The sequence below is a fragment of the Hydra vulgaris genome, chromosome 13 (assembly GCF_038396675.1).
Source record: "Hydra vulgaris chromosome 13, alternate assembly HydraT2T_AEP".
Lineage (NCBI taxonomy): Eukaryota > Metazoa > Cnidaria > Hydrozoa > Anthoathecata > Hydridae > Hydra > Hydra vulgaris.
The window spans coordinates 53,625,293-53,697,381 of NC_088932.1; the positions used below are offsets into that span (position 1 = coordinate 53,625,293).

Below are 72,089 nucleotides of genomic sequence, written 5' to 3' on the forward strand. Positions count from 1 at the left end.
TTTGAAACATTTTTGTAGTTTCTCGTCACTTTCTTGGCGCTGTTTTCTTTTCTTCTTAAATTCAGCACCAGATAACTTTTGGGTTCGACTCATAATAGAATTATAATGCTCAAAAGTTATCAAAGGTATATTAGTTTTATAGGGCGCTTTTTTATTCAGTATACGAGCTTTAATATTTAAGAGTTTGTGTCAAGAGGCGGAATTTTAATTAATTTTTTTATCAACAGCAGCGACGCCGTAAAAATTAGTTTCATAAACTGATTATTGTTTTTTTAATTTATTAAAGTTTGCGCCGTCCCAATTTTGGCGCCTCAGGCCGCGGCCCAGCCGGCCCCGCCCTTGGTACGGCTCTGCTTATAGTTTTACATTCTGAATGTATGAAGTATATTTTAATTTTGTAATAAATTTTATACTTTTATTACAGAATAATCAAAATTTACCATTTTTGTGTTTTTATTAAGATTGATCGACAAAAATTAAAAAGAACAAATATTGAACTAAAGACGGCTGAGCTTGTTCCAATCAATGATAGAAACACAGAAAGTGATATCAAACTGCAGAAAATGTGTTGTCAGTGTTTTTCAGTTATTGGTAAGTATATTTGTACATCAATAATTTAACTATATATATATATATATATATATATATATATATATATATATATATATATATATATATATATATATATATATATACGTGTTAGTATATATATATATATATATATATGTGTGTGTGCCTATATATGTATATATATATCTATATCTATATGTATGTATATATATATATATATATATATATATATATATAAAGATATATATATATATATATATATATATATATCTATCTATATATATATATATATATATATATATATATATATATATCTCTCTCTATATATATATATATATCTATATATATATATATATATATATATATGTATGTATATATATATATATATATATATATATATGTATATATATATATATATATAACATATATATCAGGGCTTGTGATGAAGCGAGCGCGATCGCGCTCCGCTCGTAAAATGCGCCCGTAATCGGTATTTTCAAACGTTCTAGGCGCAATAAACAACGCTCGTTCAGCTTATAACGAGCGTATAAAATAACGCTCGTCCAATAGTTCGGGATTACTTTTTTATTTTGATAAAATATTTAACAAAGATTTTTAATAAAGATGTTCTATTATCAAAGCACTGATATCTTAATATATGATGATGAAAAATTTGATCCAGATATTAATTATTTCAATGACATTATTACGGATTGTTCTTATTACTATCCTAACAAATTAGAAGAATTTTTTTATAATTATACAAAAAGCAATAAGTTTGATCAACTAAGAATTCTTCATATAAATATTAGAAGCCTAAACCGCAACTTTGAAAATCTTCTCAATTTGTTACAAGAAACCAACAATTTTTTTAATATTATTTGTTTAACCGAAAGCTGGATAACTGAAAAAGATTTAAAAACTACTTCAAATTTTAATCTTCCTTACTTTGATTTAATTTCTCAAGAGAGACTTATCAATAAACGCGGTGGAGGAGTTCTTATTTATGTAAAGAAAAATATTGCGCATTATATTAGGAATGATTTGAGTGTTTCTGACGGCGACAAAGAAATTTTAACTATTGAAATTCTAAACAATCAATCACAAAACATTTTACTGAGCTGTTGCTATAGGCCCCCAAATGGTGTGGCCGAGAACATGAGCATGTATTTTAAAGAAAACCTTTTCAAAATAGGCATTCTTGAAAAAAAAAAGAATTTTATTCTAGGGGATTTCAATATGAATTGCTTCCATTACTTTACGGACATTAAAGTTAAAAATTTTTATGATTCTATTTTTGAAATGGGAGCCATTCCTTTAATAAATCGCCCTACCAGAGTAACTCCTAAATCGGCTACTCTAATTGATAACATTCTAACAACTGATATTTTTAACAGTGACTTAAATAAAGGTATTTTAAAAACAGACATATCTGACCACTTCCCTATCTTTTTTATCATAAACAACTCTAAAATTATGACCAAAACTAACATAAAAGTTAAATTACGCAACTTTAACCAAAAAAATGTTGAGCAATTTAAAACACAATTATCATTACTTCATTGGAAGAACATCGACTTTAGTGATAACGCAAACAAAATTTACGATGATTTTTTTAATACATTTTACTCAGTTTATGATGCCAATTTTCCTTTACATGAAAAAACATTAAATCAAAAAAACATTAATTCTCCCTGGATTACCAAAGGTTTAATAAAATCATCAAAAGTTAAGCAGAAATTATACATAAAATATCTAAAAAACAAATCATTCGCCAATGAGAAAATATACAAAGACTACAAAAATCTTTTTGAAAAAGTTCGAAAAAACTTAAAAAAACATTACTATTCTAAAATTCTCAATAAAGCCAAAAATACTTGTAAACGCTCCTGGGAAATAATAAAAGAAATTATCGGTAAATCAAAACCGTGCTCAGGTTCCCTGCCACACATGATCAAAGTAGATAACAATAATATAATTAATTCTCAAACAATAGCTCACGAATTTAACAAATTCTTTGTTGAAATTGGCCCTAAATTATCTAAATTAATTCCTAACACTGAAACATCATTTAAAGATTTTCTAGTACCGATGGATAATTGCATTCACTCGGATGAGTTATCTAAAGAGTTACTATTTGATGAGTTCGAAAAAGCCTTCAAAACACTAAAAAAAAATAAAGCAGTTGGACCGGACGAAATCAATGGTAACATAATTATAGATTGCTATGAACAATTAAAATATATTCTTTTTAAAGTCTTTAAATCATCAATCGAACAAGGGGTCTTTCCTGATCAATTGAAAATTGCTAAAGTTATTCCACTATTTAAAGGTGGTGACAAATCTGACATTAGTAATTACCGGCCTATTTCTATCTTATCTATATTTTCAAAAATACTAGAAAGAATCATGTTCAATAGAGTATTTAATTATTTTAGTTTAAATAATTTATTATACAACAATCAGTTTGGCTTTAAGAAGAATAACTCAACCGAGCATGCAATTATTCAGTTGGTACGTGAGATTTCCAATTCTTTTGAAAAATCTCAATTTACATTAGGAATTTTTATCGATCTTTCAAAAGCATTTGATACTGTGGATCATGATATTTTACTTTATAAACTTAATTATTACGGAATAAATGAAAGAGTTAGTAAATGGTTTCAAAGTTATTTATCCAACAGAAAACAATTTGTTTCTTGTAATGATCTTAATCATACACAGTTTTTAAATGTTTCCTGTGGTGTTCCGCAAGGTTCCATCTTAGGCCCTCTTTTGTTCTTAATATATATCAACGACTTGCATAAAGCATCAAATCTTCTAAGTATTATGTTTGCTGATGACATAAACTTATTTCTATCTAACAGTGACATCTACCTACTATTCTCCGTTATGAACAAAGAACTTCAAAACATATCTAAATGGTTTAAAAGTAACAAATTAACATTAAATGTAAACAAAACAAAATGGATTTTTTTCCACCCGCTCTCCAAAAAACGTTCTCTACCCCAAAATTTACCAAAAATTTTTATTGACCATAATGAAATAAAAAGAGATTCTGTAACTAAATATCTGGGGGTTTTCATTGACGAGAACATCACATGGAAACATCATATTAACTATGTCTGCTCAAAAGTTTCAAAAAGTATTGGAATTCTATATAAGGCGCGTACTCATTTAGATAAAAATAATTTAACTAAACTTTATTATTCTTTTATTCATAGTTATATAAGTTATGGAATTATTGCCTGGGGTAGTACTGATCAAAGTAAGTTACGATGTCTCCATCGCCGTCAGAAACATGCGATCCGTGTAATTAATTTTGCGGATCGGTTCTCAAATTCCTCAATATTTTTCAATCAAATGAAAATCCTCAATGTTTATAAACTAAACGTATATAAAAATTTATCTTTTGTTTATATGTGGAAGTATGATTTATCTCCTTTAATTTTTAAAGACCTTTTTATTTTGAAACCTCTAAGCAAGTTTAACATGAGGAATAATAACTATTTAAATAAACCACTCTGTCGAACAAAGTTCAATCAATTCTGTATCACTTATCGTGCAGCTCATCTCTGGAACAAAATTATTTTGCCTAACTTCGGCTTACCCCTAACTTATTCTGTTTTTAAAATTAAATTAAAAGATCTCATTCTCTCTATTGAAAATATCTTAGAATATTTTTAATTTGTCTTATGATATATAATAATTTTGAAATGTATGTTCAATCTTTGTTTTATACATTTTATATATTTTGTTGCCAATTTTTTTCTATTTGTCTCAGTGCTATTTTAATATTTTTATGTTAATTTTTTACGTTCTCTTATTGTAAAAAGGCGTTTTTATAATACTTTACGTACTCTGTTCTGTAAAAGGCTTCTGACGATAAGATCATTTGATCTTCTTTTAGAAGCCTTGTTTGTATTTGCAAAAAAATATGTAATTTATATATATTACGTCAAATGTAAACAAAAATATTGTCAAAAAAATATATATAAAGGGCAATGTGTGTTTGTTTGTGTGTGTGTTTGTTTGTTTGTTCTCTATAGAAATCCAAACCGCCGGACCGATCTCGATGAAATTTGGCATGGGGGTAGTCCTCGAGGGGGAGAAGGTTCTTAGCTGGGTTTTGACCCCGTACCCCGACCCCCGGGGTCAAGGGGGCCCAAAAATGGGCAACCTGACCCCGGGGTCAGGGGGGACCATTTTTTGGGCCAATTTTTGTGTACAGATATCAGGTAAACCAGTTTAAATATTGGCCCGGGCAACGCCGGGTAACTCCAGCTATAGTTTATAAAATATTCTGTTTTTTATTTTATTTTTAAGTTTAAAAATTGGTGTTACTTAGCAGTGCGTAAAGCAAGATTGTTATCCTTGCCAGTCGAGAGATATTACTAAGTTGTGGTATTACTTGGCACTATATAGTGCTGGGTGGTCTTAATTTCTATTAACTATTTTTTACTTAAGACACTTTAGAACTAAGACTAAGTATAAATCTTACTATAATCAGAATCTAAATATAAATACTAGAATTTGTTAAGCTACATATCTTTTTCTTTTTTTTCTTTTTTCAAAGTTACCAATTATAATTTCTTAGACCCATCAGATAAGTGCTAATATTTATATTTTAATTAAAACCCGTATCACGGGTTGCTTACTGCTAGTATAATATAAAAAGCACTACGTCGTTCTCTTTTGCACTAACGTAACGAATGAGCAGTTTGAAGTTGTTAATAGTCACTAATTTCAATAATGGAATGTGCACGTGGAAACACAATGTGAATATAAAAATGCGCAAATAAGAATAGAAAATTAGAAAACCATTTTAGGAAAAATTGAAGTATTTTTAATCTTGTGAAAATATAAAGTAAGATTTATTTGATTTATTGTTTGTAATATTCCACACATCGTTTATAATAGAAATAAATATTAATAATCAAGTAATTTTTAAAACTAGTTTTTGTTCATAGGATAGGTTTTTTATTAACTATTATTTATTTTAACTCAAATTTAAAACGATTCTGTTGTTTAGAATGTTCGCAATCAAGGACATTCGAAAAGGAAACAAAGTAATAATGTCAATATTTATTAAATAGAAAGTAATTATTTTTATTTATTATTATTTCAAATTATTCTTGTGTTATTTTTTTAAGATAAAAAAACGTAATTTAAAAAAGAAATTTTAGAAAAAAATTAAATAATTAATTTGAATAAAAAATATCAAGAAATATAAAAACCATTAACCGTTAATTAAGTTTACAGCGTAACATTTTAAAATACATACATCAAAACAACGAAGCAAAGCGAAAGTCACTAAATTATACTTCAATACTAAATCAATAAGAAGTTGCGTTTTTGTTTGATTTTTTTTTTATGACATAAATATTTAAAAATAAAATCGCGACCTGACAATATACAAAAAGTTTGGAAGTATAAAAATCTACTTCGTTGAAGTAGTTTCATATATATATATATATATATATATATATATATATATATATATATATATATATATATATATATATATATATATATATATATATATATATATATATATATATATATATATATATATACATATATATATATATATATATATATATATATATATATATATATATATATATATATATATATATATATATATATATACATATATATATATTGTTTCCTCACAAAACAACCCTGATAAACAATATATTGGCTTAAATTTTTTATAATAATTTATAACTTCCTGTAAAATATTTTTTTCTATAAATTGAATTTTTTTTGAGATTTAGTAACTCTTCCTGATGATCCAGCAATGGTGAAACTTGAAGTCGAAGATAAAAGTTAGATAAGTGTTTTTTACTAATTTATTTATTATTGCTCTGTTCTTTAAGAACATTGAGCACTCTATTTGTAAAATACACTAACATAATTTACATATATATATATATATATATATATATATATATATATATATATATATATATATATATATATATATATATATATATATATATAAATTTGAACATAAACAATTTAGGCCAATAGGTTTATTTCTTGAATTACTGATAACTATTGAACTATTTATTAAAGATAAAAGAGTATAAAACTATTAAATACAACAAATATTAAAAGAGTTTTTACTATGAACTTTAACTGGCTAATAAATAATGGTACCTATTATGCATATTTTTTAATTTAAGGAAAGAGAATAACTCATTTAGAAGCACTTGGACATGTATGTAGTGAACAAATAGCTTCAGGTGCTTAAATTTATCCTTTAAATTTGAAGTTCTTTAAAACTTAATGTCAAACTTTCTAAAAACAAATATTTTTCTAGAAAACAATTTAATGATTTTTTTACTTTTTCAGACCTCCTCGAAAATAAAATAAAGAGAGAAAACATTAAACGTGGTGAAAATTTTCCACTTAAGACCTTTGGAAATACATTAAATGTTGTTGTTGGAAGACCAGATACAAAATCTAAAAGAATATCGCTTAAAAAGTTATCCTTTGATGTTATAATGGAACTCTCAAACTCCTTAAACTTATCCAAAAGAAAAACAAAGATTCTTTGCAGTAACTTGCGTGAAAACCTTGGTAAAAATATGGTTGATACTAATATAACGCTTCAAATGAAAAGGCTTCACGATTCTTTGTCGGAAGTCTAAACTGAAACGTTTATGTCAGGAGATGTAAAGTTAATTCGTAGTCTAGTGTTTGTTACGAATACATCAGATCTTATTCTTCATATGATAAATAAGAGAGGTTTAGATCCTTACTCCAGTATAGCTAGAATTTCAGTAGATTCAGGACAGGAATTTTCAAAATGTATTTTAAATGTTTTTGATCCTTTGGACAAATATTCAAGCTCAACAAAGCTTGATTATGCTGGTGTAAAAAGATCTATAATTTTGTCTTTGGTGGAAGATGTTTCTGAACACAATGGAAACCTTAACATACTTCTAGCTCCACTGAGGTTAGAGGATGTAAATACTCAGTGGCATTTGATCTTAAATGCGGGAATTCTTTATTTGGTCTTAGTAGCCACAGTGGTAAGTTTGCATATCTTTGGTGTGAGGATGAATGTTTATTTGAAAGTGGTGAAAAAAGAATGTTTGAATTTCAGCTGCCCAATCTCTAATAACTCAAATTATTTTAGCAGTTCTTTAAAAATGCTTACTCTTTAGGTCAATTATGCAGCGCAACAATCTTTCTTTGTACTCTGAATGATTATTGTTTCGCTATATAAAGAATATCTACAAAATCTTTCATTACTGTTATAATATATAAGTTCTGTAAATATAAATATAAAAAAGTTATTTTATGACAAATACATGCATTGAAAAGTAATATTTTTAATGTTTACACTGATAAAAGTTGTCTTGAAATCCATTTAAAATATTTCGTATTTTTCGCCAAAATTTAATTTTTGTTTGATATTTTTTTTGATATTATATAATTACATGTTTATTACTTTATTTATGCATTTTATATATAAATATAGCTATTCTAATAAATAAAACTACGAAAATAATTTTGGTACAAAAAACTCGATTTTGTCCCATTGTGCATCGATGAAATTGCATATCCTTTTATGAGTTGTCAACCATCTTTTCAAGATCCTTAAAATTGCTTGGATATAAGCTGTTAAGTGGCCAGCCGCCCTCCACATTTAACTGAGCCCATATCATGGGGGCCAGTTTGAGGGAAATGAATGCAGGAAACTTCTTAAAATGTGAAGGTGCTGCAGCAACTTTTTTTTTTGAACATGGTTCCCAACATTTTGTGCATAAATGAAGGATTCAAAAGCCTCAATTTAGTTGTGAAGGCTTGCTTTGGATACATCCTTCAGCCGGATTTTGCTGAAAAAATTGAAAATTTCAAAAAGTGTTACTTAATGATAACTGGTAGAAGTGTAACACCTAAAACTTGTTTCTCCGCGCAGCGGCCTTGTTCGTCAAGGTTCGTGTTTCGGAGTTAAAGGGTTGAGAGAGGGTTAAAACCACAAGTAGCCTCTTCATCTGTAGTGGCCTTCTCGGCCTTGGGAGGTGAACTATAAAAAAAAAAAAAAAAAAAAAAAAAGTTCACGCTGTCTTCTACCACATCCAGGGTTTTATCAGTCACAAAGGGTCCCCCTTGGGACCCTATAGTGAACAAACTGTCGAAACTTCTCATCAAGATTTTTATCAACATTGGTCGAGGTATAAGCGAAACAATAATCATCCAGAGTACAAAGAAAGATTGTTGCGCTGCATATTTGACCTAAAGACCTAAAGAGTCTTTAAAGCATCTTTAAAGAACTCCTAAAATAATTTGAGTTATTAGAGATTGGGCAGCTGAAATTCATAGCATACGGCTTATAATGAACATTTTCACCATCTTTAAAAAATAGTATTTTAGAGTATTTGTATAAAAAGAGTACATTGAGCTATTTGTTAATAAATATTTTGTGGAGAAAATCAAAAAAACAAGTAAAATTTTATCAAATACTATTTTATGGTAATACAATATAAAAAAATAGGGTTTAAATAGTTATTTTTCACTTAATTTCGATAGTAAATGTATTTAAGATGGTTTTAAGAGTCAATACAAAAAATTTGAGAGATCTGCTTTTTTGTTTGTTTTACCAACTGGTAGTCATTTGACCAGGTTTTGCACTTTTTTTAGCATTTGTGATGTAGTTATACCTTAGGAAATATTGATATGTTCACGCTATGCATTCATGGCCAGGGGACCATGGTCTAACGACTTTTTTTATTTGAGGACCTTTTGTTTGAAAAATGTAAGCTTTTTTTTCAGAAATGTTGTTTTTTATTTAGAAATAGAGGAATTGCCCCCTCTCTCCACCACCTTCTTCCTCCCACACACACACACACACACACACACACACACACACACACACACACACACACACACACACACACACACACACACTTTGAAAGCCGTGTCGACAGATTGAAACCACGCTTTAAGTAGCAAATCAACATTTTGGTCTATTAAATGAAAAGGGTACATGTACCAATAAAATATTTATAAGAAAAATTGTTGGTATTACATAGTAGAACACTCATGTAACCATTATTTTAAAAATAGTGACCGAATATCAAAGTAATCGGTAACGCTTTGAGGTGTAAGTAGCAAAAAACTGACAAAATTTAAACTAAAACTGCCATAAATCCCAAACTAGTCAACTAATTAGACTGAAATTTTGTCAAGAGTTTAGTGTGGCTATAGGCTACATTTGCATTAATTTTTATCCAATTATATAGAGCGGTTCATATTCTACAAATGTTTTTATTGGCGCACTATGAAGTCAAAATTTTACTCAATTTGAACATTCAAATTAAATTTTTTTTCCGCGGACAAAATTAGAAGATTTCAAAATTTGCTTCACAGGGTACCTTGATGTGTACGCTATCTTTCCGTATAAGTGGCGTTCTTGGGTCAACTAGGTAGGCCGGTTATCAGGATCCGTGCTGACCGTATTTGAAAAGGCGTTCACTTCATACTCGGAAAGGTCGTGGTCCGAATCTCCATTTGGAAAAGTTTACTTCTTTTTCTTTAATATCTCTCGTATATTAGCTGTGAGAACATTCCCCTATTCTTTTTTTTATAGAATACACAAAAGTATTCTATAAAAAAACTAAGTAAGGCGTACACACATACTGGGTTTTGCATCCATTTAAAACAAATATGACATCAATTTAAAATTAAAATATGTTCCATTAAATCAAAATAAATTAAAATAACATTAATAAAAATAAGTTTATATAATATTAAATAAATATATAAATAAAACCTTTTTTCTTGAATAATATAGAACGTCGAGACTGCGCATGCGTTAAATGTTTTAATTGAAAATCAAGATTGTATGAATTGATTGTCACGATAATTTAAATGAATGTCATGATTGTTTTAAAGGAATGTCATGATTGTTTTAAATGGATGTCATGTTTGTTTTAAATGGGTGCAAAACCCGGTATCCAGAGCGATAAAGTTGCCTTATAAATGCCATACATAAATTATGCTTTACATAATGATAAGTTGCCAGACATTTTTTTTTTGAAATTGCAGTTGCAACCTAAGTTGCTCGTCAGAGTAACTTCTTGTATTTTGTTTGAAATTGGGAGTACCTTTTTTCATTGACTTAAACTTAAAAACAACAGCAAATAATCACTTTATCATTGAGATAAAGTGATTATTTGTTGTTGTTTTTAAGTTATTATTCAAACTAAATTTTAAGTTTAGCGCTGAAAATTTTTATTTCTATTTTTATTTCCATTTTTATTTTACTAGGAAAACAAATAGTTAATAAAATATAAAATAATTCGCAATTTTAACTTATGTTTAAACTTTTGATTAAAAATCTATTAGTTTTATAATACTGTAATTTTAATTACAGTATTATAATAGTATATATAGTATTATAATAATATTATAGTTATATTATATGTTATTATTATTACTATTATTGTTATTATTATTATTATATATTATATATATTGCAGTATTATAATAGTATATACAGTATTATTATAATATTATAGTTTTATAATACTGTAATTTTAATAACAGTTTTGTAAAAAAAAAATTTTTAACAATATTGTAAAAAAAAAATTTAAAAGATAATTCATAAAAAAAATTATAACTTTCTCTTTAAAATATAATTCATAAAAACTAAAAATACAAATGTTGTTATATTTTAAACGTCGCTCCATTATTACCGCTTTTGAATTTTAAACGTCGCTCCATTATAACCGCTTTTGAATTTTAAACGTCGCTCCATTATAACCGCTTTTGAACTCTACAAATGAAACAGAAATAATTTCTGCATGGATGATTTATTCAGAAAACATTTTACACCGAATAAGATTAAAAAAGAACATGCTGTGTGAGCATTAAATATTTCCTAGTATCTTTTTTTTTCTAATTTTATTGATCAAGAAAAATGTTACAGTAAACAAATATATGCAAGAATGAAAAAAATAACATGCTTATGTTTGTTGTCCTTGATTTCTCAAGTCATTAATTATCGCTTGAACATTACTCAACTTATCGACGAAATATCGCCAAGCGCATTAAGTGTTTTTGAAAGCGATGATGTAGCGACTTTTCTTGAATTAGAAAGCTCTGGTAGTGATTTGAAGCCAACAGCAAACTTTATATATTGCGGAACGTTGTCCGTTATTACACTTTGCTTTATTTTATTTGTTTGAGATTGGTTATTCGTATAATTTAGAAAATTGCTTTAAACTATGAAGGCTAAAAAAAGAGGGAAAAATGTATAAAAAAAATGGATTTATAGCATAGTACAGTTGTTTTTATTTTGTCAACATTGTTTTAAAATATTGATTTTTAAAAAAAATTACGTCGCATTACAATGTTTTTTTTTCATGAAACAAATCAAAACATATTTGTTCAATGTCAGGTATTTATATTAATAAACTGAAATTGAATATCGTCATTTAAATAATTTACATTAAGTATCAATTATTATAACATAGTAAAACTTTACTATTTTCAAAACTACATATAAAAAAAGTATTTGTCCTGATAAAAGTTATTCAACTGAGACTTTGCATTCTTTTAGAGTTTTAAATTTTCCAGTCTTGTCACCAACACTTTTCTTTAGTTCGCTGATCGCTGGATCCAATGAGCAGAGGTCAATTAATCTATGTTTGTGGTTTATTTTAAAATCTTCCTTATGAAAAGCTCCCAAGAAACCTTCTTTCTGGATTCCTGTACTTTCTTTGAAAACATCCTAAACATTAAATATGAGCTCTTATTACTTGATGGTCATTGACCAGTAGTTTGTGCACGGATAGGAGTATTTAATAACAGCTGTAATGTTCGATAAATACCTGGGCAGTGTTTCAGCCATAAAGTTGACATAGATTAAGATTGAGCTCTTTCTACGAGCCCAGTGTCTTAGTAACGTTTGCATGGTCTGCAATAAAAAAATCTATAGCTAAGCTAATGTTAAATTTTAAAAATATTAAATTCTTGCATTAATTAAAAAATATTATATATAGTTTTATATTACATGCGAACCTTCTGGCTGTACTTCCATTATTTAATGTATTTAAGTCTTTGGACTTGGGAATATTTAAACTTGTCACTAAAGACATTTGGAGCTTCTTCATTTATTGTGCTATATTCCATCTGGCCAGCCAGGTCTCAGTATTCTTCTTTTATCTGGTTTGTAAAAAACATTCCATAAACCCGAAACGATCAATCTATCATTCATGCACCTCTCTATTCTTCTACATACCTATTTTCCAGCCCCTCGATATTGGGACAGTGGTTTACAACTTACTCTATCTCTCAATCGAAATCGAGCTGGAAACCCATGGACCGGATCAAAACCAGAACTAATGTTTTATCAACTGTTGCGATTCTCAAGGAGGAGCCTGGAGATGAAAATGGAGCTCAGAAGATTATCAAAAGAATACAAAATGGATTATTTCAGTAAACAACTTTATTACTATTGAAAGTTAAGTTGGTTTTTTTAGTTTTACAGGCTTAAAAATGTATCCTAAAATGAAAAATTTTCCCCCCCTTAAAATCACTACTAAATAAAGCAAATTTAATAATGCTTTTTTTAATAATTAATGTTTTTTTGAATTTTTTTCATAATTTTTTAATACAAGAGTTTATCTAAAAATGGCGATGTCGATAACACAAATGTCATTTTTAGAGCTATTTTTAAATGCAATTTTTCAGTACTGAAAAATTGCATTTAAATTTTTAATACTGAAAAATTACATTTAAAAATAGTAAAACGGTGTCAAATCGTTGCAGGGGATTTCAAGAATCCCCTGCAACGATTTGACACCATTGACAAAAGTATTTTTTTAATTCTTTAAAATGTTAAAAAGTTGCAGAATTAAAAATACAAATATTGCTTGATTTAAAAGCTGTCTACTGATAGAAAGTAGGTTTTTTCATTATCTAATGATAATGGAAAAACTGACAATAAGATAACCAAGTTTGGGGTTCCTCAGGGATCTGTTTTTGATATTTAATCTCCCTTAAAGGTATAAACAAAGTTTCTAATATTTTAAACAAGATTTTTTTTTTCAGATTACACAACTATTTTTAAATGAACAAAAATGATTGTAAGTTGTTTTGTTACATTTCTTCGAAATTATAGGCGTTCTTTTTGTATCCATAAATTTTATATTTAAATATTAAAAGTTCCCATATTAGTACCAGGTGCCTATAAGTTCCGGAAATATTAGAGAGCAAAGAATTATATTCAAAAGTTTGATGAAAAAAAGTATTCCAATAAAAATCTAAATTAGTCCTTAGACTAATAGTATTATCTCTTAGTTTTTATACACTTTATCTTTTACTAGTAATTTTTAAATAAAAAGAAAAGTTTATTATATTTAAAGCTTCAAAACTTTCTTATACCTTGAAATTTTATCTTATGTTATATTGTAATCTTACGTTATATTGTATCTATTTTAGAATTAAAGAATGTAAAAATAAATTAACAAAATTTTTAACTTTAAAACTTTTTTTATAGGATAGGGTTGGGTAATCTGAGGCTATAATTACCTTATATTTTATTTTACCTTTTTATTTTGTCTTATAATCATGATTAGGCATCATTTTTAGTAAACTACAACAAAAAAAGTTTATACACACTTTTTAAAGATGTCTAAGGAGCACTAACTTGAATTGTACTCTATAGACCCACATTACCCCGTTTAGTAGGGTAATGTGGGTCTGTAGAATACTACTCAAATTAGTGATGTAACATCTAAGTTATATTTTTATCTTTTTTCAATAAAATATACCAACTTATAATTATATTTAAACTATTTGATTAAAAGTTTAAGCATAATAGTACTTTAATAGGTGTTTTAAACGCAAAAAAAGTTTACCCGATTCGCAGCGCTAAATTAGAAACGTTGAATGTTTTTTTCTATCTCTGTTTGTTAGTTTCCAAAGAATGCAAAGCATTCTTGTGGTTCAATTTTCATAGTTTTTTTTTTTACGAATTTTCTTAATGTATAGAATAAATCATAATATAATTCTCTAAATTGAATATATGATATTCCAGTTTAAAAGTCAAAACATTATGAAATTATGTTTAAGGAAGAATTTAAAGCGAAAGCTTAATTAAAGATTATCCAAAATTTTTTGTGTTATATATAAGAGATTCATTATTCTACAAAAACGACATGTTTGTAGAATAAAAATTCAATGTGCAATCCTATAAAACTGCAACGCTGCGTTATCTACTAGTTTTAATTGAAAAATAATATCATTACATCTTTAATGATCATCTAAAGGATTCCATAGCAATATGACTCCCAAAAACGAATCCAGAAACATAGTCAGACTTCTAATTTATACTAATTTTCATTTTAAAATTATTTTTTAGTGTATAAGCATTAGATTCTCAACGGCACAAAACACATTGACATATAGACCCACATTACTCCACCCAAAAATGTTGCTTATTTCAAAAAAACTATGCATTTTTCTGTCTTAAAACTAATTGAACCTAGTTATCGGGTAATGCTACTTTCAGATAAAGCTTTTTCTATGCGTTAGACCCCGAGACCCCGTTTTTAATACCCTTTTTCTAAAGTTTAAGGTTTTCAATAAAAAAAACTCTCTTTAAATGTATAAGCCATTTTGATTAAAAAATATACTTAAGAGTTTGGCTTGTAAGCTGATTATTAAAATTTTGAGAGCTGTTTTAACCACCTATAACATACAGAAAAAAAACTTTTGCCAAAAATCTTTCTTCTGAAAAACTTATAAATGTAGATGAGACCCAGATTATCCATTTAGTCCCACATTACCCCACCCTATAAATGTGAAGAAAGTATGCAATGCTGCAAAATCTACAAACATTTTTTGAATAGCAAAAGTTTATCCTATGCATGTGGTATAAAGATCTTTTAAAAAGATGTTGTTATCAAAAGACTTCGGCCAATCGTTGTTTTTTAGTGAATTAATTGAAGACCATAACTAATAAAAAATGTAATGAACCTTCAAATAAAATAGTTTGTTAGGTTTGCAAATCCAAAGTTGCATAGCGTAATAACCAATGGTTAAATCAAAACAAACATTAATTTAAACACTTACATGCAATGCAAATTTGTACGTTCAATCTATAATTCATTTTAAAACCTATTGTGTTTATAATTACGCAAAGTTTGTACAAGGGTGTATTTATTCAAAACACTTCGTATATATAAAAAACAGATTCAAAAATGTGCATTTGAAACTATTGTTTAATTAAGTAAACAATAAGCAATAATCAATCAATCAAATTTATTGACAGGCTCAAGGCCCAATATAATAAATATACAATGGGTAAAATAAAGTGGATTAGAATAAAACATAGACTAACGCATTTGAATATAAACAAGACCCAAGGAAAAAAATAAAGATAAGAATTTAAAGTGGTATAAATATAACTCAGCTCTCCATTTAAACATCAGTGGAGACTGCAAGAACCTGTCTGAGTTAACAAAAACTTTTATGATGAGTCTCTCACTATTCTGCAGCAGTAACAGTGAGGAGTATTACTGCTTGCAAATAACAGTATTAAGTGAATGGGCACCATGTTTCACAAATAATTCACTAGTACTGTTCCATGGTGACTTGTTTAATATCAAGCAAAGTGCATTATTATAAGCAACCCATAGATGATGGAATGATTCTTTTCTCCAAAGATACCACAACTGACATCCATATATTAGGCTGCAAAAGGCATTAAATAACATAATTATTATTTGTATTTGTGTAGAGCTGAACTTTCTACGGATGATGTTAGCTTTAGCATACATAGAGTGCACGTGTTTTAAAGTATCTTTGTCATCCTGCATATCGTTTGAGATTAAATAACTTAGGTATTTATATTGACTAGTATATGTGAGAACCATGCCAGATAATGTGAAACGAGGGCTATTTATAAGGGGTTTATAAATTTTAAAAAACATTATTTGAGACTTAATATTGTTATAAACTATGATATAGTTTCACAGCATAACTGGAGCATAAGTCAAGTAAGATCTGGAGACCTTTGACTGAGGGTGCACACAGGACAATACCATCAGCATAAAGAAGATGGTTAACATGAGAAGAACCCAAGCAACAGCCTACGGTAGTCTTATTGAGTAAAACACTAAAATCGTTAGTATATATAATTAATAATAAAAGAAAAAATTCTGATATTTTATTTAATTTTAGTTTAATTTTAATTTTAGATCAATAAAGACTATATACATTTGTTGCTTTAGTTTCCTTAAATACTAAAAAAAAAATCTTGTCCTGCTTACCATACCAGATTGCTATCTCTAGGCTTTATAATTTAGTTTTTACATAAGAGAAGAATCCTACTCACGGAAAACATATTTTTCAGATTTGTTGTTTCATATGGTTTCATCAATACAAACTAATCTCATCTTTATAAAGATACTCTAAGACATCTTCAGAAAACAAGTTTAAATCAGACGCAATATACAAAAAAATGTTTTTCAAAATCTACAAAAAAAGTTCCTACTGATGTTTTCAAGAAAATAAATATAAAAACACCTACTAATTAAAACACCTAATTTAATACTTATTTAACCAAGATTAAATTATAGCTTCCTTTATTTCACTTATTATCGATATTAATTTGTTCATTGTTTGAAATAGAATAAGAATAAAAAGAGATGAAATAGAAAATATTTTGAATACGTCCCAAGTTCTTGTGTTTGCTACTTTACCTAAAAAATCACAATCACTGAAATGTTCGGTTTGTAAGCTTTCATTTTGTATCAAATCCTTGAACGATATTAAATAAAAAAGATTTAACGTCAAAAAAAAAATCAGCTTTAGGTTAGGTTTACTGTATTTAATAAACATCAACGATTTGTCTCACTCTATAAATAATTTGATTGCTCATTATTTTACTGACAATGCTAATTTTCTATGCATTAATAAACTACTTGCACAGCTTTGTCAAAAAGTTAACTCAGATTTTCATTATTTGTGTCATTGGTTAAATAGTAATCAATTTCTCTAAATATTTACAAAACTAATTTTTTCATCTTTCGTTGTTCAAAATAAAGATTGAAAATGTTAAAATTAGAATTAACGGTAAAAGACTTTTCCCAACATAATAAATATATATAATATAATAATATAAATATATAAAATATCTCAGAATCTCTCAGGTTTATCTTGATGAAATCTGTCATGATAAAATCAACTAATTTAATCAAATAAAGAAGTTTTTACGAGCGAATAGTATGTTGTTTTTAATATAATTGTTCCCTAGCAAACTTTGAAATCAGTTAACTATTCCTCGTTCTCCTTCCCTTTAAACTATTATGGCATTATTTGGAGTCAAATAGGAAGTTTTCTATAAAATCGTATAAGCAGTTTACTTTGCACATCCATAAGAATTATGGCATTTTCTTCTTTACAATCTAATATCCAAAATTGATCTTCTGAATTGAAGTCTTTATTTCAACGTCTTTTAAAGGTTTATAACTGTGTTTTTGTCTTTGATTTTACCCAAAATAATCAACCAAATTCATTTAATAATTTATTTTTTAAAACGAGCGATACATAAAAATTGCACTTGAAATAATGAAAATGGTAATTTCTACCTTTCCTTTTTCGACACTCTAAAATATTGTAATAAAAACAAAATTAAGAAAATTTTTATTTGAGTTATTTACATATCTAGACAAATATTAGTTATATCTTTTATTACTATTGCCTTAAAATATTACTTATATAATTTTTTATTTTTTTATTATTATTATTTATGTTCTTATGTTAGTTTCTTTCTTTTTTTTTTTTTTAATTTCTCTCTATGTTTTATTTAGATTTTTTTTTTTTTTTAGACTTCACTCCATTGACTAGTTTTAAACTATACGAGTGACACCTTACTTTATTTATTTAAGTTTATAATTTATTATTGTAAATTTTCGAACTTCAACAGACAAAAAAAACCACATTCGCTGTCTCGGCTACCGTCTACACTTGTATTACTCCAATAGCGCCGGTACCGCAATATAAGAACATAAAGTTATAAGAAATAATAAACAAATAATAAAAATGTCAATGAAAATATTAGTTAGCAGATATGTTGCTTTATCGAACAGTAAGTTTCAACACCTTATATCCTAGTTATATAATTGTTTTCTTTAACTCAGTTTTCATCTAAATTTCAAAAAATTAGTTGAAAAAAAATCTCACAGGATATATATATATATATATATATATATATATATATATATATATATATATATATATATATATATATATATATATATATATATATATATATATATATATATATATATATATATATATAAACTAAAAGTTTATAATACAAGTACGGTATTAATAAATTGCATTCTTTCTCTAAAATAGGAAACAGTAGTTAAGTGTGACACTGTCTCTAATTGGGTTGGTGTTTTTAGTGGTGTGCCTCAGGGTTCAAATCATTTTATTTTTGTCTACATTAATGAATTTCCAGATACAATTTAAAACGATTCAAAATTATTGGCTGATGATACCAAAATTTTATTGATATTTAGTTCAGATTTGTGTGTCAAAGAAATCTAGGTTGATTTGAAGCATTTGAATGGATTCAAAACTTGGGTAAAGCAAGTAAAGTAATGGGGAGAATAAAGAATTTGTTTGCAAGATTTAACTGTCAACCTTATAAATAAATGTTATAAAAATAAAATTTCTATAACATTTATTTGCCCACTTCTTGAATTTGCAGTTCTGGTTTGGTCTCCTTGTATAAAAGGAGACTATATTGCAATTTAAAATAAGTCTCAAATATGAAGGTTGACTAATGTCTAGACAATATTCTTTTTTTTAGTTATTTTATCTAGAATTTGAATAAAACCATTGCTTTGTTTACCTGGTTTGGCCATACTAGTATTGCTAAAGCAACCCTGTTACGACCAATTGAGCTATGTAGACGATAGTCTATAAAGGAGCCCATCCTTGTTGTTTGTAACTTATTAAGTTTTAATTTAAAACAATTTAGGAAAGTGACTGTTACAGTGTAACAGTCACATTCCTAAATTGTGACTGAAAATCACTTCTATTAAATCTAATCTGTTCCTTTGTTTCTCAAGTGTCCCTAGACCTAGTTTAAGTGTTCTGTCTACATATGATAGATGTTCCACTTTTATTATCATTTTACTAAAACGATTTTGTATTCAATTAGTATTCGATTTTTTTATTCAATTAGTTCTTTATCTTTGACATAAAAAGGTGACCAAACAGATGTACAATATTCTATGTGTAGACGGACTAACAATTTATATAGTTTCATCATAATATCAGATTGTTTATAGGCAATTGTGCGATTTATCATTCCCAGAGTTTTGTTTGCATTGCTATAAGTCTTCAAACACTGGTTAGATGTTTTCTAATCACAACCCCAAGGTCTTTTTCAGTCTTGATTTCTTCTAAAATAACCCTGTTTAAACTGTATTCATAACCAATGTTCTTTTTTCTGATGAGCATAATTTTGCATTTTAAATTGCATTTGTCATTCAGACCACTTAACAAGCATCTCGTATTAGTGGTTCAAATAGCTTACAAATTTAACTGGTAAGACTAATAGGTCTGTAATTTTCTACGTTTGATCTACTATCACTTTTAAATAGTGGAATAACATGAGCACTTTTCTAATCATCTGGCACCATCCAATCATAAGTGATCTACAAAACAGCAAATAAAGTGGAACACAAATTTCATTTTGAATATTGTAAAGTAGCCTTGGCCCTATATCGTCAGCTCCAGTTGATTTATCTATTATAAGTTTAGACAATTTTGTCCTCACATCATTCTTGGTAAAGATGCAGTCATTCATCCTACCAATATTAGGCCTATTAAGGATACTTTCAGATTCTGGTGTTATGTCAATAATCTTATAAGTGAAAACAGATGTAAAATACTTATTAAATTCTTCAGTTATTCCAGTAACTAAATCAATTTTAACACTCTCCAGCTTTAACTTTTGACTTTGTTTTGCTTCTAAGCAAAGAATGACTTAGAATCATGTTTGATATTTCACGCCAGCAGTTTTGCCTGGTTTTTTTAAATTATTTCATCTAGTATTTATTTAAAGCATTCTTGTCTCTGTTTTTATTTTAATTTAAATAGGAAAATATATGAATTTTTTAAATTGCACTCGCCAACCTTAAAATGACCATCCAGCAAGCGCTTTTTTGTGCACTGAAAAACATGAAGATGGAAGAGAGTTCCAAAGGGTTAAAGTGCAAGGGAAAAAAACTAGACAAATAAAAGTTTTTAAAGCATGTAAGGACAGATACAGTAAAAGAATGAAACTTTGCTGAATGACAAGCGAGAATGAGTTTTAGTTGATAGAACTAAAGATGTTATCTCCTTTAAGCAGCAACTATGATAGTATTTGAAGGAAAAAAAATGAGATGCAATTTTACAACACTAGGAAAGAGGCTCAAGCTTAGCAAATAGAATGACTTTTTTTACAATGTGTTTTTAGACCTTGTCTAGAAGAGAAAGCATCATTAGAAGAACCAGCCCAAATATGACAACAGTATTCCATACAGGGACAAATAAGAGATTTGTAGAGGTAGAGAATGGAATCAAGAGTAAGAAAATAGCAAGCACTATAAAAAGAGGCAACCTTAGCAGATGCAATCCGCTAAGGTTGTCTCAAAAAATGCAAATTTAGCAATCAATTGTATATATGATAATCCAATACTCAGTTAAAAGACTCAGTTAAAGGGTTGCCATTCTTTAATATAGGAATATATATATAATATATAGGAATATATATATAATAAATAATATAGGTATATATATGATATCCAATACTCAGTTAGAAGACTCAGTTAAAGGGTTGCCATTCTTTAATATAGGAATGTCAATAGCAATCTGATAGTTGTTTGCAGTAAATAACTGAGTTCTGTCAGAGTTAAAATTTACAAGCCATTGCAAGCCCCAATCTGTTGCTGAAGTAAGATCAGGTTCAAGGTCAGCTGCCTGTTCTATGCAATCAAAAAGAGAAAACTTTTTATTAAGACAAGAGTATAAAGTTAAGTCATCAGCAAAAAGAGCTACTTTAGACGTAAGGTTGTCTGGGAGATCATTAATGTAGATAAGAAACAAAACAGGACCAAGGATAGAACCTTGAGGTATCCCAGAAGTTACTGGAAATGAAGAGGAGTGTTGGCCTTTGAGGATGGGTTTAATAAAGTGGATAAAAAGAAATGATTTGATAATCTCAAAATCTTTCTCAGATACACCACCATGCCAAACTTTGTCAACCATTTCAGATATGTCAAGGGCAATACCCCTAGCTTCACCGCCTCATTCTAATGCACAATAAAGTCTTTCAGTCACAGCAGTTAGCAAGTCAGTCATAGAGCAAGAGGATTGAAAATCATATTGATTTCTGACAGTAAGTTATTTGACTCAATCAACCATGTGAGAAATTTGCTGATTGAAGACTCAAAGACCTTGCTAATATCAGAAAGAAGACTAATTGGATTATTGGAGAAGTCATAATGCTATCTGGAGTTTTTTTAAATTGGAACAACGGATGCCATTTTCCAGCAAGCAGGAAAACAAAACTCAGTCAAGCACTTATTAAGTAGATTAGAAAAAATTGAAGAGAGTTCTGGAGAACAATTTTGTAAGCCATGACAAGAATGTTGTCTGGACTACAAGCCATAGAAGAGTTTAGTTGAGGTATGACTAGCAACGGAAGCTGGAGTGATTTTGATGTCTAACAATGGGTTAATCTGTTTAAATAGAACGGAAAGAAGAAAATGGCTATAAAGTTGAAGAGTCAAGTTAGTAGAAAAGTTCTTTGCAAATAGTTCTGCTTTATCCTTCGGAAGATATTAAGTTCAGTCCTATGAATTTGGGATGGAATGTTAGACCTACCCTTGTTAATGACGCTGTTAAATATTTTTCAAAAGTCTCTAAAGCCTAACTTCTGAGATAAGGTATGTTTTAGTGAACTGAGAATAATGGAGCTTAGCATCAGACAGCACCTTTCTACATCGATTTCTAGCAATATTAAATAGCTGTTTTTTCTTGAGAGAGTTTTTATTTTGAAAAAGATGAAAAAAATGATTACAATTAGCTATAGCAGCTGCACAAGAAGGTGAAATCCAAGCGTTAGAATGAGGATTGATTTGGACTAGTAGAAATTAAAGCTTCTATTCCTGTCTGAATCCAGGAGGTTACATAGGAGGCGCATTTATTAGATGAGAGAGAAAAGGCACTAGCCCAAGAATTGTCACCAAAAAAATGACAAAAGGAATCCCAGTCAGCTTTATGGTAGTAATAAGTAGTACAATGATAGGGTCCAAAGAAGAAGTACGAGATGAAAGATTATAGATTTATAGTTAGGGTCAGAGCCAAAACATAAATCAAAGAGTGAAGGTAAATGATTAGGGTTGTCAGAAAAACGAGTCACAAAGTTAACTCTCTGAGTAAGAGATTGAGAAATGCAGAAGTTATAACCTTTAGTGCCAGCAGGGTCAGTGGCGTTTGAGCCAAGCCATTCAGTGTGATTAACATTAAATTAGCCAATAACAACAATATTGACAAAGGGGTAAAATGAAAGGGCATGGTCAATTTGATCAGAAATTATATCTGAGAGAATGCAATCTTGGGAAGTAGGTGTGATGGAAGGTTTCTTTGCAGACCACAAATATTTGTATAAGGTATATTAAAGCAGTTAGGTGGTGGGAAAGGTTTTTTATGTGTAATATTTTGGTTTACTTTTAGCATGATTTAAGTTTAAAGAGAACTTGGGTCATTCATAGATATAGTGCGGCCTCCTAAGCAATGAGTTATGCAGTTTTCTTAGTCCCATTAATATCTCCAAAGTTTTAACTTAAGAGTCCTTATTTGGCCTTGATAATGTGCACCAAAATAATCAACAGGGACACCATCCATGTGCAACATGGCACTGTTAATACTCTGATATTTTGCAGCTGTTGATGGGATCAGCCTCTCAGAGAGCTACTACAGAATTCGAGAAACTTTACTACCAGCTGGCCTCAAAACCAATTAAGCGAGTTTTAGAACTGTACCCTCATTAGGAGATAACAGGAAGAGTTGTATAGCCACAATCAAGGAGCCTCAAGCAAAAATCTATGAGTAGTGTCAAGAAGATTTAGGATTTGTCATCCTATGTAGGAAGCAATGTAACACAGGTTTACATCAATCCCAGCCTAATAGATAGAGAAGGGGTTCGAAGCTGGTTAGCAGAATTATTCTGCTTATCCCTTAAGTCCCAAGGCAGGGAATTTTGAAGATGGAGTTTGTTTCTCCTAGCCTTTTAACCCTAAAAAAGCACACCCTGCAAGTCAGAAGGGCATGGGGGAGGGTGTACTGGATTCAGCCCTTTAAATTAAGAAAATTGAGGTCGGCAATAGTTCGCCAAAATGCATCAGGTTGGCAAAAAAAAAATAGGTATAAAGGTTTTACCATAAAACATAGAAACATGGTTGGCAATTTTTTGCCAACCTCAAACACTTCTAGGTAGGCAGTTAGATCAGCATTGCCTAATGTTGATCCTAATTCTGAGGGCTTGATACCAGTTTCAGGGTGATCTTGATGATCCTGATCCTGACCTGGAGTAGCTAAAAGGAGTTATTTCCTGTAAACAGTACTTAAAAACATTAGGCATAATATTTTGGAAATGCATTAGGAAAAACATTACATCTAACAAAATACTAGAGATTAAGATAAACGTAGGTTTTATAGTTGGAGTAACTAGTTAATTACTGAGCTCGCACTGCATCAGAGACTTGAACAGAACACAGACATACATAATATAACTCCTAGGTGAGTAAACACCACACAAGAGGTTCAGACAGAATACAAACATGAACATATAAAGTAACTTACGGGTGAACCAACACTGCGCCAGAGGTTCAAATAGAACACAAACATACATATAGTAACTTACAGGTGAATGAAAACTGCATCAAAGGTTTAGACAGAGCACAAACATACAGATAGCAACTTATGCATAAGTCATTACCTCAGCAGAGGTTTAGGTAGAACACATACATACATATCAACTAAATTACAGGTGAGCTAACACAGTAACTAAGGCACCTCCAACCATATAAAAGGCACATACAAAAAATAGGTAAATAGAAAAATAAAAAAAATATATATATTACTATAGGCATGACCAATATTAAATAGTACTGATGACAGGAAGCACACTCCTTCCAGCTTTTGGTTAGAAAGCAAATCCCACAAAACAGCAGGACATGGAACAGGCTGCACTGGGTTACATGTTACCAGTAGCAGGGTCATCATGAAGACCCTATATCTGACCTGACAATATATACATACACACACACACACACACACACACACACACACACACATATATATATATATATATATATATATATATATATATATATATATATATATATATATATAAATATCTTTGTTGATGAAACACAGTGTCAAATGGAAAAATTTAGTTAAGTGATTTTCTACTAATATATAATTGCTCTGTTCTTTTAAGAACATTGAGCACTCTATTGTGTAGAATACTTTTTAAAGTTGTTTAAATATATATATATATATATATATATATATATATATATATATATATATATATATATATATATATATATATATATATATATATATATATATATATTAGTAGAAAATCACTTAACAAAAATTTTTTTCATTTTACACTGTGTTTCATCAACAAAGATTCATCAGAAATGAATGATCAAAATAATAAAACTTCAATTTATACAAAAATTAAATTACAGAAAGTCGCAAATGTCTTAACTACTTTAATTCCGATTTTTTGTTTAATGACCGGAATTAATTTCTAAATGTAGGCACGAAAATAAATTTCTCCTAAAAAACTATAAAAATAAATGAGTTTTACATTAAATACCTTTTTAAAATAAACATTTAAAAAAAAGCTTAAGTAATCATTTCTAAAGAATTCTTTTTATAATAGTATCAGCGAATTCCACAAATGTGTGAAAATTTACAGTAGTTAAGACATTTGCGACTTCCTGTAATTAAATTTTTGTATAAATTGAAGTTTTATTATTTTGATCATTCATTTCTGATGAATCTTTGTTGATGAAACACAGTGTAAAATGAAAAAAAAATTTAAGTGATTTTCTTCTAATAATAATTGCTCTGTTCTTTTAAGAACATTGAGCACTCTATTGTGTAGAATACATTTTAAAGTTGTTTATATATATATATATATATATATATATATATATATATATATATATATATATATATATATATATATATATATATATATATATATATATATAGAGAGAGAGAGAGAGAGAGAGAGAGAGAGAGAGAGAGAGAGAGAGAGAGAGAGAGAGAGAGAGAGAGAGAGAGAGAGAGAGAGAGAGAGAGAGAGAGAGTTATGATAATGCTCTTATGTATAAGTACAGCATGAGATAATTATTTATAAGAGTAGATGGATAATAATGTATTTCAAAATGTAGATTTTCGATTGTTTTCTGTAAAAATGTGTAAAAAGATGGTCATTTGAAAATATGGATCACTGGTTTCACTAATTTTAGAATCGCTCATTTCAGTTACTGTCATCCAGGGCTACTTGAGCTACCCAGGGTTACTTGAACTCAAAAAAATAAAATGTTTTTTATTTGTTTATTTTTTATAGAATTATTTGGTGAGAAAGTAAATAAGTTAATTATGCTATGTTTGAAGTGCAAAATTGGGACTACTTGAACCCTAATGTCATTGTAGCAGCTTTTGTTTGAAAATGATTAAATTTACTCTCCCTTTAGAGTTGATATATCTGTTGTATTAACCATGTTTTTAATATCTAGTAGGTTATAAAATATATATCTAAATAATGTTGATGATTGGTTAAAGCTGTTGTTATAATTTAGAATTAGCCAGTCCAGCATTAGGAGATCACTTCAAAGGCAACATCTTACTATCACAAAGAAACCTGCAGGGTATCCAGTTGTCTTCATGTCTGAAGAAGAGCAGTCATTCTGTGATCATTTGAATAAGGTTTCTTCTTTTGTCTACCCACTGACCTCATTTGATCTTTGAACTATTGTGAAATCTTATCTAGATTGATGGGGGGGGGGAGGAATGATATTCGATGTTACAATGAAAATATCCCATGTGTCGAATGGGTAAAAGAATATAAGCACATTTTTGATTGTATGACAAGAAAAGTGTTTAAAATTTGGTTCCATATGTCATCTTGTTTGATTATAAATTTCATTGTATAATTTTGGTAAAAAGTTGTCATAAACAATAATCTCAGTAGTCACATTAATGTCAATATTTTAAAACTTTCTGAAGGCAATTATGTTCACTTTATCGGGTTACCCAACCACTGGATGTGGTATTCTTCAACCCAATATATATGTTGTGGAGAAAAATATTATCAGAATGGAAAGTGGGTCTTTGAAAATGTTCAACTATGCTTAACAAAGACACTTTCTCTACTTTGTTAAGTCATCTTATAAATCAGTTATAAGTTCAAACAAATTGTGCAGAGAATATGTCTGGTTTAATAAAGACATGGATATATACAGGCAATCAACAAGAAGTGTTGAAAAACTTTCCGTAAATGATTGTTTCATTAAGAAGATCAAATGAGAATGTCAATCAATCATTTCTTGACTTTTTGACAAGATCAAGAAGTACTGATATTCCAACTACGAAGCGTTTGAGAAGAAAATTAAATGTTCCGGAAGAAAAAAATGATAGGGTCAGAAGATGTCACATAAATAGAAATGCCAAAAATAACTACAACTACCAGTGCTATTGAAAGAGGAAGAAATGAAAATATTGCTGAAAATCTAATTACAGAACAAAAGATGAAAGTTCAAATAGGTCACAGACAATACTATTAAAAGTAGTATCAGCAATGAAAATGTATCTGCTAATGAAAACATAAGCGAAAGTTCAGATCTGGACAACGTGGAAAAGGTAAAACTCAATGTTGATGAATATGTGCTTGTAGAATATGATGAAAAGTTTTTTCCTTGTTGCTTTGTATGTATTAGTATGGAAGAACCTTTTGGTACCATAGTTTCTATGATGGAGCCAGCAAAAAATCACTGGAAATTTCAAGAAAAAACAGACATTCTTTTTTACAATATCGATGAAATAAAACAGAGTATCAATGTCCCGGTATCATTTTAATTTATAATTAAAGGTCTTTTTAAAATTGCAGAGCTGAACAATTGGTGTACTAGTACTCCTAGTATTGAGTATATTGCAACAACAGTATACCAGATTTTGTTATACTTTAAAAATTTTTGCAGTATTAATTCATTTAAACTGTTTTGTTAATAACAGAGGTCTTTTTGAAATTGCATTTAATTTGTTTTACTTTGCGTAGTGTTTTTGTGATATTCAATAAAAACTGCAGAAACACTTTTTATACTATGAGTTCATATGGGTTTAATGCGGTAGTAGTGTAGTGATAAAGCGCTTGTCTCATAAGCGAGAAATTTTGAGTTTGATCCCTACCACGTCCCTGGTAGTACCACTCTCAACTTCTTTCTCTGCGCAGCAGCCTTATTGTTCAAGGTTCATATTTCGGAATTAAAGAATTGAGAGAGGGTTATAACCACAGCTAAAGTAGTCTCCTCAACTGTAGTGGCCTTCATGGCATTGAGGAGGTGAATTGAAATAAAAATAGTAGCCCCACATCAGCGGATACTTGAACCCAACCTTAACCACCCAAAAAGAGAGGACTGAAGTCACCCTGAATATTTTTTTCTCTACAATCATCATTACTAACACCTAAGCCTATGAATTAGCATCAACTAGTTTTTTTACATTGCCATAGGAGAGAACCACAAACATCAAACATGTCTCAAATTCAAAGTCCAAGGATGATAGTATTTTTTTAAATCTCATTTTTCTGTTTTGCAATAAATATCTTGAACTGGTTCATTTTCAAAATAACTAAACTGTATAAAAAATTACTAGCATTATTATTTTTAAGTTGAAACTTGAAAAGAATAATACTAAAATACAACGTCTGTTTATGTTACTTATTCTATTTATAATCTTATGATAAATAACGAAGCATGTTAAAAAAAAAATTATTTTTGTTAATATTTTTCAATTTTTAGGATTATATGTTATGATTTATTTTTTAGGTGCAAAGATTTTGTGCAACTCTTCAACAGAATTGAAAATAAGGTGAAACATTAACTGTACCATTTAGTATGTGTATATATATATATATATATATATATATATATATATATATATATATATATATATATATATATATATATATATATATATATAGAACCCTTATATGTTGTCCGAAAGTTTTTTCCATATTTTGTTGACAAAAAGTAAAAATTAAAATGCAAGACCAGAATTTTTTTTTTTTATTAATGATAGACTGCCTGCCCCAACCAAACCCTCAGTCGATGTTGCAGCACTCCCTTGTGGGTCAGGCTATTTATCAGTCGATGTAGCAGCACTCCCTTGCGAGTCAGGCTATTTGTCAGTCGATGTAGCAGCACTCCCTTGCGAGTCAGGCTATAAGATAGTCAATGTAGCAACACTCCTCGAATGATTTACAGTAAAAAAAATAAAAATAAAAACATTTTATTAAAAAAAATAAAAATAAAAACATTTTATTAAAAAAGATAAAAATAAAAACATTGTTTATATTGTTAAAAACTTTCAGAATGTTTTAAAAACATTCAGAATGTTTTTAAAAACATTCTGGTCAATTAAATTTGCGTTTTTGTGGTTTTTTTATAAAACGATTAATTTGTAATTAAATTAATGGTTTTGACTTTCGTCCAACACGCAAATATTGGACGAAAGTCAAAAGTAATTAAAAGTGACGTATATGTTGGCATAAGAATCATTTTTTTCCTTCCGTGCTTCCCAAACGCAACAAACTATATATATATATATATATATATATATATATATATATATATATATATATATATATACATATATATATATATATATATATATATATATATATATATATATATATATATATATATATATATATATATATATATATATAGTCTTCGGAATTAGGGTTGTTATTTGGCAATAACTACCCTAACTGGCGTCCTGACGGTGTCTGAGAAAAAATTTGCCAACCTCAGAATTTCAAAACTTACATTTATTTGTTATTTCAAATAGATAAAATGGCAAAACAAACATTTTATTTAAATTCTTAGTAAAATAGTTAAAAAGAAAAAATCCGGCAAAACAAATGTTTTAAATTCTGAACAATTTAAGTTAAAAAAATAAAAATGTTTTATTTAAGCTATACAAAAAATAATTAAAAAAGAAACAAAAATTTTAATTAAATTCTAACTTTTAAAATTTTAGTTAATTTCTAATTTTAATTTTAAATAATTTAAAATTTTAATTAAATTCTAACTTAATTACTAAAGTAATTCAAAAAAAAAGTTTTTTTGATTTGGAAAAATGTATTATTATTTTTTATTAATACAAGTAAAAGTTTACCTTTTGCCGCTATGCCAGGGTTATGACTAAAATGTATATGGGGGTATGCTAAATCATACCCCCATATACATTTTAGTCATACCCCTAATATATATTTAGTGGTATGACTAGTAGTTAGTATTGTAATTCTAAAAAATACTTTTTTTGAAGATCTCTGCTTACACCCCCTATATAATAAAATATATGTTCTATATAATAAAATAATACTGGATTGAAAAATTTTTTAAATAAAAAATGTTTTTAGGGGTGTCACAAGTCTCTTAAACATTAAACAAGTCCCTAATATTATCAAAAAAAGGTTTTTCAATAGTATGTCATGTTGGATCTCAAATGAAGCAAAATTAAATAAAAATTTCAAAAAATATGAATCATAGATAAATTATTATTTTAGATTTTAGTAAATAAAAAATTACATTTTTTAATTTGAAACAAAAAAAGGAATTCAACAATATTTTTTTAAATATAATTTTTTCTCAATGTTTTTTCTAAAATAATGATTGTATTTGAAATTTTTTTTATAATTTCGCTTCATTTGAGATCCAACATGATATGCTTTTAAAAAACTTTTTTTTTTTTTCATAATATAGGGACTTAGAGATATTTAAAATATTTAATTTGATATTTAAGGGTCTTGTGGCACCCCTAAAAATATTATTAATTCAAAAAAATTTTAAACTCAGTATTATTTTATTATATAGAACACATTTAAAGGGTGTCAGCAGACATTTTTTTAAAAAAGTTGTTTTTAGCACCACCCTATTATATATAATAAGATGATGCTAAAAACAACTTTTTTTTAAAAATGTTTGTTTGTACTTTTGGTGTGCATTGTCAAGGCTGTGGCCTTTTGGAGCCACATTTGGAGCCCTTCGTTATGGCTTAGGGTTTATTAAAAGTAATGAGGCAATTGCTTGGGCTATTAAACAGTGTTCTGAGTACTATCTATGCTTTGAGTCAAGTTCTTTAACAAATTTAAAAATGAATAAAGTACCAAACTATAAAACACAAAAACCATCATCATCACCAAGTTCTCTAAACCTATCATTCACTAATATTCATGGTCTTCGAAGTAACTTTTCTTCTGTTGAGTCTTATCTCTTGCAAAGTTCACCAGACCTACTTGCTCTTTGTGAGACTACTTTGAGTTCAGCTGTCTCATTTTGTGATCTTAGCGTTAATGGTTATCTTCCTTTAATTCGTAAAAACTCCAATAGTCGCATGCTTGGCCTGGGCATTTACATTCATAAGAATCCACCCATTTGTCGTGAAACTAGGTTTGAATCCACAGACTATTCTTTTATGTGCTTTCGTTTAGCACCACTTCACTCTATCGCCTTTCTCTCTGTTCTATATTGCTCTCCTTCATCTCAAGACTGCATTTTTTTGATGTTATTTCTGGTCAAATTGACCAAGCCCTCTCTCTTTATCCATCAGGTAATATAGTTGTTGTCGGTGACATTAATGCTCACTACTCTGAATGGCTTGACTCTAGTGTCAGTGACTCTGCAGGCATTAAAGCCTACAACTTTTGTCTTTCTCAATCTCTAACTCAATTAGTCAACTTTCCAACTCGCTTACCAGACAACCCGAATCATTTACCTTCTCTTCTCGACTTATGTCTTGTTTCTGATCCTAGTCAGTGCTCAGTTTCTCCACATTCACCTTAAGGTGCTTCTGATTATGGTTTGACCTCTCTAAAACTATTATCTCATTCTCCATCATCATCAGAATCCCCCTATCATTGTATCTCTTACAACTACCTTAAAGCTGACTGGGACTATTTCTGTGATTTTCTTCATGATGGCCCTTGGGTCGAAATCTTCCGTCTTCCTGTTGAGAAATGTGCTTCTTACATAACTTCGTGGATTCAGGCTGGCATGGAATCTTTTGTTCCCTCTTGACAATTCCAGGTCAAGCCTTACTCTTCTCCATGGTTTTCCTCACATTGTGCTGCTGCGATTGCCAATCGAAACCGTTACTTCCATATCTATCAGCAAAACAATTCTCAAAAAAACAGACATCTGTTTATTACTGCTAGAAATCATTGTAAAAAGGTTTTGTCTAACACCAAAGCCCACTATTCTCAGGTCATGAAATCACTAATTTCATCACAAAAATTAGGCTCTAGTGACTTCTGGAGAATCTTTAATAGTATCAATAATAAAGGCAAATCTGTAATTGCACCTCTCTTGTATGGTTCAGACTTTGTCTTCTCACCTAAAAGCTTAATTGTTTGCTAAGAACTTTTTGTCAATGTCATCTCTTGATTCCACTAGTTGTGTTCTACCTAATATAGCTATCAAACGGGTTGATCCATTGCTTGACATTCGTATCATTCCAGCTTCTGTATCAAAAGTGATTTCCTGCTTAGACTCTTCTACAGCTTGTGGCCTGGACAACATACCTGTTATAGTCTTGCAGAAGTCTTCTCTGGAGTTGTCGTCTATACTTTCAAAACTATTCAATGAGTGCTTATCAGAGTCTTGTTTTCCAACCCGCTGGAAAGTGCATCTGTCATCCCTATTTTCGAAAATTCTGGAGAGCGATCTGACTCAACTAACTACCGTCCCATTAGTCTTCTTCCTATCATAAGCAAGGTTTTTGAATCTTTAATTAACAAACACTTAATTTCTCATCTTGAATCTAATAACTTACTTTCTGACCATCAATATGGATTTCGAGCTTCTCGTTCTACAACTGATTTGCTAACAGTAATAACTGATAGGTTTTATTGTGCATTAGATAAAGGTGGAGAGGTTAAGCCCATCACTTTTGACATTTCTAAAGCTTTTGATAAAGTTGGCATGCTGGTCTTCTCATAAGCTTTCTTCTTATGGTGTATCTGGTAACATCTTTAAGATTATTGAATCCTTCCTTTCCAATTGTGGTATAAAAATTGTCCTTGATGGACAGCACTCATTTTCTTATTCTGTAACTTTAGTGGTTCCTCAAGGTTTAGTCCTTGGCCCCATACTTTTTTTAATTTACATTAACGATCTTCCAGGTATTCTCACATCTAAGGTGGCATTGTTCGCTGATGATACTACCATTTATTCTTGTCATGATAAGAAGCCAACACTCCCTAATTGCTCGGAGGGGGCATTTGAGCTTGAAAAGGATCTCACTTCTGCTACAGCATGGGGCTCACAGTGGCTGGTGAACTTTAATTCAGATAAAACTCAATTTTTTTTAAGCCAATTGTTATCGCAACTTAGATTATCTTATATTTATGAACGGTAATGTACTCGATGAGTCATCTACCTTTGATCTCCTAGAATTAACTCTTACTTCTGATCTTTCTTGGAAACCATATATTAAATCAGTTGCAAAATTAACATCTGCTAAAGTTGCATATTTTTATCGAACTTGACACTTTCTTACTGCGGATTCTATTTTCTATCTCTATAAATCTCAAATTCGGCCTTGTATGGAATACTGTTGCCATATCTGGGGCGATCTACTAATGATTCCCTTTCTCTTTTAGACAAGGTGTAAAAACCCATTGTAAACATAGTTGTACCTGCTCTTGCAGCCAATCTCCAACCATTATCACATTGTCGTATTGTTGCTTCTCTTTCTCTTTTCTACAAATACTATAATGGGCACTGCTCTAAAGAGCTAGCGTCTCTTGTGCCATCTACTAAAATTCATTCTCGTGTTACTCGTCATTCAATTAAGTGTCATCCTTTTTCTGTGACTGTTCCTAAGTGCTCCAAAAACTCTTATTCGTCTAGTTTTTTTCCTCTAACATCAGTTCTTTGGAATTCGCTTCCTTCATCTTGCTTTCCTTATTCATATAATTTGCAATCCTTTAAGTTGTCTGTCAATCGTTATCTTGCTCTACAATCTTCATCTTTTTTCTTCCAGTAACTTCCAACTCTAATTAGTGGTTGCTTGCAGCCTTGTTGGAAGCGAAGATATTTAAAAAAAAAAATCTACTTTAATTGTCCAATATTTATTTCTTTAGATTTTGTATTTTTTTACTAATTTTTACATATATATTATTTATTTGTATATAAATTAGTAAAAACACTTATCTAACGTGAGCTTCTACTTCTTCTTATTTTTCCTTCAGCAGGAAGAAAGTCTAAATTTCAAATGAATTTATAAATTAATATAATATTCATTTTTTTTAATTCATATTTTTTTGTAAACAGGATGTTACGGTAACTACAGCATTTTTGTAAAAATTAATTGTGAAAAGAATTTTTTAGAAGATGGGTAGTTTTAATTTGGACAATTGTTTTTATAATTTTTTAAAAAGAAATTTAATGATTTTTGTTTTTAATTTTATGTTGCAGACTCTTGTCTGCAACATAAATATTTATAAATTAAATCTTTATTTGTCATAATTTCACCAACTTCATAAATATAAATGATAAACTTTAGTTTTACTTGTGTCACAAGTTTTATGCCTGCAATTACAAGTTAGTTCTATTTTTTTATTTAATATATTTTTTTCATCTAAAAGGGTGATTGTTTCAAAATTTTCTTTCAAACATAACATACATATTTTCTTTCAAACATACCATAGATATCTTCTTTCAAACATAACATGCATATTTTATTTTAAACATAGCGCACATATTTTCTTTTAAACACGACATACATTTTTGGAAACATTGTTGGCAGAGGTAGTTTATAGAAGAGAGTTTAATTTAAAGTTAATATTTTTTTCTTTTAGATATATAATAAATATAACATAAATTAGAAATAACATAAATTTTGACAGCATATTATCTTTAGAGTATTTTTTATTTTTAAAAGACTGTTAGTGGTTGGCGTAATGTTTTTTCCATTAACATTTCCATCCAACTGTTAATCTGGCTTATTTTGTAAGAACATAGCATTTTTTGATAAGCATTTCCCATTCATTTGGCAATCAGTTTTTATTTTGCAATTATAATTATTAGTATTTTTTTATCTTTTAGATTTTATTTTTTATTAATTAATGCAATATTGTGGCCTTTTAAAATTTTTTTTTATATTTTTTATACAGCTTTAACTTACTTCAGCAGTTTATTTGTTTTTATTATTAAAAATTTTGTGCAATTTATTAGAGATAAGGAAATTTCTGTCTTTTGAATTTAAAAAAGTTTTTTCTATATTTGTTATAACATTTTTGTCATACATGTTTTGAACCAAACAATGTTTCTATTTCTATTTCACTTTTTTTTCAGTTTTCTTTTCAAATTTTAGTTCAAAAATTTTGCAAATGACCCTTAAACAAAGTTTAAATGTTGGGTCTCCATTTAAGAGAAATTAAATAAAACTTTTAAATATATTATTCATTTTAATTATATAAAATTTAAAATAATTTCATCCTTTCATAAAAATGCATTACAGAAAAAAATTATAATCAAAAAGTTTTGTAAAAATGCATATTTTTCATTATTCTTTAAAAAAAAATGTCATTTTTTAGACAGTAAAATCTAAAATAGAAATGTTTTTATAAAATGATGATTTGTTTTGAGACTTTAATATTATTTCCCTTTTTTCAAGACTTAACATGATATACTTTTGAAAAACTCTTTTTTTCATAATATTAGGGACCCATCTGATGTTTAAGGATCCTGTACAACCCTTAAATATATATATATATATATATATATATATATATATATATATATATATATATATATATATATATATATATATATATATATATATATATATTGTAAAAAATTAAATAGTTCAAATAAATAATGATTATTTGATTGATTAATACTAGGATCCTTGTTAATTCTAAATTAAGTCTGCTTAAGTTGATCAAAAAACTCTTTTTTATATCATAAATGATGACAAATAATAGTTGATTTTAGGTTTTGCAAAAGGAATTTAATTTTTAACATTTTTTTACAATTTATTTTTCTTAGCATTTTTCCTCTTCTCCCAATACGAGCTTTGCATGCAGTTGCTAAAGAAGATCAAAAATGCACAGCAACAAGGTAAGTTATATAACATATAAAATGTTAATAAGATGCTACCAACATTTTATTTCTCCTCCTTGAGGAGTCCTTCTACTTCTTTTATACACGTTTTTACTTTTTATTAGATAAAAAAAAATTACCAAGAAGCAACAAGTTGATTGTTTACATTGTAAATAATACTTATTTAATTGTGTAATGAATTTTAAAGCACTTTGCATTGTGCCAAGTATGCAAATGTTATATTTATATGTATGTGTACATTATGATGGCCCTTTTTTTTTTTGAAATTTTGAAATTTATAAATGCCAACTTTTATATCTATTTCATACTATTTAAAAACAATTCCTTTAACCTTTAAAGTTGTAGTAAAATTAAACATTAGTTTAATTAAGAATTCAACAACTTAGTCTAAAATTAGACTAAGTTGTAAATATAGAGGTGTCTTACAAAGGTCAAAGATATACATATTTATACATATACAAGACATTTACCAGGCATTTCTAATTTCATCATCATTTCATCATTTCTAATTTCATCATCATTTCATCATAGTTTCATCATCATTTCATCATTTCTAATTTCAACATAATTATTTACAAGCTAATTACTTATTTACAGAATTTTTACAGAAAGTTAAAATGTTTATTATTTAACTTGGCAAATTTATTTTTAGAAAATGTTCAAATATAGCTTATTAAAATTCAAAATGGCCTAAATACAAAAAAAAATAAAAAACTTTAACTCAATAAATTGCTAAAATTTATTTTACCATCAGATAATTTGTTATTATTGATTGTACTTAACTTCAGTTATTTATTTCAAAACAGTAGATTTCTTCGAATCAAGGTTTGGTAGTTTTTTTAAATGTTGTAAAACAATTTTTTGTAAGTACTGCTTTTGTTCTGTCATAAATAATTAATTCATTGAGTTTTTGCATAAATGCAACAAAACATTCCGTTGTGTTATTAACTATTTTCAAGTTCTTTACTATTTTCCAAGCCCTCATAAAATCATTGTCCTCATGCCAGACCTCCAGATCTGTGAATTAAATTCTATCAATTCTTTGTTTCAATATCATACCTTTCAGTATCATTGATGTCCTAGGAGCTCTATCAGCAATTGATTATTGATTTTAAAAAAACTTTACAAAGTTTTCTCAGAAGTATTAGTAGTTATTAAAGTTCTTTATTCTATTTGGATGTTATTTGAAATGATTGAGCACCCTATATTTTATTTCCAGCCATAAATATTTTAAAACCATACAAACCCCCAAGCTCAAAATCAAATTTCTCCAGAAGACATGCCTCCTAGAAAAATGATGATGTAAGCAGTTCTCAATAGTCTTCCTGTGGTTCCTTCTAACAATATGCTTAAATGAGTATTAATAACAATAACAATTATATAGATAAATTATATAGCTGACAGTATGAAAAAAACAAATATACTGACAAAATTTTGATATAATATTTTGAAATAAAATTTTCGATGTAATAAGCAATATACTTAAATAAATATTAATAACAATAACATTTATTTAAAAACTTTGACATATAAATTCGCTGAATGGTCACACACAATCAGTAGTGTGACCATTCAGCGAATATACATCAGAATAAAGGAGAATAATTTTTCAAACAAAGCTTATTTTGACAGTTGTCAAGACAAAAATAAAGATTAATAGAGGAATATTTAAAAATAAATAAGTCAGAAAATGCACCTAAACAGTGCTTACAATAATAAAAAATAAATTATTTTATAAGCACTAATATGAACGAAGATACACAACAAATATATAACCAAGCAAAAATGTATAAAAAAAAAATTGATTACAAAATAAAAAGTATGCATACAACAATGTAAGGCCTCAGAATGGAAAAAAAAAACATAAATGCTGATGTGTAAACATAATTTGTGTAGTGATTAAGTAATAAACATCTCCTCAGAGTCGCATCTATTATTACTGGCGTTTCAATGAGGATTAGCACCAATAACTAGTTTACCCTGTCAGACAAATGTCATTGTCACTTATGCTTTATCCCATGACTTACGCCTATTCCATATTGCAGTAAAAAAGGACTCACTACAAATAGCCAAAACCTGACCATATCCAAATTTGTAAAGCACCGATACTTTTTTGATGATATAATATTAAAAGTGCAGATCTCCTATACAACATAAATAAAAATAACTAAATAAATCACTTACCATACCACCAAAAGAAAACATGAAAACACTACAAATTAAAATTTTAATATAAACACAAAAATATTAATAAATTTATTTTATTTATAAGAAATAAATCCAAATAAATCCAACTTTTATCATAAACAAACCCAAGACAATCAGAAACTACTATACCTTATTAAAACCTTATTAATTAAAGAAAAACTCTAAAAAATCAGTTAGGCACCTCTTAATTAGTTAGGCACCACAAGTACAGTCTGATTTTAACTAAACTTTGTATTTGATGTTTTTTTTTATCAAAGGAAATATAAAAAATGTTTGCAGGTTAAACATTTTGATGTTTGATTTTTACCATGTCTTTAAAGAACCATTTTATTAGCCGTAAAGTTTTCTCATAAAGTAAAAATGGAAGCATAGAAATGTGTGTATATAACATAAAAAGCACATTTAGACTAGCAATTTGATGTCTTACTGGTTTTAGAGCTGTATGGATTTCAGTACATGCATTGGCTGATTTAGGGAGAGCATGCAAAAGAGTTACTTCTACATTGACTATGGGTTTGGGTCGGAGCAGTTTTTTTAATCTTTTTTTTTTCTTTTTTTTTTTATGTAATAACCATATAGAAAAAAGTTAGCATTTTTTCACCGAAAATGTATATCTATATATGCCACTATTTATATATATATATATATATATATATATATATATATATATATATATATATATATATATATATATATATATATATATATAAAAATAGTGGCATATATATATATATAAATATATCTATATCACTATTTTTATTTATTTATATATATATATATATATGCCACTATTTATATATATATATATATATATATATATATATATATATATATATATATATATATATATATATGCCACTATTTTTATATATATATATATATATATATATATGCCACTATTTATATATATATATATGTATATATATGTATATATATATATATATATATATATATATATTAGGGGTGTTCAAAAAAATAAAATTTCAAAAACGCAAATACACAACAAGCTAAATTTGGGGCAAATATTAAAAAAATACGATTACAAAAAAAAAAATCAAAAATATTGAGATTTACCTTGTGCTCAAGCATCAAAACCCCCCTAAAAATGCCCCAAATAGTACCCTCGTAGCAAGGCTTTGAGCACAAGGTAAATCTTAATATTTTTAATTTTTTTTTTTTTCAATGTGCTCATTATAATCTATACTTTTTTTTTAATATATATTTTTTTAAATTGATGTGAATCCGTGATTTTTCTTAATAGTTCTTTAAATTGAAAATGGTTTTATGCAAAAAAACAAAAATATGCGCATTTAACAAAAGAATGCGCAATAATTCATAGTTATTTTATTTGTTTATATTCACATTGTTTGGTTTATTAATTATTAATGTTTCTTTTGTTATTTGATTTGTGTACTTTGTTTGCATTTTTCTTTTGTTCTCACTTAATAGACAATTTTATTACCTGTCTAAAAGTTGTAAAAAGAAAAAACTGACAATTGTAAATTAACATTAATGTATATTGCAAAATTCTGCAGTAAACATTTTAGTTTCATCTCATATTTTGAAATTAGTGAGTGTCATTTCTTTTAAAATAGTTTTAAAATTTATAATGGACAATTTAATAGAAAACAAAGGAGAGTCACAAAAAATGAAAGTTTCAAGTGCAAATAAAAGTAAGAAACTATTAAAAAGTGGCAATGAAAAGTGAAATATAAAAACGAAAAAAAAAAAACATTTTATTATTGAGAAAGTGAAACCAGCAATACCAAGTAACAAATTTGTTTTGAGCTTTTTTTAATTTTAAATATCTAGTTTAGGATATAAGATTATATCAGGCAACCAAAAAAGTTCTTGCGGATTATCCTCATTGCCTATTTCTAAGAAATGTATTAAGAAAACTGGTTGTGGTGGTGGGATGATTTTGCATATAAATTAAAGCTTGTTTTAAGGAGAATCAATCAGTGTGTTTCATAAGTTTTATTAGTGTGTTTTAAATTTAAAAGTCTTAAGTGGAATATGGCTGTGTCAGATGCGATAATTCGCGCCTGTTTACTTTATGTAAACTTGGAACCAAAGCTGCAGAAGCTTGTCGTAAGATATGCGCTACTTTTGGGGAAGGTACCATAGCAGAATGGACGGGTCAAAAGTGGTTTAAAAAATTTTCTTCTGGAAATGAAAACCTTGAAGATGAACCAAGATCTGGAAGACCATCTATCGTAAACAGCGAGGATATCAAGCTGGCAATCGAGCAGGACTCCAGTCAAACATGTCAGGACCTTGCCTTAAGATTTAATGTAAGTGATGAAATTTGTTTACATTTGCACCAACTTGGAAAACATTGGAAGTTGAGCAAATGGGTACCTTATGAGTTGAGTGAAACAAACAAGCTACAGCGCTAAACTATTTGTTCTTCATTGCTTTCCCGCCACAATTTAATGCCATTTTTTGACCGGATGTTGATGTGTGACGAAAAATGGATTATGTACTGCAACAAGAAACAAACATATCATTGGCTAGCCAGTAACAATCCATTACCGATGACTCCTAAACCAAGTATTCACCAACAAAAGGTTTTACTGTGTGTATGGTGGACTACAGCAGGTATCATTCACTATGAGTTGCTACCAAGTGGATAAACCATTACTGCTGAGATATACTCAGCCCAATTGGACAGAGTTTCGGTTGCTCACCAAAAGCAAGCAGCTTTGGCAAACAGAAAAGGTGTTGTATTCCACCAGGACAACGCCACACCACACACCGCAAAAATCACGCAGGAAACTTTAGCACGTTTACAATGGGAGATTCTACCTCACCCTCCGTATTCACCAGACCTTGCGCCAAGCGACTATCTCCTGTTTTTGGCCCTGGATAATCATATGAGGAATCGATAGTTTCGAAATAGAGAAGATCTCGAAAATGAGTTAATTCAATTTTTTAGCTACCAAACTCAAGACTTTTATGAAAATGGAATATACCAGCTTGTTTCACAATGGGAGAAAGTTATTCTTGCTGAAGGAGACTATTTTTCAGAAAAAACTTTATTAAAACTGTTTTTATGTGTATTTATTTATGGATCTGCAAAACCGCACAAACTTTTTTGGTTGCCTGATAGTTTATAATGTGAAATCTTATGACTATAAGATTTCACGTTGTACAAGAGCAAACTCAACCTGAATATTTTTGTTATTAACTTTAGTTAATCAACTGCCAACTGGATTAGATATTTTACAACACATAGCTTTTAATAAGTCGACGCTTTCTAAAACATCAAAAAAGTCAATGATAATTGCATGCTCGGTAAAAAAAGACAGAAAATACGAGAGATGTGTTGAACTGCATTGTAGGTGTATTCTAAGCAAAATCAAGGGTCCGTGGCTTAAAGCTGGATTTCCTCTTCAATCAGATAATAGCTTGATACAAAAGCTGAGTAAGTTGAACAAAAAGTATTTGAATTTGAAAAAAAACATGCACAGGAGGTCGTCTTTAGAATTAAAAAAGCAACAAGACTTTAGAAAGGAGCTGGGAAAAAATCTTTTGGGCAGGAATAGCTGACTTACAAAACTGGATAAAGAAGGACAAGAATAGATCAGACCTAGATTTTTTATACGATCAAGAATGCAACAGAAATTTATTTCTAGGGCCTGAAGACAAAAATATAGGGAGAAGGTATTATATATTATAATATAAATCCATATTATAAAACTTTTTTCTGAATTTAAAAACTCTCCTCTCATTGCTCACTCTTCTCCAATTTTTAATTGGTTTTTATTTTGCGTACATTAATTTTTATTTTATAATGTATGCTGTTTAGATTTCGGAGAATACATGAAAGAGAAATCCATCTATAAAAAATGCTGCTAAATCGGTAGAAATAAGTTCAGAGTTAGAATTTGGTACGGATACTAGCGAAGATTCATCCTTTGATTTCGATTTTGAACCAGGATATTGGCATTCTATAGAGTCAAGTAGTCTTATAAAAACTGAGATCCCAAAAGATATTATTTCTGGTAATTTTACTCTAATTGCCACAATTACCGATATTTCTCCAAACGTTTTGACAAAAGTTACTGCTGCAATCCATGATAGTTCTGGGGTTGATCTTACAAATGTAAATTGCAGTAGGTCAACAGCATCTAGAAAGATGAAACAAACAGCTCATGAAATGGCAGTTATTGCTAAAGAAGATGTCGAACTTAGCATCCGAGCTTCTCCCTACCCATGCATTGTACATTTTGACGGAAAGATACTTTTTGAAATTGAAAATGGAAAAAAATTAAAGCATGATAGACTTGCTGTTCTGGCAACTATTGATAATGAGTTCCATCTTCTCGGAGTTACGCCATTACCCTCTTCATCCGGAGAAGATCAGTACAATGGTGTAGTGGAAGTCCTAAAAGAGTACAATCTCGAATCAAAGATTGGATTACTTTGTTTTGATACCATATCAAGCAATACAGGAATACATAAAGGACCTTTAATAAGAATATCTACTGAGTTAAATAAATATAATTCTTTTAGCTTGCAGACATCATGTTTCTGAGTTGAGAATCACACACTTTTGTGAGGCTATAACAAATGAAAAAACTACGGCCCACGATAACCCTTTGTTTAAACATTTCAAAAACTTGTTTGAGCAGCCTAATTTTGAGTACAACCCATCTATGTTAGTAAAATTTGGTTGGGAAGAAATTAAAGGAACTGTTGTGGAAAAAACTGCTACAGAATCTCTTGAGTATTGTAGATCTTACTTATTGAGAAATAATATTGTAAGGGAAGATAGAAAAGAACTTGCAGAGCTAGTGGTCAGCTATCTTTCTCCTTCTATCATTAAAATTCGAAAAACTGGAGCGGTTCATCATGCAAGATTTCTTGGGGAATCTATATATCATTTAAAAATGCAAATTCCTTCAACTCAAATTGATTTTATTCAAAAAAATAGAGAACATATTAAGATAATAACTGAATTTATAGCTTGTTTTTATGCAAAGTGGTACCTGCAATCAAAGCTCCTTTTATGGATGTAAAGCAGTATGCGCAGAACCATTTGCTGTTGATGCTGTGTTGAATTCTTTATTTAAATATACATTGTATCTTTGACTCAACTCTGATTCCTTTAGCCTTGCTCAGTGATGGTGTTGCACTCGAAGAAAAGAAAAAAATTGCTGCTGCAATATTATCATTTCCAAAACCTAAGTCATGTTACTTTAAAACTGAAAATAAGCAAAAAAAAAGATACAGAAAAATTGTTGAAAATTGAACTTAACATTCATCAGCAAATTCCAAGCTTAGCTTCTTTGGTTGATGAGTTCTCCTGGTTAATGCTTGATATGATCGGAATAAAAGATCAACAAATTGATGATTGGCTGACCTTGCCACCTCAATATTGGCACACGCAATCAACATATAAATTATTTTTAAATTTTGCAAAAAGTATTGTTTGTGTAAGCGACTATGCTGAAAGGGCAATTGGAATGATGCAACAATTTGTTCACCGCTACAGAGACGAGGAATAAAAACAAAATAGGCTTATTGCTGTGGACAAAGTTCGCTTAATTTTTAAGGCATCAAGCAGTGAATCTTTATTAACCAAGAAACAAAATAATAAAGTTATAAGCAAGAAAAGAATCGCAAAGGGACTACTTAGCTTACGCTCCAAAGTTCAGAAGATAGCTTGAACTTTAGTATTTATACTAAAAAAAAAATTTTTTAATATAAATTTATTTTTTAAAGATACAAGTTTCACGTAATTTAAGTTTGTATCATTCAATCAACCTATAAAAAAATGTTTTTCTAAAAAGCTAAATACAAATAAAATGAAAACCAAACAATGTGAATATAAACAAATAAAATAACTACGAATTATTGCGCATTCTTTTGTTAAATGGGCATGTTTTCGTTTTTTTGCATAAAATCGTTTTCAATTTAAAGAACTATTAAGAAAAATCATGGATACACATCAATTTTTTTTGTAATCGTATTATTTTTATATTGGCCCCAAGTTTAGCTTGTTGTGTATTCGCATTTTCCAAATTTTATTTTTTCGAACACCCCTAATATATATATATATATATATGTATATATGTATATATATATATATATATATATATATATATATATATATATATATATATATATATATATAAATATATATATATATATATATATATATATATATATATATATATATATATATATATATATATATATATATATATATATATATATAAGGCCGGTTTGATGGGGTGTGTATATCATAACCTTATCTGTAAGCTTTGAAAACACTTTTCAAAGTTTGTTGATCAAATTCTATTTGTAGATTTTTTTTTTTTTTTTTTTGAAATAAAAAAAATCTATTTGATTCATTAAAATTATAAACATTTAAAATTGTGGCACATAATCATAACCTCACCATCCCAAACCCATTGAAAAATATCAAAGAATTTTGTTTTGAAATTAAATTTATTCAATCAAATACTAATTAATGAATGCCAAAAGGAACTAAACTTTCTGACAAAGAAAAAGGCAAGATTGAAGCCTACAGTTCATTGCATTAATCAAACTGGGCAAATTGCAAACTGAGGCCCTCGCCGTGTTTGATCAATATCCTATGGTTCGCCAGAAACAAAATTCAATTATTGGAATGGCCAGCTCTCCAATTGTTATCACATGAAAAAGTAAAATTTACTTTTTAAAATTCTTAATTTACTAATCACAGAAAGTATTATGAGGAGAAATTGTTTATTTAAACTTTAAAAAGTTAAATCCATAATATAATACGCAATAAAAGGCAAAAACATAATTTCTAACAATTTTTATTTAAATTGAAAAATATTTGATTATGATGTTGATTTGAATTACAGATCATTGTTATTTGGCGATAATATGAAAAACAGATCTTAGAAAATTGGAAACCTTTTACCTATAACTGATAATTTTATTTTAAGATCTTTCTTTTTAAAAAACTACAAACCCTCTTAAACAATTATATACGAGTTTTAGCAAACTTGAAATCAACAATTGCAATCAAATTATGACTAAAAATTATGCAAAGAAAACAAAACTTAAATGAATGTGTTTTCAAAAGGAAAAGTTACATATATTTTTATAGTCTAGTTCCTTACCGAGAGCAGAGTACAGCGACATCAAAACCTAGTCTTGTGAGCAATGCAGCTGGTGAGTGAATTTAGTTTACAATTGATAATGTATATTAGTTAATTGATTAAAACTTAATAATAATTTTGTTATTCAGAGTTTGTAGTTGCTAAAGTTGATGACTTGGTTAATTGGGCAAGACGAGTAAGTTTTTGATATCATGGGTTTGTTTATATTTTTTCAGTCCCTTATATATTTATCATGTAATTTTTTTTTTTTACTCAATCAAACTTAATCTTTATTGCTTTAATTACTCAGATTTTATAACTTAATTACTTTCAAATACTTTCACAATAAAGCTGCTCTTGTTTCACTTTCTATTTAGTCATCTCTTTGGCCTATGACATTTGGACTGGCCTGCTGTGCTGTTGAAATGATGCATTTTGCTGCTCCTAGGTAAACTTTTTTTAGGTTTATAAATAAAGTGTAATTTAATTATAGAGAAAACTTTTTAACATGAGATCACATTTATGTCTTAAAATGTAATACCTTAAAATTATTTTTTATAATTTTTAGATATGACATGGATAGATTTGGTGTTGTGTTTAGAGCAAGTCCTGTAAGTGACTTTTATTATTATTTAAAGTAAATATATAAAGTAAGATATATTCTATTATAAATATTAACTGCTATATTCTATTATAAGTATTACCTGTTATATTCTATTATAAATATTAGCTGTTATAGATAATAGCTTTATGTTTATCGGCAATTTAAAATGCAAAAAACTGTTTAAAATATAAAGTTAAAATATAAACATTTTTTATTAATCTATACAACAAATATGTTGAAATGAGATAATTAGATGCAAAGTTTAAAAGTTTTTAACAAAAGCCACTAAACCAAAAAAATTAAAAGTAATTGCAGTTCAGTACACTTAAAAATTTTAAATATAGTATATTGGTGTTTGCAAAGAAACACTACATAAATCATTTTTTAATGTAACCTAATGTTTTTCAACATTGTTTTATAGGCTGGTTTGGTACTTAACCATCTATATTATTGTTTCTTTTTTATAAAGAAATAGATTATTTTGCATAAACCATCCAATTAGAAAAAACATTGAAACATAATTAAATACATAAGTAGTAGAAAGCAAGCTACATAAAATATTTAATCAAACTCGTATTAAAGTTAGCTAAATGTGAATTTTAAAATTTCAAATGAGAATTTATAGCAAAACTGTGTAAGTGCATCACAATCAATGCCTATCCAACAATGTTGTCTATTAAGCCACTGTAAGTTATGGAAATGCTGAACTTAAAGGGAAGTTTATTTTGGTACTTACCCCCGTTAAAGTTAGGATACCACCTAAATCTTTTAATGCACATAAGTACTAAAATGGCACTAAACTGTTTAAAGAAATATAGAAACTAAAATCCAAAAAGTAGAAATTTTTTTTAATTTGATTTTATTTATAAACTAAGATTTTCTTTTTTTAGAGACAAGCAGATGTTATGATAGTTGCAGGTACATTAACAAATAAAATGGCTCCAGCTTTGCGCAGGGTTAGTTGATTAAATTTGTTGTCTTTTATCATTTGTGCAGGTTTTTGATTAAATTTGTTGTATTGTATCATAATATGTCAAAACATTCAAGGGTTGTCTTGTATGTCAAATATATATTATAAAAATAATTTTTTTTATGATTGTGTATTTTAAAGTTAAAAATCTTTTACATATTAGTATAAAAGAAAAACATTATAATAGTATAACATTATAATATAATATATAATATATAATGTATAACATATAATATAATATATAATGTATAACATATAATATAATATATAATATATGTAACATTATTATATAATGTATAACATATAATAGTTTAACAGTATAATGGTAAACATAAAAAACAAAGATTAATATAAAAGATTACAAGTACAAAAATATAAAGACATAAGAAAACTATAAAAAAAACATTGAAGAAACCATTATCATTATTTTAGCATTTTTGATTCCATGCTTGCACACAAAAAAGCTTCATGACATTGTAACACACCTTCTCTAATCTTATTTCTGTCTCTATTTCTTTTTCCTGAAACTCTCTGCATTCTGATACCCAATCATCTACATTGTTACGTTCTGCTTGCCCAAACCACAAAACCAAGTTAATCTTTCCTGACATCTACCTATCTAATACATTTACTGTTTCTAATCTCTGTCTTGAATGGATCATTGCTTCACACTACTCCAATCTGATCATCATTTTAACTGTTCTTTTCAGATGTTGGACACCTTAAACACAAAAAAAACAAAATTGATATGAGAAATTAAAAAAATAGTACATATAATTTTACATTTTTCTAAATATATTAAATAATATTAGTTAAAATTTAAATTTACAAATTTTAATTTATGTTATTGTTTAATTTGAATTCAAAAATATGTTGTTATTATCATTGTTAATAAAAACTAATGTTACTTAATAATGTACTTACATCAACCTTTTTTTTTTTTTTTTTGTAACATCTTTAATGATGTTTGTTGTTAAACATGGCTACTTTTATTATTATTATTATTTTTAATCTTTTCTTTTTTTTTTTTTGTCGTTATTTTTTTGTTATTATATTATTTTTATGTTTATTCACTTTCCCAAGGCCGAGAAGGCCACTACAGTATAGAAGGCTTCTTTAATTTGCGGCCGTGGCGCAGTGGTTAGAGCGCTTGCTTTATAATCAAGAAATCCAGGTTCGAAACGAGCCTTGGATATATTTCGCGTCACGGTAAGGAAGGAGGCATGAACTTCCTGGTTAAATGCACTTCCGCGGTGCTCTGTGACAAGACCGTTAGGTCTTCTTGGGGCACCTAAATAGCAGTATTAAAAAAAAAAAATTGTGGAAACCCTTTTTTAACTCTTCAACTCTTAAACATGAACCTTGATGAACAAGGTTGCTGTTTTGAGAAATAAATTAAGCGTGGTACTACCAGGGACGTGGTGTTGATTGAACTCAGAACTTCTTGCTTATGAAGCAAGCCCTCTACTATTACATCACTATCCTCATTATGCTGCGAACTATTTTTTTGCCCTCTTTCAACACTCTTTACACTTTTTACACTTACGCTCTCACACCACTTATGTTCAGTTATTAGACTCATCTCTAATGTATATGCATGTATAATTTATTTATGCTTATTTCTAATATACTTATTATAATAACAAGTATAAAAAATCTATTTTGAAAAATTATTTTGAAATTTTCTTAGAAATTAATTATAATAAAAAATTATGTAATTATTAAATTTTTTAAATTGCATAACAATTAGTCTTATGCTGGGTTCTAAAAATCTATCAAAACATTTTAAAGAGAGAGGCCTGGACTCCTTAATACATTAAATTTTACATACAGAAAATGAATATAATGTGAGGGTTAGCTCTATATATTTCTTATTTTGTTTTTATCTTATATAGTTTTTATCTTATATACTTATTTATCTTTAAGGTGTATGATCAAATGCCTGAACCACGTTGGGTTATTTCAATGGGCAGGTTATATATTTTCTATTACAATATAAAAGTTTTGTTATAAACATGTGGTGTGTTGAGGTATCACGAACATTGAATGTATCATAAACAGAGCAGTATCATGAACATTAAGTCAGAAACATAGTGTGCGTACCACTTACAGTTAATGCATTTTTTTTTAAATAAATTCCCTTTCAATAAGGCTGCAAGACACCTTTCTAATAACTCCTTATTTAAATTTTTTTTCAAGCAAAAATATTTAAGTAGATTATTTTTGTAAGCAAAAGTATTTATATTAAATTTTTTTGCAAGCAAAAATATTCAAGTTATAATAAAAATATTCAAAAGGAAACCAAAGAGCTGACTCTTGAGATTTGGCATGTTGAGACTCTTGAGGTTTGGCATGTTGAGACATTAAGATTTGGCATGTTGAAACTCTTGAGATTTGGTATGTTGAGACTTAAAAACTGTAAACTGTATTAGTCAAAAAAACATTAAGAAAATAGAATTTTGAATTTTATTGTTTGACAAAAAATCTAGATGAAAAAAAAAGAATTTTGAGCATGAAAGAACAGCTACAGTAAAAGGATGCAACTTTGCCAAATGACGAGTCATGGGAGTTTGTGTTTTGGTTGGGAAAATAAGAGGTTATAGCTGCTTGTTTGACCAGAAATCATGTGGTATTTTTAGAAAAGAGAAGGAGATGATTCCTTACAACCATGGAACAAGCTCAAGCTAGCAGCTAGTGCTGGTCCAACTACATTTACAATGCATTTTTGGACTTTGTTTAAAAAGAAATCATTAGAAAAACTAGCCCAAATATGACAACTGTACATGGATAGATAAGAGAGTTATAGAGGTGAAGAATTAAATCAGGAGTAAGGACATAGCGAGCACAATAAAAAGAGGCAAAACTTAACAAGTCCTAACATTGCAATAGATTGAATGTATGTTTCACTCATTGCAAGTCCTAATATGTATACATACTATGCCAATATATATTGGAGTAGTATGTATACATATTAGGGCTAATATGTATATAAAAATACTGACTGTCATAAGTTTCCAGGCTCTTAAAAAGTAATTCTCTAATTATTTTTTCTAATTGACTTTTTTAAAAAGGTTTCATCTTAGTAACATGATTATAGAGTAATAACTTGAAACCTTTTTTTTTGTCTATAGAATCAAAATTTGTTTAAGTTTACAAATTGTTTAAATTGTAATTATTATTTATATTAATTATTTATTTATATTAGTTATAATTTTATAACTATGGCAACACACAATGGTACACAGATAGTAAAATTATTTAGTTTGGTACAATAATATATATTTTAAAACATGTTTTGATGATAATTTTGAAATTAAATTGGAAATTTTTATTTTTCAAACTGAACTATTCAGAGAATAAAGTCAAGTAAGTATCTAAATTAAATCAGCATGGTAGTGGGATGAGTGGGAACATGGAAAAAGCGAATCATTAATAAGTTTATTAAAAAATCTAGTTTACATCTGCAAAAGTACACTTAAACTTGAGGTGATAGTGTTTGAGTTAAACTATTTAACAAAATATTTACAGTTGTACACGAGTTTAACTTAGTTATTGTTTGAGGGTGCTTTTCAGAAAATGTATGAGAATAAAAGCATGAGTATACGAAGCATTTGCAACATTGCAAAGTATTTTTATTGTTTGTTTTTCCTCTGTACATCTTTGTTATTGTAGAAGTAGAAAATTTAAACCAAAAGTCCAGAATTGTAATTATTTAGGATAAATAAAGATCACACACAATAAAGTGTGTACACGAATTAAATGTGAAAGTAGAAAAACAACTAAAAAAAAGTACTCCTCAATTTTTAATTCAAACCAAGTAATAATCTTAATACAACAATGTAAGAAGATCAAACATTAAAAAAAAAATTAATTATTCCTGTGGGAATCTAATAAAATTTCGATCTTTTGCTTTAGTGGTACCCATAATTTGCGCACAGAATAAGAATCAAAATTATTTGATGCTATTTTAAATGATATTTTAATATCTTTAATGTTTCTGCAAAGCTTTTTTGTTTTTTTAATTTTTTTTTTAATAATAGCCCAGTACTTTTCAATAACTCTCAATTCTGGGCAGTTTGGAGGATTTTCTGTTTTAGGCACAAATTTCACATTGTTCTTTTTATACCATTCCATAGCAAGTTTACAATAATGAATTGAAGCTAAATCAGGCCAGAACACAGGTCTGTTATTGTGTGATTTAATGAGAGGTAAAAGGCGTTTTTGTAAACATTCTTTAACATATATTTGACCAGAAAGTGTGAACTGAGAAATATATGGTGCTGATTTTTTGCCACAACTGCAAATAGCTTGCCAAATCATAGCTTTTTTAGCAAACTTGTCATGTTTTGTGTATTTAAATTTCTTATCTGCTTTTCCTCTATATTTGGCAATATAATAAACAGCACCAGGAACTTGTTGATGGTCGTACTTGATAAGTTTCATTGTCCTCAATAATACAGAAATTTTTAGAAATAAAATTATCATACAACTTTCTGCCGCGGGTTCTTGCACTTTTTTCTTGAGTTTCAGAACGGTTGGGTACTTTTTGTACTTTAAAAGAATGAAAACCATGTTTGTTTCTAACTTTTGCAACAAAACCATGAGAAAATCGATATATTTTTGCGCGTTCCCATAGTGAAAGCCTTGGGTTATTATTAAAACTGTTAACCAGTTTGCTAATTAGTTTTGTATCTTTAAAACCTTCCTTTCTTCCACCACCAGATTTGCATTTGATTGATTTTGCTTGAGAAAAATGTTGAATAACACGACTAATGGTGTATAGATGTATTTGCAACGATTTTGCTATCGAATTGCAGCTACTATTAGGATTTTGTAAATATTTGTGCATAATTTTTTCTCTTAAGTCTTCTTCTTTTGTCATTTTTAAAACTAATTTCAAGTTAAATCCAAAAACTAACATATTTTTTTGAAACCACAACACGTTGTAAACAAAATACAAAACAATTAAAAAGATATAAATGCAACCACTGAAAAAAAATGACGTGCTTATTCTTTCACATTTATTTCATGCACACGCTTTAAATAAAGATCACACACATTAAAAAAAGATCACACACAATAAATAAAGATCACACACAATAAATAAAGATTAAACACAATTAATTAAGCAGACCACAAACTTATTTGTTAGTAAAAGTAACCACTGCAGTATAATGAAAATAATATTTATTGCAATAAAGCAATAACAATAACAAAATATAAATGATAATAGACAATAAATTAGTAATACGTTAATAAATTAGTAATCAATTAGTGATATGTTGATAAATTAGTGATATGTTAATAAATTAGAAATAAATTAGTGATATGTTTATAAATTAGTAATAAATTAGCGATACGTAATAAGTATATTAACGGTAATTAATAGCAGTCATGGTTAGCAGTTGTTAGAGTTTTGGGTTCAGAACTGAAGGTCAGTGGTGGAAGCTGGATCTGGTCACCTTAACATCTAAAAAAAAAATAGCAAAATAAGTAAATTAATGATAATTTATTAATTAATAGTGGAATGTCATATAGTTGCAGTTACATAATAGCTCAAAAACTTCTTTTACTTCAAAAGCCTTATTGCTTCTGTTTAAATTAGTGTTATATAAAGTTTATGAGTTATGAAGGGTTGATATGTCTACTATTATGAAGGGTTTAGATCTAGTTCTAAAGTAGATTTTTAATGGTGGTTTTACTGACCCTGACATTACATTCTGTTATCATAATAGTGCAGGTTTGGACCTTATTAAACAAAAAGACCTGTTTGTTTGTTTTTAATAAAGATTGTTATTTATGACATACAACATGATTATTAGTCCTAAAATTATGAAAATTATGAAAAAAATTCGTGCATGATGGCTTTGTCAAAAGTAGTAAGACAAATAATAATAATGATGATAATGAAAAAGTAGTAAGACATAATGAAAAATGATTAAGTATGATAGTTTGTTTTTTTTTAAGATTTTTTTTCAGTTTTTATTTACACTCTAGCAAAATCTTTTTTTAAAGCTCGAAATGTAAATCTGTATCATATTAATCTTGTTTAATTATTTTAATGTATCATTTCAAACATAATTTATCATTTCAATGTAATTTTTTATTTTATCATTTCAATGTAATGTAGTCTTTCTATATTTCATTTTAGTTGCGCTAATGGTGGTGGCTATTATCACTATTCTTATGCAGTTGTTCGTGGTTGTGACCGTGTAGTTCCTGTGGATATTTATGTACCTGGATGTCCACCTACTGCTGAAGCATTGTTGTACGGCGTGTTACAGTTGCAAAAAAAAATTAAGCGAACGCGAGAAATTAAAATGTGGTATCGAAAGTAAAAGGTAAAATTTTATTTATGCTTATTGCATTTTTGATAAACTTAAAGTGAAATTTTTTTAAATTTTTAAGGAAGTTTTTTTAGCTTATATTTAAAAGTATTTTCTTGGTAACCATTCGCCGATAAAACATTTTTCTTTAAAATGTATTTTAATATCCTATGTAAATTATGCATTTTTTATTTATTTTTCGCTTTTTGTATCTTTAATTGTAATTTTTTATTTATTTGACTACACTGTGAATGACATCAGTGGTAGACAATGACATTATATTGTGTTATATACTAAAATTATATAACATTGTATATTTAACCTTAAAGAGAGTTAACGATGTAACAGTTTCGTAAGACAGAATACTGTTTTTTATTTAATACTTTATTTCATTTTTCATCAAAAGTCTAAAAGAAATATTAACTTAAAGTTTTTGTTATTTGACTATACAAGATATCTTCCCTTGATAAAAGAAAAAATTTCCAAAGCATTTTTTTATATCAAACCCCAAAAAAGATATTTTATTAATATTTTTATTAGCCAAGTCGCCGATAAAAGGTTTTATTCCCTAATGCCTTCATCCACTTGAAGGCGTTAAATATAAATCAAATATAATGTCTTCAATTACTTGAAGGCGTTAAATATAAATCAAATATAATGTCTTCATCCACTTGAAGGCGTTAAATATAAATCAAATATAATGTCTTCATTCACTTTTGTCTACAAAAATAGTTTTAGTTTTTCAATAACTTTGTATAAAGAGAATTTCAAATTTGAAAATACTTTTTGTTGTGCTAGTCTTCAACGAACTTTTAAGAAATATTTTTTATGCGTTCTTGTTGTTAAGTTTTTTTATAATCGACCAATTCTTTTCTTGTAATCAACCATAGTTCTTGTAATTTTTAAGTTTATGTTTTATTTATGAGTTTGTTTGTTTTTTTATTATTAAAGTGTTGTTTTAAAAAGTATGGTTAAAATTGAGTATAAAATTAAAAAATACTGAATAATACAATACCATTTTAAATGACTTAAAATATTTTGTAAATTTCTCATATTTTTAGAAATTCCAGTTTTTACTCGGATTTGTCAGATGCTCGAAATATGTGTATGCTAACGTGTTGTGAGACTTTCTAACAATTTTACAATAAAATTATTAAAATCGTAAAATTGTTATATTTGCTTTCTAAATTACATTTTTTTGAGGATGTTATTTGTCTTTCATTTTTGTAATAAAAAATAATTTTTAAAAAATAGATTAGTTCATCTTTCCCTTTCTTAGTTTCTTATTTAGGCAATTACACGAAGCAAAATTTTGAGGACTTGATAAGGAATGTAAATAAAAAATCATCAGCCTTACTAATAAGCTGTCAGTTTTGTTTGATAATGCAGCATCAGATGTAGGTGGTTTGATAAGAAAAGCCAACTCCCGTAACAATTGTTAGATTTGGTTTTCTTCTCAGATCATCGTTAAAAAATCTCCCACTCCATAATTCAAAGTAACATGCCTGCCGAAAAATTTTGCCCGCTTTTATTGAAATTTAGTAAAAATATTCACTAAATAAGATTACTTTAAAGATATTATTTTTAAAGTTATGTAACGTAATTTGATGTAATTTTTTTGAAAAGTTTTCAGAAAAGAGATAAAAAACAGTTTTTGGTTATAAAATAAAAAAATATTACATGCTTAACAATATAATTTTTAAACATTTTTTATTTATACTACTTCACGGAGGATATAGGGTGGAGGGCGTGGGAGCGTTTTAAAAATTTAAAGTAGTTTTTTACCCTCAATTAAAATAAAAAAGGTTAACATAGTTTATTGTTTGTTTTTGTTATATTTTTACACGTTTATGTTTGAAATAAAATACTTAATTCAACTTTTATTTCACATCATTTTCTTATGATGATACTTAAATTATTCACTCAAAACTTTTAAAGAAATAGTTCAACTATCCATATGAGAAAAAAACGTGAAAAATTTCAAGAATACAGAAATAGAAACATAAAACTTTAAATCCTATAGGGGAACATGGGGTAAGATGACGAATGGGGCAAGATGACAACCTACAGTTATCTCTTAAGCAAAACTAAATATAACAGTTGACTTTAGCTGAAAGGGAAGTAGATTAGTTTTACTAGATTTATCAATGGTTTCTTTTTAAATATTATTTTTGTGACGAAGGTTAAGTATTAAAAAGTTTTTCCGACATTAAGAAAAAAACTTTTTATCCTCGTTTTACTTGACTTATTACATCGCAACATCACCAGCTAAAGGTAAGCGAGAAATTTTTATTTAATTCGATGAAACTGGAAGCCATACAAGAAGTATAAGGCTATGATAATTTGATTATGTACTGATTCTGATTCATTTTAAAGATTGTATTAGCCTGGGGCAAGAAGGCTTGTCCATAAACTATATTAAACGGAAGTTTACTTGTACTGTTTGCTATTCTTGTATTGTTCAGTAATTATTTTATTACGGAATACAATATTTGTTTGACAATAGTTTTAATTTATTGCCTTGGAGTTTGCTACAAACTGATTACTAGGTTGTTACTGTGTTTTTTTTTTTTTGCATTGACCGATATAAATGTATAATTTATTAGTTTTAAAAGTTACACCTTTATATGTATTACTTTTTTAATAAAAAAGAATTTGTGATAATGGTTTTTGAGGCGTTTATAGCTTCATAGAGTTTTCTCTTCCTAAAGTTTTAAACTTTATTAACTCAAATCGTCATCTTGCCCCGTATGCGGGGCAAGATGACGATTTGAGTTAACATCGTTTAATGAGTTTTTCCTTAGCTATTTTCTACTTTTAGAGTGGTTTTTTGATACATCAGTGACGCGGAATGATTTTTTATCACTTTTAAATCAAGTTTTAATTTTTGGGACAGATATTGACTAAGATACAGGCGTTTTTCGAAACGTTCGTCATCTTGCCCCAAGTTCCCCTATCATTTTATTTTATTGTTGTAGGAAATATCGTACATACAAGGAATATTTTATTTCAGAGAAGTTTCAAATAATAAATATTGAGAAAGTTTCTACTTTTATTATTTATTCAATGCATCAACTTCCCATATTTTAGACTACATTATTTAATAACTAAAAATTAGTATTTTTAAAGTCAATTTTAAATGCCTCAAGCTGCAGATCAACAAGCGTCTAGTGCAAAGTATGTATTTGTGCAAAGTATGTATTTGTGCAAAGTAGATGTTTGATGATGAATTTTTAAAATTATTTTAGTTATTTAAAATAATATACAAAGTTAGATTATGTAGGTTAGGTTTCCTTAGGTTATGTATGAAGAAAAGGTTCTGCTCTAATGTAAAAATGCATTCTGGCTGCTGTGATTATTGTTGACAATATTTATTATTTTGGAAAACTTCACCTGATGAATGCCTTAGACAAATTGTTAGATGTTGTTGAAAAAAATATATTGAAATTGTTACTGCTGTTAGTCAAAGATATTTTCACTTTTTTTTTCCTCTTAACTGCAACAGTACAGTCTGGACAATTAGTTATCTTGTTCTACTTCATGCGGAAAAAAACTTCAAGGGTTATGGAATTGATCATGTGATTCTTTCTATGCAAGGAAAAGAATCTAAACATTCATCTATTAAACAAGAATTAAAAACAGATCTACAAAAGACAGAAATGGTATCGACTGATGCAGTCTAGCTATGTATAAAATGTTTACCTGCTTTATCATTTTCTGATATCAATGTATCATTCTGATTTTTGACCACGTAATTGTTTGTTGTTGTGTCATTGTTTGTTGTCCAATACTAGACAGTGTTCAAAAGACTTCTAGACTGCGTTCAAAAGAAATATCTGAAAGAAGATATTTTATTTATAATGAAGCATGTGATAAGCAAAATATGTAGCAAAATTATTGTTATGCATCCGTAAATGTGGATTAACAGATGCACAATAATCTTTGAATCTTTAAATAAACACACAGCAAAAAAATGAATGCAATCAAGTTATAACTTAATTTATTCCGCACACATTGCAACTATATACCAGTTAGGAAATGAACTGAAAGCTTGTTTTTATGTTTTTGTTTTTTTTTTTAATTATAAAATTAATTACTGAATTATTCTTTTTTTTTTTTTTTTTTTTGTTGATAATTTTATCAACACATAAACACAATAAAATAGTGAAATCTTTTTTTCAAGACCTATTTTTTACTTGCAAAAAAGCTTTCAGTTCATTTCTTAGCTGGTAAATATTGTGAACTTATCTAAAACTTTCAAACTGAGTTTCAGCTTGTGCTAACACAGTTGTTTGAATTTTTTTTACTATTTGTTTGTAAGAACAGATGAATCAAGATAACTAGAGCAGAACGAGTAACTTGAATTAAATGGAGCTTCGCCAAAACTTTTCTTTTGATAGACACAAATTTTAATAAAAACATATTATGATAGGTCATCTAACCAGTTTAGGAGAAAAAGAATACCAAAATGAATGCAATTAATTCTTATAGATTGGGTTTAAAATGTTTTTATTCAATTTCTATTAAAACAAAATTTATTTGATAACCATCAAAATATACATAAAAAATTTCTCTCACATAAAAAAATATTAACCTCGATATTCCAAACTTTTATATAAACAAACTTATAAGACAGTTTGTTAGCAAGATATTAAACAGGAGTACTAACATCAAAATCTTCAGCAGTATATCTTTCAGTAAATGACTTCTGATCAGTTCGAAGAGCATTACAAACCAAATTTCTTATAAATAGCCCTCAACATCGACCAAACTAAAACCAGACGATTTTTTCTATTTTAATTCCCATTGAATAATATTTCGGAAGTTTCATTTCATTTTGCAACTATGATCGCTCAAATAATGAAAATCTCATTTCTTATGGTTTGCAGGACGCCATTTTGAATGGAAAATAGATATTATGAAATATAAATGCGGACAACGTTTAACCTAAACGCTAATATTAATATCTTTAAACTACAAAATACTACTATTGATGGAGACGACTCAAATATTTTGGATAAACTACATGGCTATATTTAAGCTGGATTATCGCTAAGCTTTTTTTTTGTGTGAAGAAATCCGCATATGGGAGAAAATACATTTACCACTATAAAGAAGCACTTTTTGACTCCATTAGACAAAAGTTATGCTATAAAAGTAAAGTGAAAAAAGAAAAAAAGCACAAAATCTAGAAGCAATTACAAAAGAGAAATCAAGATGAGAACTCCTAATTACTAACTGCATTTAATGTTAACGAAAAAGTCTCTCATAAAAAGGAAGGAAGTACTATTACTTGACAAAATTTACTACCTATTTATAAGAACTTAAAGTTGGCATCTGAGGTAGATGGTAAAATAAATCGCTTGGCTATTGTATTAGATTGGCTAAAAAGTGATCAATTTAATTATTTTTAATTTTATAACTAATCTTTAACTATACAATATTTATATAATATATGGATATATATGGATGATATATATATATATCCATATATATATATATTTATATATATATATATATATATATATATATATATATATATATATATGGATATATATATATATATATCCATATATATCCATATATATAATATATCCATCTTTGTCTATGATCTTTTTCTTACGCTTAAGTGAAAGACGAATGCCGTTGGCTTTTGTCTTTTGAAAATCAAAAATAGTAACTGAAGTGCTCTTGAGGTGCCTTCTGATTATCGAGTTATCATTTTGCAAAGTGCAGCAAAGAAAAGAGGGTTTATGCAGTTGCCTGCTTGCTGTTTAAACTAACTACCGTTCAGTTCGTGTGGCATCCAAGCACCGAGCTTCAAGGTCTTTCTCATTTTGTAAAAGTGGTACTTTATAGTATCATAAATATATTCAAGTTTGTTTGCTAAGCAGCGCGTAGTTAATTGTGGATTTTGCTGTAGCCTCAGGCGACGAATCCTGACTTTCTGGAAAACTACCCGATTTTCTGGATAACTAACTGTTTAAAATGAAAAACTTTATTTTTTGTAAAATAACCAAATGTTCTATTATGCATGACATGTTCCGATATTTTTTAGAAAATTAATAGCACTGATATAGTCCTATAGTTGGGAATGTTTCCAACTATAGGCCTATATCAGCACTATTAAAAACCAATAAGTTTAAATTTTGAAAATCTTTAATTTTAAGTAGAAATTTGGCTCAAACTTATGTAAGAAGACATTTTTGTTAACAATCTCATTTTGGCTTTTTTCAAATTACTTTGTAACTGCTGTTTAAAACATACTTATATATGGGCGTAAAGATAATGAAAAAAGTTATTAAAATGTGTAAAAATATTATTTTACTTTCATTGATCTCAATAAAAAGTTTGTTTTTTGCTTAAGTAATTCAAAGGAAAAAGTTCAAAATTAAATAAATGATGGTTAATTACTAAAGCTTTATAGTAAGCAAAAACACACATGCAGAGTTGTATTTGGTGCACACAGAACTTTTCATTGCGATCCTCTGTTAAGGAAACTTAGTGCCTTAAGTGTATATAAACTTAATATTCACCAAGTTTTACAACTCATGTTTAAAACAAAACATGGATTTGCTGCTATTGTATTCAAGTTGTACTTTAGTGATATTTCGCACAAATACACTATTCAATTTTCAATTAATAACTTTTTTGGTCCTAGAACTAACTTGAAACTTAGCTCTTACCAAATCCAATACCGTTTATATGAAAACATTTTTTTAAATTTATTGCAAAAAAGAATAATGTTCAAAAAATCTCTTTGGAACAGCTCAGGAAGAATCTAAGAGTCTCTTATTACAAAAAGACTTTGATTTAAAATATCTCTTTTAAAGTAAAGACATAAATGATCTAAGTTATCTAAAAAATAGTAATTGACACTGATAGCAACTTTCTACTACTTTCTCTTTTGATGCAAATTTAATTAAATCAAATTTAGTTTTTTCTTGAAAAACTGCCATACTTTTAAGTTGTTTGTTAATCTTAAATATATTGCATTATATTTCAAAACGTGTCAATAAGCGTGTTTGAAATTCTAATTATGTACTTAACTACTTTTTATTCATGTATATTAACTGACAATTTTGGAGCACCAAAAGTGGTACTCGGTGATACAAAAGTGGTACTCGGTGATAAGTTTATGTCTTCTACTTGCTCCAGTTTTTTTATTTATTAACAAGATTTATTTTATTGTAAATATTAATGTACGGCAAATATATAATAATAGTTATAACAATAATAAAACAGTAATTAGTGTAAAAGCTATTAAAAATAATTATTAAGTTTAGTAAAACCGTTTCATTTACGAAATGATAAGCAGCATCTCCTATCAAAATACTGTTGGAAATTAGTGTTTCCAACCGGTTTTAAACGAAAACCGCTGATATAAATGAAAACCGTCGGTTTTCAAAAACGGTTTTAGCGGTTTTTTCGTACAATGTCTTTGGAATGTTTATTTATTATAGAAAGTTATAAAAAATCAAATTTTTAAGTAATTTAATTTTTATTTTATTATTTAGATTGTATTTTGCTGGAAAACTTAACATGTCTTTTCATTTTCAAAATTATACAAGTATTCAAAAAAAAAAGTTAAAATATCGAACAAAATACGCAAATATATTCGAAAATAATAAATAAAAAATATTCGAATACTCGAATAGGATGGTCTATTCTTTATATTAAAAATTTTTATTCCTTAGAAAAACATACAGATATATTTAGATTATATTTTGGTTCAATAAGATAATAACATATAGGAGTGTAATAAAATTATTCACGATAATGTTTCTATCAATTATTTAATTTTTTGAAAGTATACTTATCTTCCAGATAAATCATGTCATCAGTTTGGAAACTTGCTGCCCGGCGTAAAATTCCAAACTCAAAAGATGTTGAAGGCATCTGTAATAGATGCGGTTCTGTTGTTACATGCTCCGGTGGACCTACAACTTCTTTGCGGAATCATATTTTGCGTCATGAAATTACTATCAATAGTCCTATGACTGGAGAACCAAGCAGTAGTTCAAATCCACCACCGGAAAAAAGATTTAAAACCATGAACTGTTATTTACAAAAAACAAGTCTTAAAGAAGTTGCAGCTGATCTAGCTACAGATAGTGTTTTGGTTAATCCAATAACTAACAACAAACTTATTTGTTTATCGATTCAATAAAGAGGAAATCATCTTGCTAAAAGTTCAACAACTGTGGTGAATATAATCCATCAATATTTTTCTGATAAAAAGGATGTAATGAAACAAGAAATTATCAAAAAAAATTAAATGGAAAATAAATTCAGCTTAACGCATGATGTATACACATCTATGAAAACAGAAGGTACATTGGTGTTAACCTGCATGAAAGCGAATGTAAAAAAATCTATAAAACTGGCCTTTTGGTTTCTGTCCAGCTGAATACTTAACAAAATATAATAAGGATCATTTGAATTCATTGACGTCTGTATGGAAAGAGATGCAATAGGTTCTACTCAAGATGATGCAGCAATCCACAAGAAGCTTATGCAATTAACGGACATTGTTGATCAGTTTTGCTTTAATCATGCAATTCATCTTGATGTATGCAATACGTCATGCAAAAAAAATAAAGACACAAACGTACCAATTCTCAAGAAAACGGACGGTGATTCAGAAAAGGATAAGCATGGAACTTACGATGATAATTTTAGTTTTGAATCAGTAAACAATAAGATTAATGTTGATTACCCTGAGATTTTTATCAATGCACGAAAAGTAGTGAAATTCATCAATTCGTAATCAAATTTTTCAGATGAAAGTTACTGATCAATTTGGTAAAGAAATGAACTGCATCTTGATGTTTGTCATCGTTTGAATTCACTTTTTTCAATGGCTGCGCCATGGTTAAAAACCATGACGCACTGAATTAAATGCTCTTGTTGTAATCAATAAGCTAGATTTTGAGTCATTAGCTTCATTACATGCCGCATTTTCATTAGAGCCAGCAAAACTAGCAGTGGAATTCCATTGCAGAGAAGATGCAACGTTATTGACAGCAGATGATGTTCTTGAATTCATGCTTGCAAAAGTATTTTTTATGAATAAGGAAATCGCATCTTTATTGCATTTAAAGTTGAAAAAGCGCGTCAATGAAAGAAGTAACAGAAATGTTATGCACTTGTTAAGGTGACTAAAAGATCCTTCAGTTGTTTTATAGCTTTATTTAGCTGCTTTTCTTAAGGATGAATTAAACGTACTTCTCAATAAAGATATCATCACACACTTGCCCAAATCTACTGATCAATCCAAATGGCTTAAACAAGAGTTTTTGATGTACCGAAATACGGGCAAAAGAACAAAAAATCTTTAAAAAATTTACAATTCGATTCTTTTTATAAAGCCCACATCAACAGATGTCAAACGAATTTTTTCGAGCTGCACTAGTTTCTGCGCAAAAATCAGATCAAGATTATCTGATGAATCGTTAAAATCTTTAGTTTTTCTTAAAAATTTTTTACAATAAAAATAAGTCATTATAAATTTTATTTCGAAATATAAACAAAATGTCAGAACACTATGTTTAAATATCTTTTTTAATAAACAATGCAAAGTAAAATTAAATGAGTTTTATAATTTAGCAAGAAAAACCGAAAACCACGGTTAACCGCGGTTTTTTTATAAATGGAGTTTTTTGGAAACCCTTGTTGGAAATAATACAAAATAAATATATTTCGCATATTAAAACAGAATTTTTATATTTTTGGCTTGCAATTCCATAAAAACGCATGGTATTTGATTTTTTATCTATTTATTTTTTGGAGGAAGGAGGGGAGGGGGGTGGCTGGGAAAGGTGGGGGACTATTGTGAGAAATTTTTTTATTAACATACTTTACTTGTATTAATCTACTTTAAATTGGGAAAGGGGGGGGACTATTGTGAGAAATTTTTTTATTAACATATTTTACTCGTATTAATCTACTTTAAAATGAAAAACAAATCGCTCAAGGTAAATTTATCGGTAAAAAAAAATTTTTTTTTTGAAGATTTTGGTCTAATTTTTTGCATAAATTGTTTTAAAAGTTTTTAAATAAATTCTCTTTTCAATGTGTCAAATTTCTGACTAACTGGCGGTTTTTGAAACTTTTTACCTTTTTTTCTTAGTTACGCCCCATGGTCACACGTTTAAGCATATTAACTTATTAAAATCTGCCAACAGAACACAGCGTTAATTTTAGGCCAAAATCTTTCATCGCGTATTGTTCGCGCGACCAGTAAAACTAAATGTCGTGTAGACTGGAATATTTTTTATGTCTGGTTCAGTCTACATTAAAGCATGCAGTTAAGTAATCAAGGATCATGGCTTAATTAGTAAAAAGCTGAATGTTTTAATGTGTTGAAATAGGAGTTGTATTTTTTGTTTATGGAAGAATATATGTATTTTTACATATTCTTCGTATTATTTTAATCATAATAAATAAGTCTACAAAAGGATGCTCAATAAACCACTATTTTACCTCTTCTATACACACAGTTTTATATTTGAAATTGATACTTGCATTAATATCTTTCTTTTTAGCTAGAGATTTTGAAAATTAATAAATAAATCTTGAGATATCTTATTTTTTCTTGTAAAAATTGATATTTTTGATTTTCAAAAAGTCTTAAAACCTAAAATAATGAATTAACTTTAAAATCTCTAACTAAATATGGACCTAATACACTAAGGACCATTTGCGGAATTTTTTCATAAATGAATTAAAAGATAAGTATGAGTTTATCTCTGATGTTTCTATGTGACTTTTTGACTAATTTTCAGAAAACTGGCAGCCATTTTTAAAAAATATTTTTTTATTATTTGATTAAAAAACTATTTTTAAGACTTTATCTTGAATATTAAAATGTGAATGTTATACAATTTTTTATTTATTTGTCACTTTACATTTAAATTTTTTTTTTTTTAATTTTATAGCTGATGAAACATATTTCATAAAAATAATCACAGTGGACCAGAGAGACCGCCAGGTTTTATGTCGTGTCAATTAAACAAAACTTTTTTATTTAAGAGTATTTATTTTATAATAATAGAAAAAGTTGTTTTTAAAATCTAAACCAAGTGCTAAGGGTCCCAAATGGGGCAAAAGGGAAGATTGAGGGGCCCCAAACCCATTTAAGATTTTTTTTTTCAATTATAATTTTTTTTTCTCCCTGCATTTAGTTTAGAAGTTTATATTTGCAAAATTATTTTAAAATTATTATATTTCATTAGTCAGATACAGCGCCCCCAGGATCTAATAAAAAATATAAAACTCTTTTACTTTTTTAGTTTATTTTTTATTTATCAATCTTTTTTCTTTAATTTATTTAGATAAATTGAATAAAATTTAAAACAATAAAACGACTAATATTTACAAATATTACTGATATATGGAACATAAACCAACTAAACATAACTAACTCTTCTTCCGTTAAAGTCAATCACAGAAGAGAGAAGTCTTTCGCCATATTCTTTGTTTGCAACTTTTCGCTTGAACCTGTTCCATGTTGGTTTGAATTTTGAATGAATTGATTCTCCGCATTGTTCAGCAAACTTAGATAAGCCACAATTGTGGTATTCAACAAAAGGTTGCACATGACATAAGAGTATATGTACTTTCCAACTAATTGAAAGTTTTTTCCCAAGTATGCCAGCAATTTCCTGAGCAGATAAAAAGGAGTTCTTAAATTTTAGAATGGCCTGCTGATACTCAAGCTCAACTGTTCTACCGAAACAAGAATCTTTTACAACCTTAAAATCTTTTAAACACTGGAGAATTGGCACAAGATCAGGATATTCATACAAAACAACTTTTTTCAACTCATCAACATACTTAAGTATCTGGTTTGAATTATTCCCATCCCAACCTCTACCTTGATATCCTTTCTGTAGTACACCATTATTTTTCAAAAAATTATCAAATCCTGGCCAAAGATCCATTAATAAACATCCCAGTGTAGTTACTATTCCTATCAGGATATGTAATTCAGGTGAAGGTACTAAATGTTGGATTAGTGTTTCTGGATCTTCATCGATGTAGAGAATTCTTGGATATATCACATTCATAAAATGTTTCATATTGGATTTCCTTGAACTATTTTCTACAGTGTATCTTTGATACCAATAGTCAAGGCTTCCAAACGTTCGCAGTTTACCACAAACTTCACTTGAGTCTCCTTCACACCAAAGACAAGCTTTTTTTCCTGCATGGCTTGAAATTCCAAAAACTGCATTAGCACATTTCAAATCAAAAGCTGCTGAAAACTTAACATCTTGTAAATTTAGTTTCTCTAAAATTATTCTTAAATTGAAGTTTGATTCTTGCACATCTCCAACTATGGAGAGGATTTGACAGCGTTGTACACCACTATTTAAGTATAAATTTGAAGTAGTATTTTCATTAATATCAAAAACATTTACAATGACTTTCATGAAACCACCTCCTCCATCCATAGAAATATGAACAAAAGCTGATTGGGGATCAAGACTACGTTGATTTATTAAATCTAGAATAAAACTAGATGTGTTTTGAACAAAAACAAGGTCTTTTATAGTAGTACCATCAGTACTATCAAGGAAGTTGACCTGAAAAATAACAATAAGTAAAAAAAAATTTTAAACGATATAATTAATTTTTAATACTAAAAAATATATTAGTGCTACCTTTTCTACTTGATAAAAATGAGATAAAAACTCTTCTAGGTCACTCATTTTTCAAAAATGCTGTTTTCTACTGCTGACTTACTTCCCATTCCTTTTCGAAGAGTAGATATCAATACCCCTGTTTTATTCAGAGAAAGTTCTAACACTATTTGAAGTTCCTTAATCATCTGAAGAGATACTTGTTTTACTGACCTATATATAAATGAAAAAAATAATAATATTTTCTCATTTGATAAATATGTACTCAACAGTATATATGCACCTTCTCTTTGCTTTGTTATCAGGACATCCAACTGTAATCGTCAATGGGTTTCCGCCAGAAGACAAAATAAGTTGTTCCCCATTTGCAATTTTGTCAGTCTTCATTTTTACTTTTGTTATACCAGATGCAACTTGCTCTGCTTGCAAATTTCCTAGACTTAATTCTAATAAGATCAGGTTCTCTACTGCAGATAAAGAAAAGCAGTTGTGTAAATGTCCTTGTGCAACAGTTGAAAAACATCTACTACATAATTTGGAAATACATATATATATATATATATATATATATATATATATATATATATATATATATATATATATATATATATATATATATATATAATATATATATATATATATATATATATATATATATATATATATATATATATATATATATATATATATGTAAATATATATATATATATATATATATATATATATATATATATATATATATATATATATATATATATATATATATATATATTTATATATATATATATCAATTTTAGAGATTTTTTGTTTTGTTTAATATTTACATACTTTAGCAATCTTTTCTCCCCATAAACCTCGATGAGGTTTTCCAGCCTTTAGTAGGTAGAGATTTCTCTGACAACCAGAACATATAACATTAGGATAGCTGCACACATCCAGAGAATATCCTGAATAACAAACAACTTCATCATTTATTCTAGAGTTGAATTTACACTACTTAAAGACTTTGATCTGGCTCCAAACATTTGCCAACAACAGCAGCATACAGCATCTCGTTGAAAAACAATATTTTCCATTTAAACAAGTTAAAAAAGAACTAGATACGCTATATTTTTTATAATCTGCAATATAAGATATTATACTAAAAATAATAAAATATAAATTTATAGGTATCTTTAAGATAATAAAAAATAAATTAGTTCTATTATATATATATATATATATATATATATATATATATATATATATATATATATATATATATATATATATATATATATATATATATATATATATATATATATGTATATATATATATATATATATATATATATATATATATATATATATATATATAATATATATATATATATATATATATATATATATATATATATATATATATGTGAAAAGTATATATATACTTTTCATATATATATATATGAAAAGTAATAAAAAAGCACAATATCTACATATAAAACCCTTTTTAAGCTATCTTTTTTGCGATTATATAAATTTCTTTATATAATCGCGCACCCTGGATTTTATTTGCTATGCGAAAGAATTATACTTTTAATGTTGCCTAATTTGTTATTTTTAGTTAACATTTGTTTATAAATAAAAATTATCATTTATTTTATATTTTTATAATTTAGTGTTATTTTCATCATTTAAAAAATATCAGCTTCTAAATTTCTTCTATATAATAATTATTCAAACATTTTTCAGCAATTGATGATAATAAAAACCAGTTTTTTCAGACACCGTAAATAGTTACTTCATTTTTGTTAAATTTTTAAAGGCGCAAAAAGGAATTTTTAAAAAGAAGTTGGTTTTTTATATTTTAATTCAAATATTTTTAACTTCTAATGTAAAAAAAAACACTTTTTAGTAACTTTCAGACTTATGTTTTTATATGATTTCTAATCAAAATAATATTTTCAATCATAATCAATTGAAAAAATGGGTAGGTGGAAACTATCTTAACACCCTGTTTTGGCCCACTTTTGGCCCTTAGCACTTTATTTTAATTTCAAAAACCCTTTTTTCTACATATAAACTAAAAATACTCTTGAATAAAAACGGTTTGATTCAATTGACACGACATAAAACCTGGCGGTCTCTCTGGTCCACTGTGTAATATTTATTAGTAGGTATAACACGGCTGTTTCAGGCGAGCTTTACGGCTTCTTGTTATTTTTGAAAATGATCACCTTAGGGGTGTTACTAAAAACTTTATAACTTTTATAACATTAGAGATAATTTTGTTCTGTAAAAAGAATAAAAACACCAATAAAATGTTTTATCTGATGACATTTCACAAATATATTAAAAAATTTCTTTAATTTTAGAATAAACGCGTCAAATGACGAACTTTGCTAAATTTTAGTAATTTGATGTTACTTTTTATAAAAAAAAAATCAAAAAGAATATATTTTCGATATTTATTATTAAATGCACACATTGTTGGACTATTTTAAAAACAAAAAAACTTTACTTAAACGTTTGAAGTTAACTAAAACAGATTTATTTTAAGCCATTAAAGAAAATTGAATTTTCGCAAAATTACGAAAATGTCGTTAAAGGGGGATAAACTGTTAAATGACTAGTTTTTGAAAATTGATTCTATTAAATAAAACCAGATTTAAATTAAGGAATATTTAGCCTAAAAATTAAAAGCTTAAGCTTTTAAAAAACTATGTTAATATGTTGTGAGAATGTTAATAAATAAAGACTCACCAACTTTAATTTTTAAATGTGTTTAAATATACAAATAAAATTTGAAATTGTTTTTATTCTCATAAAAAACTATTCTATAATCAGTTGGTCTATTGATAAGTTCTTTAAGTAGTTTTCTTTGTACACCCAGTTGATACTAGACTCATACTTCATTTTAAACCAGAAGAACGGTTGCTTGACTCAATAACTTGTGACAATAACTTGTACTAATTCTTAAATTATATTTTTACACCAATTTATATGAGAATTACATTCTATTCGTTAACAAGGGGGGAGGTAGGTAGAGCAGCGGTACCACAAAGGTAGAATTAACTTCTAATGATAATAATCGTTAGTCATTTTATCAATGCTAACTAATCGCAAAGTTACACTCTTCTTCCCAACAATCTTCCCATTCGATGTATAGTTTTAATAATTTCCTTTCAGCAGAATACATAATGCTAAATAATAATAAAAATATAATACAATGCAAATAAAATAATATTTATTGACAAATAGATGAACAAGATATAATAGGATTAAACTTATCTGATGTTAGTTGATTACCCTCAAGAGAAAAAAACCGACTAACTTTGTTTATTTTATAGTTCAAAATTTGTCTCGCTAAAAAAGTTGTTTTCATAAAATTCATGATATTCTTGTTTGGGTCGTAGGGTATTAAGGTCAAGTGATTGTTTAAAAATGTAAACAAAAGTTTACGCATAAAACAATAAAAATTTGTTGCTAAACCAACCAGGTTTGATTACCATATTTTTTAACATAGCTGGAGGTACATAAAATAATTTTTTGATTTTCATGTTTGTAAAGAATTGAATTTTCAATAATTTGGTGCATATTACAAAAAAAATTTGATTTACATTGTAAAGTGATAAAATTAAAAATAGAAATGCATTAAAAACTAACTTTTTTTACAAAAATGAGCAATGTGCACCAAAAATCAGATAGAATAGACATTTATTGATAAGTGTTCCAAATTTCAACTATCAAACGTGTAGCTATGTCAGAATATCTTAGTTGGTCCAAGACAGGTTTTCCGTAAAAATCGTAAAAAACAGAAAAGTGATCCCAAATCTTTAGCAATATTTTAACAATATCTTATTTTAGTCCGTTTAATGGAAATATATATTTAACAAGGAAGGATAGTTCTTTTATATTTTTTTAATTTGAAGATGAAAGAATTAATAGAAAAAAAAATACTACTATTTTAAAGTTAGTGAAAGTTAAAAAAAGAAAAGTCTTTCCGTATAAAATACTTTTTACGCGGAAATACTTTTCTTTTTTTAAAACACAAAAATTCTTGTGACGTCAAGCTCGCTTTTATATTGAGTGAAACATCCGTGATAAATGTATATTAAAACAGTATGAAAAAATGTTTACAAATATCTTCACTTGCAATGTGGCTACACATCAGTGTTGTCTGTGTTTAACCGAGAAATGCATTCAGATCATTTTATGAAGTAAGTTTATGTTTATGCTACATTATTGTGTTATTAGGATATTTAAACACACTAATTATTACTTTTTATTTTATTTGGCTGAGATAAGTAGGCTTTGTGAGGAAAAAAAAATGCTTGAAAGTTTTTGAAGTTCCAAGTTTTATCTTTTTATTATTAAATCTTCATAATTGTTTATATTAATTATTATTATTACTTTATATTATTTTAATATTTTTGTTTTGTTTCTGGGTTTTTTTTGTATTCATGAATTTTAAATTTATGTTCATTAAATTTTAAAACTGTTTAGATTTTATTCTGCATTTTTGTATACTTTGTAAACTAAATACAAATTGTAACTTTATTAAATATTTTTATGAAAGATAAATTTTTTACTTGGTTACATATTATTAACTTATTATTAAGTTCTTATTAAGTTGATAAACAAGATTATTATTGATTACAATAGCTTTATAATTGGAGGAATGTAAAGACTGGTACTACTGTAAATATAATGTATAAACAGCTATAAAAAAAGTCTTTTAGGAATTATAATTTTTAGGAGTATATTCAAACGACTATTTGAATATGTTACATTATATAAGTAATGAACTGAAGTGTTCGCAAATTTTCTATTTTTACATATATAAATGTTTTATACTAATTTTTCATACAAATGTTGGTGTATATCTTAAAAAACTGTGTTTCTCTCATTTATATTCATTAATATCCTTTATATGTTGATTGTTCAAAAACAAAAACAATTTGTAGTTTGTTTTTCAAAGTTGATAAACATCTGATACAAGGTATCGGATATACTTATTATGAGGTTATAGTAATCTGATGCAAGTTATCAGATTATTAAAAACCTTGATGTTTGTGTTAAGATTATCTAAGTAAAGCCATGATCCAAGCAGGGATGTGGAGTCCCAAAAGGACTCCGAATTTGTATGTCACAAAAAGATTATTTCAAATATTGTGAATTTCAAAATAGGTATCACAGATGTAATGACTTGCAAGACTGCTCAGTTTTATGGCTTTTAATTAAAAAATTTGTGCTGGCAACACAATGAAGCACAGTGACTGCCAGGTTTGAAGTCTCCCCACATCAGATTTTTTTTTATAAATACTTAGTTGTATATATGAAAATAAATATTTGGCTAGTAAAAACCTCTAGGGGAATGGAAAAATGAATGAAAATCAAAAAATAAAAATTATAATTTTTAGTTAAAAAATATCCACCATTTCAAAAAAAAAAGGCTATAATTTGCTAATCAAATGCCGGCGTATTTTGATTTTAGACATACTCTGGTACACATCGACTTGAGTTTTATTAAATGGTGGTCAACAGTTTATGTGCTTTAAAATCTTTGGTAAAAAGTCAGCAAAGCTTCATAAAATATCTAAAGCTATTGAAGAAAAAATAAAAACCTTTATTTGGGATAGCTATGATCAAAATTTAGCAAACCATCCTAAAGTTATTTGTAGCAATTGTTATAAAAACCTTTATTGTTTGGAAAAAAACGATACAAAATACCTTGATAAGTGGCTAAAGCAAATTTCTTAGGTTAGTTGATAAAATTAATAAAAAACTATATTTAAGAATTAGTGTTTAATTAAATAAAGTTGTTTTATTTTTTATTAATTTTTAAAAAAGAAAGAGCTGTGTCTCAATGAACTTTAATAAACTTGAAAAAAAACAACAACATTTAAACAGCTTGTTTTAGGAACTAATATGTCATCGATGTGTTTATTTTTATTGTGTTATATTTTTTATATTACTAATTTATATAGTTTTAGACTTTTTTTTGTTTAGATAAACCGTCAAGATATCAGAAGAACTTCAGATGTTTCAGAAATATCAAAAGATATTAACTTCTGAGTTAAATGAAGATAAAAATGAAAGGATGTGCTTAAAATGTTGTGGAGTTGTTAAGTCAGGCATTATTCATCTTTGTAGTGATGTTCAAGCTGTGAAAAATTTAGTTAATGCAGCATATGCATTGGGATCAGCAAGTGCA

At 27.7% G+C, this 72,089-nt stretch overlaps 4 protein-coding genes across 8 annotated transcripts in view; 3 read left to right on the forward strand and 1 right to left on the reverse strand.

The window, feature by feature from the left end:
* Positions 1-7,778, forward strand: part of LOC136090330 (uncharacterized) — a 10,869-nt gene extending 3,091 nt beyond the window's left edge. The window contains exons 2-4 of the mRNA XM_065816826.1: positions 462-591; positions 6,762-6,821; positions 6,931-7,778. Coding sequence (XP_065672898.1) covers positions 462-591; positions 6,762-6,821; positions 6,931-7,229 — 489 coding nt within the window. The 3' untranslated portion in view covers positions 7,230-7,778. The remainder of the gene's footprint in view (positions 1-461; positions 592-6,761; positions 6,822-6,930) is intronic.
* A 10,757-nt stretch (positions 7,779-18,535) lies between these two features.
* Positions 18,536-54,454, forward strand: LOC136090331 (NADH-quinone oxidoreductase subunit B-like). Its single transcript, XM_065816830.1, has 11 exons — positions 18,536-18,688; positions 28,737-28,779; positions 35,967-36,038; positions 45,358-45,422; positions 45,499-45,545; positions 45,727-45,797; positions 45,918-45,960; positions 46,844-46,909; positions 48,850-48,896; positions 53,075-53,264; positions 54,311-54,454. Exons 1-10 carry the CDS (start codon positions 18,643-18,645, stop codon positions 53,259-53,261), a joined length of 687 nt encoding a protein of 228 aa, XP_065672902.1. The 5' UTR covers positions 18,536-18,642; the 3' UTR covers positions 53,262-53,264; positions 54,311-54,454.
* Positions 54,455-64,519: 10,065 nt separating this feature from the next.
* LOC136090170 (uncharacterized) lies at positions 64,520-66,422 on the reverse strand. The gene is made up of 3 exons (XM_065816325.1): positions 66,180-66,422; positions 65,918-66,109; positions 64,520-65,839 (listed from the first exon to the last, which is right to left on the reverse strand). Exons 2-3 carry the CDS (start codon positions 65,963-65,965, stop codon positions 64,661-64,663), a joined length of 1,227 nt encoding a protein of 408 aa, XP_065672397.1. The 5' UTR covers positions 65,966-66,109; positions 66,180-66,422; the 3' UTR covers positions 64,520-64,660.
* A 3,502-nt stretch (positions 66,423-69,924) lies between these two features.
* The window catches only part of LOC136090332 (uncharacterized), a 4,497-nt gene continuing 2,332 nt past the window's right edge, over positions 69,925-72,089 (forward strand). For 2 of the 5 annotated variants that reach the window (XR_010643351.1, XR_010643352.1), the window contains exons 1-2: positions 69,925-70,092; positions 71,885-72,089. The exon at positions 71,885-72,089 is cut by the window's right edge and continues 1,057 nt beyond it. Coding sequence is in view for 1 of the 5 variants with exons in the window: in XM_065816832.1 (XP_065672904.1) it covers positions 71,916-72,089 (174 nt within the window). In the remaining 4 variants the exon portion in view is untranslated. The other 3 variants (XM_065816832.1, XM_065816833.1, XR_010643353.1) reach the window with 3 other exon arrangements.

Bases quoted from the DNA above. Each gene is read 5' to 3' on its own strand.
- LOC136090331 (XM_065816830.1), top strand. From the start codon at position 18,643: ATGTCAATGAAAATATTAGTTAGCAGATATGTTGCTTTATCGAACA. The intron at 28,780-35,966 runs GTGAAACATTAA...TATTTTTCTTAG, and splicing joins TCAACAGAATTGAAAATAAG to CATTTTTCCTCTTCTCCCAA. The intron at 45,798-45,917 runs GTAAACTTTTTT...TATAATTTTTAG, and splicing joins ATGCATTTTGCTGCTCCTAG to ATATGACATGGATAGATTTG.
- LOC136090170 (XM_065816325.1), bottom strand. From the start codon at position 65,965: ATGAGTGACCTAGAAGAGTTTTTATCTCATTTTTATCAAGTAGAAAAG. The intron at 65,840-65,917 runs GTAGCACTAATA...GTTATTTTTCAG, and splicing joins ATTTTTATCAAGTAGAAAAG to GTCAACTTCCTTGATAGTAC.